Source organism: Ostrea edulis, chromosome 5 (assembly GCF_947568905.1).
Source record: "Ostrea edulis chromosome 5, xbOstEdul1.1, whole genome shotgun sequence".
Lineage (NCBI taxonomy): Eukaryota > Metazoa > Mollusca > Bivalvia > Ostreida > Ostreidae > Ostrea > Ostrea edulis.
Window position 1 is genome coordinate 677451 of NC_079168.1, and position 72089 is coordinate 749539.

Sequence of the window (72089 nt, forward strand, 5' to 3'; positions counted from 1 at the left end):
AATTTTTTCTCAGTTTGGTATCAACTAAAACTGCATTGTTTGACTAAATAAAGTAGATTTCAAAGATTTTAATTTCAAAATAGTGTACATATCCTCCACTTTTCACCCACATCAAATTTCTCTGGTGCAGCAAAATTCCTTAACTATAGGCACATTAGAAAATCGGGAAATAATAGTTGTCGAAATGTAGGGGATACCCTCATCCCCTGATTCTACATGCCTGCTCTTAGGCAGATCCGTTCTGATACAATAGGGTATGTAAGAATGAACGGTATGTAACAACGAGACGGCATGTAACAATGACACGGTATGTAACAATGACACGGTATGTAACAATGAACGGTATGTAACAACGAGACGGCATGTAACAATGACACGGTATGTAACAATGACACGGTATGTAACAATGACACGGTATGTAACTATGAACGGTATGTAACAATGAGACGGTATGTAACAACGAGACGGCATGTAAGAATGACACGGTATGTAACAATGACATGGTATGTAACAATGAACGGTATGTAACAACGAGACGGCATGTAACAATGACACGGTATGTAACAATGACACGGTATGTAACAATGATACGGTATGTAACAATGACACGGTATGTAACAATGAACGGTATGTAACAATGAACGGTATGTAACAATGACACGGTATGTAACAATGACAGGGTATGTAACAATGAATGGTATGTAACAACGATACGGCATGTAACGATGACACGGTATGTAACGATGACACGGTATATAACAATGATACGGTATGTAACAATGACACGGTATGTAACAATGACACAGTATGTAACAATGACACGGTATGTAACAATGACACGGTATGTAACAATGGCACGGTGTGTAACAATGACACGGTAAGTAACAACGACACGGTATGTAACAAGGACACGGTGTGTAACTATGACACGGTGTGTAACTATGACACGGTAAGTAACAACGACACGGTTTGTATCAATGACACATTATGTAACAACAACACACCGCCGCGGTTGCCGAGAGGTTAGAGCGTTCGCTCCGCATGCGGTAGGCTGGGCTTCGAATCCCGGCCGCGACAGACCCAAGTCGTTAAAATGGGTAGTGATAGTTTCATAGTCAAACGCTCGGCATCAGGTGTGAATGTCACGGGTCCTCGGAGATGACCTTAAAAACGGATGTCCCGTGTCACAGTAGGTGTGGCACGCTAAAGAACCCTCACTGCTCAATGGCCGTAAGTGCCGAGCATAGGCCTAAATTTGAAGCCCTTCACCGGCCTTGTTGAAGTCTTTATATGAGTGAAAAATTATCGAGCGAGATATTAAGGAAGATACAATCAATCAATGTAACAACGACTCGATATGTAACAACGAGATGATATGTAACAATGAGACGGTATGTAACAACGAGACGGTGTGTAACAATGACACGGTATGTAACAGCGACACAATATGTAACAAGGACACGATATGTAACAACGAAACGGTGTTTAACAATGACACGGTATGTAACAACGACACGGTATGTAACAATGACACGGTATGTAACAATGACACGGTATGTAACAATGACACGGTATGTAACAATGACACAATATGTAACAATGACACGGTATGTAACAATGACACGGTATGTAACAATGACACAGTATGTAACAATGGCACGGTATGTAACAATGACACGGTATGTAACAACGACACGGTATGTAACAATGACACGGTATGTAACAATGACACGGTATGTAACAATGACACGGTATGTAACAATGACACGGTATGTAACAATGACACGGTATGTAACAATGACACGGTAAGTAACAATGACACGGTATGTAACAATGACACGGTATGTAACAATGACACGGTATGTAACAATGACACGGTATGTAACAATGACACGGTATGTAACAATGACACGGTATGTAACAATGACACGGTATGTAACAATGACACGGTATGTAACAATGACACGGTATGTAACAATGACACGGTATGTAACAATGACACGGTAAGTAACAATGACACGGTAAGTAACAATGACACGGTATGTAACAATGACACAATATGTAACAATGACACGGTATGTAACAACGAGACGGTATGTAACAATGACACTGTATGTAACAATGCCACGATATGTAACAATGACACGGTATGTAACAATGACACGGTATGTAACAATGACACGGTATGTAACAATGACACGGTATGTAACAATGACACGGTATGTAACAATGACACGGTATGTAACAATGACACGGTATGTAACAATGACACGGTAAGTAACAATGACACGGTATGTAACAATGACACGGTATGTAACAATGACACGGTATGTAACAATGACACGGTATGTAACAATGACACGGTATGTAACAATGACACGGTATGTAACAATGACACGGTATGTAACAATGACACGGTAAGTAACAATGACACGGTAAGTAACAATGACACGGTATGTAACAATGACACAATATGTAACAATGACACGGTATGTAACAACGAGACGGTATGTAACAATGACACTGTATGTAACAATGCCACGATATGTAACAATGACACGGTATGTAACAATGACACGGTATGTAACAATGACACGGTATGTAACAATGACACGGTATGTAACAATGACACGGTAAGTAACAATGACACGGTAAGTAACAATGACACGGTATGTAACAATGACACAATATGTAACAATGACACGGTATGTAACAACGAGACGGTATGTAACAATGACACTGTATGTAACAATGCCACGATATGTAACAATGACACGGTATGTAACAATGACACGGTATGTAACAATGACACGGTATGTAACAATGACACGGTATGTAACAATGACACGGTATGTAACAATGACACGGTATGTAACAATGACACGGTATGTAACAATGACACGGTAAGTAACAATGACACGGTATGTAACAATGACACGGTATGTAACAATGACACGGTATGTAACAATGACACGGTATGTAACAATGACACGGTATGTAACAATGACACGGTATGTAACAATGACACGGTATGTAACAATGACACGGTAAGTAACAATGACACGGTAAGTAACAATGACACGGTATGTAACAATGACACAATATGTAACAATGACACGGTATGTAACAACGAGACGGTATGTAACAATGACACTGTATGTAACAATGCCACGATATGTAACAATGACACGGTATGTAACAATGACACGGTATGTAACAATGACACGGTATGTAACAATGACACGGTATGTAACAATGACACGGTAAGTAACAATGACACGGTATGTAACAATGACACGGTATGTAACAATGACACAATATGTAACAATGACACTGTATGTAACAATGAACGGTATGTAACAATGACACTGTATGTAACAATGCCACGATATGTAACAACATGATATGTAACAACAACATGGTATATAACAATGACACGGTATGTAACAATGACACGGTATGTAACAATGACACGGTATGTAACAATGACATGGTATGTAACAATGACACGATATGTAACAATGACACGGTGTGTAACAATGACATGGTATGTAACAACAACACGGTATGTAACAATAGCACATGGTATGTAACAATGACACGGTATGCAAGATTGAGACATTATATAAGAGCAAGACGATATGTAACAACGAGACGGTATGTGACAACGACATGGTTCATGTATGTAACAACGACAGGGTATGTAACAATGACACGGTATGTAACAATGACACTGTATGTAACAATGCCACGATATGTAACAACATGATATGTAACAACAACATGGTATATAACAATGACATGGTATGTAACAATGAGACGGTATACACAACGAGACGGTATGTAACAACAACAGGTATTTAACAAAGACACGGTATGTAACAACGACACGGTATGCAACAACGAGGTGAATGGCTATGCAACACTTTTTATTTTTTTTGGCATAGTGTGCTCATTTGTATCTACGCTTTGTTACAAACCGAGCGTGGACTGCACCTTTTATGTAAAAATTAATTTTAAAAACACACATGCATACCTACTCACAAACACAATGAATAAAATAAATCTACAAAACTGGTGTCGGTCAGAATCACTCGAAAAAAGGGTGCATTCCCCGCTCAGTATGTAACAATCTGTTACAAAGCGTAGCACAAATGACCGTTAACAAATTTTACGAGGGGTATCTTTTTCGGGTGAACACAGTTTTGTAGATTCCTTTTCATCAATGTGTTTGTGAGTATGTTTGTCTTTCGTGTAACTCCACACTCAACATGTTCAGGACGATACCTAAACCATAGAAATACTTAGATACCTCTTGGATGCGGAGGTTTTGTGGTCTGCGCTTACATACCATTAGTGTAGAGCAAAATTCGCATCTCATCTATCGCAAAATGATACTCAGTCTCTCTCTCTCTCTCTCTCTCTCTCTCTCTCTCTCTCTCTCTCTCTCTCTCTCTCTCTCTTAATATGCATCTTGTTAAATTGACTTGATTTAATATAGATATCAGTTCAGTGTCGATTATTAATTAATTGGATTTAATTCATTGCATAATTAATGGAAGCAAAATTACAAACCATCTTAATATTTCTATTTTACTAACTCAAATAGCGAATTTCGTTTGTGCGTGCGGACAATACGCTGTACTTAATGCTGTTGGTGTAGTGAGGGTACATACATCGGTTGCGTAAAAAAATGTATTGGGCTTCCTCGCATCAGAGAATGAAAATCGGAGACAGACTGTTCTCATTACAGACATTCTCTCACCTTGCATACTCTCATTCTGTTGACCTATAATTCACAGTACGAGTTTTATACATTCCATCGTGGAAATACCACGGTGGAAAATCCACCCTGTTCCATGGTGTGTGTTATTTGCCAATACACATAGCTGCCGGTGGCTTTGCTGTGGCTATGGGCGCCTAGGAGGTGTGAAAATGTGCGGCAGGCAAAATAATCATGATAAATGTGGAATTAAAAAAATAAGAAATGACACCCCCTTCATATCTTTATTGTTTTTCGGCATTTGGAAACAAAATGTACAAGAACAAAACCCCACTATTTATTATGTTTTTGAGAAAACTTGGTCTCAGAAATTGTCCATTCATCCTTTCTTCATTACAATATTCTTAAAAACACTGCATAATGATAACGCGTACTGCAGACAATTCCTGTTTAGAATGAGAGTTAGTATACTCAGTAAATGAAAAGCGCACTACATGTAATAGGGATATTCAATAATTTACCGCTGTGCTCTCTCTTCTCTCTCTCTCTCTCTCTCTCTCTCTCTCTCTCTCTCTCTCTCTCTCTGTGTGTAATAATATACATCTTGCTAAATTGACTTGATTTAATATAAATACCAGTTCAGTGTCGATTATTGACAAATTGGATTTAATTTATTGCATAATTAATAGAAGCAAAATTGCAAACCATCGAAATATTCCTATTTTACTAAATCATGAGTTAATTACATTTGACCGACACTTATATTTAATGTACTTTGATAGGGAGTGTCTGAATAAAACAATGATCTATGTATAAGTATCCTCCATACATATCCCTTCCATCTTTGCCACAATAAAACTTAGTTACGGTTAGCTAGTTCGGGATTTAAAATTAACAGATGTTTTTGACTTCTTTCGAAAAGTGTGAAATGCATGGGGTCGGCGCGATATCTCAGCTAGTCTAAGATCATGGGTATCTCAAATCTAGGACATTAGAATGGGTAAAGATTGCTGCTTGGCGAAATGCTCGTTATTTAGAAGTGAGAATCTTCGCTGCTACGGCCGTGAGGGCTACGCATTGGAGTGAATTTGTGGTACTTGACCTGCAGCTGGTGTTGTCATCTCTATACTAATTTAGTCAGGTTTCAGGTAGTGTTTAGACTTTAGTCTTAACAGAACACACAGGTAGACAAACTCTAATCTAAACAGAACACACCGGTAGACAGACTGCAGTCCAAACAGAACACACAGTAGGCAGACTGCAGTCTAAACAGAACACACAGGTAGACAAACTCTAGTCTAAACAGAACACACAGTAGGCAGACTGCAGTCTAAACAGAACACACAGGTAGACAAACTCTAGTCTAAACAGAACACACAGTAGACAGACTGTAGTCTAAACAGAACACACAGTAGGAAGACTGTTGTCTAAACAGAACACACAGGTAGACAAACTCTAGTCTAAACAGAACACATAGTAGGCAGACTACAGTCTAAACAGAACACACAGGTAGACAGACTCTAGTCTAAACAGAACACACCGGTAGACAGACTCTAGTCTAAACAAAACTCACATTAGGCAGATTGTAGTCTAAACAGAACACACAGTAGACAGACTCTAGTCTAAACAAAACACACAGTACGCAGATTGTAGTCTAAACAGAACACACAAGTAGACAGACTGTAGTCTAAACAGAACACACAGGTAGACAGACTCTAGTCTAAACAGAACACACAGAAGGGAGACTGCAGTCTAAACAGAACACACATTTAGACAAACTCTAGTCTAAATAGAACACATATTTAGACAGACTCTAGTCTAAACAGAACACATAGTAGGCAGACTGCAGTCTAAACAGAACATACAAGTAGACAAACTCTAGTCTAAACAGAACACACCGGTAGACAGACTGCAGTCCAAACAGAACACACAGTAGACAGACTGTAGTTTAAACAGAACACACAGTAGACAGACTGTTGTCTAAACAGAACACACAGGTAGACAAACTCTAGTCTAAACAGAACACACCGGTAGACAGACTGCAGTCCAAACAGAACACACAGTAGACAGACTGTAATCTAAACAGAACACACAGTAGACAGACTGTTGTCTAAACAGAACACACAGGTAGACAAACTCTAGTCTAAACAGAACACACAGTAGGCAGACTGCAGTCCAAACAGAACACACATTTAGACAAACTCTAATCTAAACAGAAAACACATTTAGACAGACTCTAGTCTAAACAGAACACATAGTAGGCAGATTACAGTCTAAACAGAACACACAGGTAGACAGACTCTAGTCTAAACAAAACACACAGTAGGCAGACTGTAGTCTAAACAGAACTCACAGGTAGACAAACTCTAGTCTAAACAGAACACACAGGTAGACGGCCCCTAATCTAAATAGAACACACAGGTAGAGAAGAATTATTACATAATTCATATCGAAGAATTTTTAGTACCACCCCCCACCCCCCACCCCCCAATAAAAGAAAATCAAAGCGTGATTATTCCATTGATCTTATTGACAATATCTTTATGGTCTTTCGTGATCAGGTCTTCCAACAATCTGTTGCACTTCTCATGGGAACGAATTATGTTCCTTTCTTAGCTCACATGTTGCTATATTCATATGAAGCATAATTTATTCAAAAACTTCTACGTGAGCAGAAAATATCTCTTCCTGTGCCCTTTAATTCGACATTTAAATATATCGACGACGTTTTGTCTATTAAAAATAATAACTTTCATTCAGATGTCGATTCGATATATCCCTGTCATCTCGAAATAAGACACCACAGAGTCGTCCACTTCTACTTCATACTTAGGTATTTTATTGAATGTAGACATTAACAGCAAACTGACAACTCAACTGTATGACAAACGGGATGATTTCAGCTTCTCCATCGTCAACTTCCCATATTTATGTAGCAATATTCCATTATCACCTGCATAGGATGTTTACATCTCTCAACCGATTTGATACGCAAGAGTTTGTTCTGCGTATGGTCAGTTTTTCAATCGAGTCAAAAATATTGGAAACAAATTAATGAAGTATATTGAAAAACATGGCCGGAATGGACCGAGCTCGACAAAAATACTGAGTATTTTCATTCGGTAAAGTTTCTGCAAATCTGTTAAACCGGGGCTATTAGAATATATAAAAAGATTGGAAATAAATTAATGAGGTATATTGAAAAACCTGGCCGAAATGGACCGATCTCGACAAAAATACTACTCTAAAACTGATGGAATAGACTCGTTGAACTGGAACTATCTCCTAAAATACTTTGAGTGTTTTCATTCGGTAAAGTTTCCGCACATCTGTAAAACCAGGGCTATTAGAATATATCAAAACATTGGAAATAAATTAATGAGGTATATTGAAAAACCTGGCCGAAATGGACCGATCTCGACGAAAATACTACTCTAAAACTGATAGAATAGACTCGTTGAACTGGCACTATCTCCTCAAATACTTTGAATATTTTCATTCGGTAATGTTTCCGAACATCTAATATACCAGGGCTATTAGAATATATAAAACTATTGGAAATAAATTAATGAGGTATATTGAAAAACCTGGCCGAAATGGACCGATCTCGACAAAAATACTACACTAAAACTGATGAAATAGACTCGTTGAACTGGCACTATCTCCTAAAATACTTTGAGTATTTTCATTCGGTAAAGTTTCCGCACATCTGTAAAACCAGGGCTATTACAATATATAAAAATATTGGAAATAAATTAATAATGTATATTGAAAAAACTGGCGGAAATGGACCGATCTCGACAAAAATACTACTCTAAAACTGACGGAATAGACTCGTTCAACTGGCACTATCTCCTAAAATACTTTGAGTATTTTCATTCGGTAATGTTTCAGCAGATGTGTGCAACCAGGGCTATTAGAATATATAAAAAGATTGGAAATGAATTAATGAGGTATATTGAAAAACCTGGCCGAAATGGACCGATCTCGACAAAAATACTACTCTAAAACTGATGGAATAGACTCGTTGAACTGGCACTATCTCTTAAAATACTTTGAGTATTTTCATTCGGTAATGTTTCCGCACATCTATGAAACCAGGGCTATTAGAATATATAAAAAGATTGGAAATAAATTAATGAGGGATATTGAAAAACCTGGCCGGAATGGAGAGATCTCGACGAAAATACTACTCTTAAACTGATGAAATAGACTCGTTGAACTGGCACTATCTCCTAAAAGACTTTGAGTATTTTCATTCGGTAATGTTTCAGCAGATCTGTGACACCAGGGCTATTAGAATATATAAAAAGATTGGAAATAAATTAATGAGGTATATTGAAAAAGCTGGCCAAAATGGACCGATCTCGACAAAAATACTACTCTAAAACTGACGGTATAGACTCGTTGAACTGGCATTATCTCCTAAAATACTTTTGAGTATTTTCATTCGGTAATGTTTCTGCACATCTGTGAAACCATGCAATTGTGTTAAGGAGGGCCATAGAAATATTTTAAAGGAAAAAAGCATTATAAACAGATCAATTTTTGACAAATTCAGTACACACAACCTTTTGATAGAAAAAAAATATGTATATATAATTAAGTGCATATTGACCTTCCATACATTTTTCACCAGACCGACAGTCTCTACATCAGCTGTATATCACGTGATCAAATATCAAGATAAAATCGTACCGTGCATGTAAATCGTTCCATTGGCACGATAATCCAGATATCAATGCAAGTTGAAGTTAATATTACTTCAAAACATATTAATTTCTTAAGTTGAAAAGTGCTGAGAGCAAGTTTATCGTGACTTGTAACATGTCTAATTTTTTCATTGAACATGCAAGATGCGGCGATTTTTGCATATACGAAGTTGAATCTAGCCCGAAAAACATGTTTTCTGTTGAAGCCACAACTTGCTCCCCTAACTTTCCTTTTGCACTGAAGTTCACATAAATCAAACATCTTTCACTCAAAAACCTCGGGGTGTCGTGCCAATGATGAAATTTGTATGTACGGAAACCCTGTTTATGCAAATGAGTTCATTGTGAAAGTCACAATATACATGTAGATTAGGGGCGATATCAAGATCACAATATAATATGGATATTACTTTAGCATGTATGTTATATAAAGAAGAAATTGAAAACATTTCAATATCAAAGAGAATTAATATAACCCATTTGACAGAAACTTTTACACGATTGCGGTTTATTGTTTGACAGCGGTGGTAAATAACGAAAAATATATTTTGACATTTCCAACCGCAAAAGGAATGTAGATATGTACGTCATGACCTTCATCATGACGTATTTGTCATTGTGACGTCATGTAATGTGCCAGTGCGGTAAAGTACATGTTTTACAGCGCTGGTATTTATGAGGAAAGCCTTAACTCAACCGCGCAGGGCTATTAGAATATATAAAAAATATTGGAAATAAATTAATGAGGTATATTGAAAAACCTGGCCGAAATGGACCGATCTCGACAAAAATACTACTCTAAAACTGATGGAATAGACTCGTTGAACTGGAACTATCTCCTAAAAGACTGAATATTTTCATTCGGTAATGTTTTAGCAGATCTGTGTAACCAGGGCTATTAGAATATATAAAAAGATTGGACATAAATTAATAAAGTATATTGAAAAACCTGGCCGAAATGGACCGATCTCGACAAAAATACTACTCTAAAACTGACGGAATAGACTCGTTGAACTGGCATTATCTCCTGAAATACTTTGAATATTTTCATTCGGTAATGTTTCTGCACATTTGTGAAACCAGGGCTATTAGAATATATAAAAAGATTGGAAATAAATTAATGAGGTATATTGAAAAACCTGGCCGAAATGGACCGATCTCGACAAAAATACTACTCTAAAACTGATGGAACAGACTCGTTGAACTGGAACTATTTCATAAAATACTTTGAGTATTTTCATTCGGTAATGTTTCTGCACATCTAATAAACCAGGGTTATTAGAATATATAACAAGATTGGGAATAAATTAATGAGGTATATTGAAAAAGCTTGCCGAAATGGACCGATGTCGACAAAAATACTACTCTAAAACTGATGAAATAGACTCGTTGAACTGGCACTATCTCTTAAAAGACTTTGAGTATTTTTATTCGGTAATGTCTCTGCACATCTATGAAACCAGGGCTATTAGAATATATAAAAAGATTGGAAATAAATTAATGAGGTATATTGAAAAACCTAGACGGAATGGACTGATCTCGACAAAAATAGTACTCTTAAACTGATGAAATAGACTCGTTCAGCTGGCATTATCTCCTAAAATACTTTGAGAATTTTTATTCGGTAATGTTTCAGCAGATGTGTGCAACCGGGGTTATTAGAATATATAAAAATATTGGAAATAAATTAATGAGGTATATTGAAAAACCTGGCCGAAAGGGACCGATCTTGACAAAAATACTACTCTAAAAATGATGGAATAGACTCGTTGAACTGGCACTATATCTCCTAAAAGACTTTGAGTATTTTCATTCGGTAATGTTTCCGCACATCTAATAAACCAGGGCTATTAGAATATATAAAAAGATTGGAAATAAATTAATAAGGTATATTGAAAAACCTGGCCGAAATGGACTGATCTCGTCAAAAATACTACTCTAAAACTGATGAAATAGACTCGTTGAACTGGAATTATCTCCTGAAATACTTTGAGTATTTTCATTCGGTAATGTTTCCGCACATCTGTAAAACCAGGGCTATTAGAATATATCAAAAGATTGGAAATAAATTAATGAGGTATATTGAATAACCTGGCAGGAATGGACTGATCTCGACAAAAATACTACTCTTAAACTGATGAATTAGACTCGTTGAACTGGCACTATCTCCTGAAATACTTTGAGTATTTTCATTCGCTAATGTCTCTGCACATGTGTGAAACCAGGACTATTAGAATATATAAAAAGATTGGAAATAAATTAATGAGGTATATTGAAAAACCTGGCCGGAATGGAGAGATCTCGACAAAAATACTACTCTAAAAATGATGGAATAGACTCGTTGAACTGGCATTATCTCCTGAAATACTTTGAGTATTTTCATTCGGTAATGTTTCAGCAGATCTGTGCAACCAGGGCTATTAGAATATATAAATAGATTGGAAATAAATTAATGAGGTATATTGAAAAACCTGGCCGAAATGGACCGATCTCGGAAAAAATACTACTCTAAAAATGATGGAATAGACTCGTTGAACTGGCATTATCTCCTGAAATACTTTGAATATTTTGATTCGGTAATGTTTCCGCACATCTAATAAACCAGGGCTATTAGAATATATAAAAAGATTGGGAATAAATTAATGAGGTCTATTGAAAAAGCTTGCCGAAATGGACCGATGTCAACAAAAATACTACTCTAAAACTGATGAAATAGACCCGTTGAACTGGCACTATCTCTTAAGCTACTTTGAGTATTTTCATTCGGTAATGTCTCTGCACATCTATGAAACCAGGGCTATTAGAATATATAAAAAGATTGGAAATAAATTAATGAGGTATATTGAAAAACCTGGCCGGAATGGAGAGATCTCGACAAAAATACTACTCTAAAACTGATGAAATAGATTCGTTGAACTGGCACTATCTCCTAAAATACTTTGAGTATTTTCATTCGGTAATGTTTCTGCACATCTAATAAACCAGGGTTATTAGAATATATAACAAGATTGGGAATAAATTAATGAGGTATATTGAAAAAGCTTGCCGAAATGGACCGATGTCGACAAAAATGCTACTCTAAAACTGATGAAATAGACTCGTTGAACTGGCACTATCTCATAAAAGACTTTGAGTATTTTTATTCGGTAATGTCTCTGCACATCTATGAAACCAGGGCTATTAGAATATATAAAAAGATTGGAAATAAATTAATGAGGTATATTGAAAAACCTGGCCGGAATGGGGAGATCTCGACAAAAATACTACTCTAAAACTGATGAAATAGACTCGTTGAACTGGCACTATCTCTTAAAATACTTAGAGTATTTTCATTCGGTAATGTTGCAGCAGATCTGTGCAACCAGGGCTATTAGAATATATAAAAAGATTGGACATAAATTAATGAGGTATATTTAAATAGCTGGCCGAAATGGACTGATCTCGACAAAAATACTACACTAAAACTGACGGAATAGACTAGTTGAACTGGAACTATCTCCTAAAAGACTTTGAGTATTTTCATTCGGTTATGTTTCTGCACATCTGTGAAACCAGGGCTATTAGAATATATAAAAATATTGGACATAAATTAATGAGGTATATTGAAAAACATGGCGGAAATGGACCAATCTCGACAAAAATACTACTCTAAAACTGACGGAATAGACTCGTTGAACTGGCATTATCTCCTGAAATACTTTGAGTATTTTGATTCGGTAATGTTTCCGCACATCTAATAAACCAGGGTTATTAGAATATATAAAAAGATTGGGAATGAATTAATGAGGTATATTGAAAAAGCTTGCCGAAATGGACCGATGTCGACAAAAATACTACTCTAAAACTGATGAAATAGACGCGTTGAACTGGCACTATCTCTTAAACTACTTTGAGTATTTTCATTCGGTAATGTCTCTGCACATCTATGAAACCAGGGCTATTAAAATATATAAAAAGATTGGAAATAAATTAATGAGGTATATTGAAAAACCTGGCCGGAATGGAGAGATCTCGACAAAAATACTACTCTAAAACTGATGAAATAGACTCGTTGAACTGGCACTATGTCCTAAAACACTTTGAGTATTTTCATTCGGAAATGTTGCAGCAGATCTGTGCAACCAGGGATATTAGAATATATAAAAAGATTGGAAATAAATTAATAAGGTATATTGAAAAAGCTGGCCGAAATGGACCGATCTCGACAAAAATACTACACTAAAACTGACGGAATAGACTCGTTGAACTGGCATTATCTCCTGAAATACTTTGAGTATTTTCATTCGGTAATGTTTCAGCAGATCTGTGCAACGAGGCCTATTAGAATATATAAAAAAAATTGGAAATAAATTAATGAGGTATATTGAAAAACCTGGCCGAAATGGACCGATCTCGACAAATATACTACTCTAAAACTGATGGAACAGACTCGTTGAACTGGAACTATTTCATAAAATACTTTGAGTATTTTCATTCGGTAATGTTTCTGCACATCTAATAAACCAGGGTTATTAGAATATATAACAAGATTGGGAATAAATTAATGAGGTATATTGAAAAAGCTTGCCGAAATGGACCGATGTCGACAAAAATACTACTCTAAAACTGATGAAATAGACTCGTTGAACTGGCACTATCTCTTAAAAGACTTTGAGTATTTTTATTCGGTAATGTCTCTGCACATCTATGAAACCAGGGCTATTAGAATATATAAAAAGATTGGAAATAAATTAATGAGGTATATTGAAAAACCTAGACGGAATGGACTGATCTCGTCAAAAATACTACTCTAAAACTGATGAAATAGACTCGTTGAACTGGAATTATCTCCTGAAATACTTTGAGTATTTTCATTCGGTAATGTTTCCGCACATCTGTAAAACCAGGGCTATTAGAATAAATAAAAAATTGGAAATAAATTAATGAGGTATATTGAATAACCTGGCAGGAATGGACTGATCTCGACAAAAATACTACTCTTAAACTGATGAATTAGACTCGTTGAACTGGCACTATCTCCTGAAATACTTTGAGTATTTTCATTCGCTAATGTCTCTGCACATGTGTGAAACCAGGACTATTAGAATATATAAAAAGATTGGAAATAAATTAATGAGGTATATTGAAAAACCTGGCCGGAATGGAGAGATCTCGACAAAAATACTACTCTAAAAATGATGGAATAGACTCGTTGAACTGGCATTATCTCCTGAAATACTTTGAGTATTTTCATTCGGTAATGTTTCAGCAGATCTGTGCAACCAGGGCTATTAGAATATATAAATAGATTGGAAATAAATTAATGAGGTATATTGAAAAACCTGGCCGAAATGGACCGATCTCGGAAAAAATACTACTCTAAAAATGATGGAATAGACTCGTTGAACTGGCATTATCTCCTGAAATACTTTGAATATTTTGATTCGGTAATGTTTCCGCACATCTAATAAACCAGGGCTATTAGAATATATAAAAAGATTGGGAATAAATTAATGAGGTCTATTGAAAAAGCTTGCCGAAATGGACCGATGTCAACAAAAATACTACTCTAAAACTGATGAAATAGACCCGTTGAACTGGCACTATCTCTTAAGCTACTTTGAGTATTTTCATTCGGTAATGTCTCTGCACATCTATGAAACCAGGGCTATTAGAATATATAAAAAGATTGGAAATAAATTAATGAGGTATATTGAAAAACCTGGCCGGAATGGAGAGATCTCGACAAAAATACTACTCTAAAACTGATGAAATAGATTCGTTGAACTGGCACTATCTCCTAAAATACTTTGAGTATTTTCATTCGGTAATGTTTCTGCACATCTAATAAACCAGGGTTATTAGAATATATAACAAGATTGGGAATAAATTAATGAGGTATATTGAAAAAGCTTGCCGAAATGGACCGATGTCGACAAAAATGCTACTCTAAAACTGATGAAATAGACTCGTTGAACTGGCACTATCTCATAAAAGACTTTGAGTATTTTTATTCGGTAATGTCTCTGCACATCTATGAAACCAGGGCTATTAGAATATATAAAAAGATTGGAAATAAATTAATGAGGTATATTGAAAAACCTGGCCGGAATGGGGAGATCTCGACAAAAATACTACTCTAAAACTGATGAAATAGACTCGTTGAACTGGCACTATCTCTTAAAATACTTAGAGTATTTTCATTCGGTAATGTTGCAGCAGATCTGTGCAACCAGGGCTATTAGAATATATAAAAAGATTAGACATAAATTAATGAGGTATATTTAAATAGCTGGCCGAAATGGACTGATCTCGACAAAAATACTACACTAAAACTGACGGAATAGACTAGTTGAACTGGAACTATCTCCTAAAAGACTTTGAGTATTTTCATTCGGTTATGTTTCTGCACATCTGTGAAACCAGGGCTATTAGAATATATAAAAATATTGGACATAAATTAATGAGGTATATTGAAAAACATGGCGGAAATGGACCAATCTCGACAAAAATACTACTCTAAAACTGACGGAATAGACTCGTTGAACTGGCATTATCTCCTGAAATACTTTGAGTATTTTCATTCGGTAATGTTTCCGCACATCTAATAAACCAGGGTTATTAGAATATATAAAAAGATTGGGAATGAATTAATGAGGTATATTGAAAAAGCTTGCCGAAATGGACCGATGTCGACAAAAATACTACTCTAAAACTGATGAAATAGACGCGTTGAACTGGCACTATCTCTTAAACTACTTTGAGTATTTTCATTCGGTAATGTCTCTGCACATCTATGAAACCAGGGCTATTAAAATATATAAAAAGATTGGAAATAAATTAATGAGGTATATTGAAAAACCTGGCCGGAATGGAGAGATCTCGACAAAAATACTACTCTAAAACTGATGAAATAGACTCGTTGAACTGGCACTATGTCCTAAAACACTTTGAGTATTTTCATTCGGAAATGTTGCAGCAGATCTGTGCAACCAGGGATATTAGAATATATAAAAAGATTGGAAATAAATTAATAAGGTATATTGAAAAAGCTGGCCGAAATGGACCGATCTCGACAAAAATACTACACTAAAACTGACGGAATAGACTCGTTGAACTGGCATTATCTCCTGAAATACTTTGAGAATTTTCATTCGGTAATGTTTCAGCAGATCTGTGCAACGAGGCCTATTAGAATATATAAAAAAAATTTGAAATAAATTAATGAGGTATATTGAAAAACCTGGCCGAAATGGACCGATCTCGACAAATATACTACTCTAAAACTGATGGAACAGACTCGTTGAACTGGAACTATTTCATAAAATACTTTGAGTATTTTCATTCGGTAATGTTTCTGCACATCTAATAAACCAGGGTTATTAGAATATATAACAAGATTGGGAATAAATTAATGAGGTATATTGAAAAAGCTTGCCGAAATGGACCGATGTCGACAAAAATACTACTCTAAAACTGATGAAATAGACTCGTTGAACTGGCACTATCTCTTAAAAGACTTTGAGTATTTTTATTCGGTAATGTCTCTGCACATCTATGAAACCAGGGCTATTAGAATATATAAAAAGATTGGAAATAAATTAATGAGGTATATTGAAAAACCTAGACGGAATGGACTGATCTCGACAAAAATAGTACTCTTAAACTGATGAAATAGACTCGTTCAGCTGGCATTATCTCCTAAAATACTTTGAGAATTTTTATTCGGTAATGTTTCAGCAGATGTGTGCAACCGGGGTTATTAGAATATATAAAAATATTGGAAATAAATTAATGAGGTATATTGAAAAACCTGGCCGAAAGGGACCGATCTTGACAAAAATACTACTCTAAAAATGATGGAATAGACTTGTTGAACTGGCACTATATCTCCTAAAAGACTTTGAGTATTTTCATTCGGTAATGTTTCCGCACATCTAATAAACCAGGGCTATTAGAATATATAAAAAGATTGGAAATAAATTAATAAGGTATATTGAAAAACCTGGCCGAAATGGACTGATCTCGTCAAAAATACTACTCTAAAACTGATGAAATAGACTCGTTGAACTGGAATTATCTCCTGAAATACTTTGAGTATTTTCATTCGGTAATGTTTCCGCACATCTGTAAAACCAGGGCTATTAGAATATATCAAAAGATTGGAAATAAATTAATGAGGTATATTGAATAACCTGGCAGGAATGGACTGATCTCGACAAAAATACTACTCTTAAACTGATGAATTAGACTCGTTGAACTGGCACTATCTCCTGAAATACTTTGAGTATTTTCATTCGCTAATGTCTCTGCACATGTGTGAAACCAGGGCTATTAGAATATATAAAAAGATTGGAAATAAATTAATGAGGTATATTGAAAAACCTGGCCGGAATGGAGAGATCTCGACAAAAATACTACTCTAGAATTGATGAAATAGATTCGTTGAACTGGCACTATCTCCTAAAATACTTTGAGTATTTTCATTCGGTAATGTTTCTGCACATCTAATAAACCAGGGTTATTAGAATATATAACAAGATTGGGAATAAATTAATGAGGTATATTGAAAAACCTGGCCGGAATGGAGAGATCTCGACAAAAATACTACTCTAAAAATGATGGAATAGACTCGTTGAACTGGCATTATCTCCTGAAATACTTTGAGTATTTTCATTCGGTAATGTTTCCGCACATCTAATAAACCAGGGTTATTAGAATATATAAAAAGATTGGGAATGAATTAATGAGGTATATTGAAAAAGCTTGCCGAAATGGACCGATGTCGACAAAAATACTACTCTAAAACTGATGAAATAGACGCGTTGAACTGGCACTATCTCTTAAACTACTTTGAGTATTTTCATTCGGTAATGTCTCTGCACATCTATGAAACCAGGGCTATTAAAATATATAAAAAGATTGGAAATAAATTAATGAGGTATATTGAAAAACCTGGCCGGAATGGAGAGATCTCGACAAAAATACTACTCTAAAACTGATGAAATAGACTCGTTGAACTGGCACTATGTCCTAAAACACTTTGAGTATTTTCATTCGGAAATGTTGCAGCAGATCTGTGCAACCAGGACTATTAGAATATATAAAAAGATTGGAAATAAATTAATAAGGTATATTGAAAAAGCTGGCCGAAATGGACCGATCTCGACAAAAATACTACACTAAAACTGACGGAATAGACTCGTTGAACTGGCATTATCTCCTGAAATACTTTGAGTATTTTCATTCGGTAATGTTTCAGCAGATCTGTGCAACGAGGCCTATTAGAATATATAAAAAAAATTTGAAATAAATTAATGAGGTATATTGAAAAACCTGGCCGAAATGGACCGATCTCGACAAATATACTACTCTAAAACTGATGGAACAGACTCGTTGAACTGGAACTATTTCATAAAATACTTTGAGTATTTTCATTCGGTAATGTTTCTGCACATCTAATAAACCAGGGTTATTAGAATATATAACAAGATTGGGAATAAATTAATGAGGTATATTGAAAAAGCTTGCCGAAATGGACCGATGTTGACAAAAATACTACTCTAAAACTGATGAAATAGACTCGTTGAACTGGCACTATCTCTTAAAAGACTTTGAGTATTTTTATTCGGTAATGTCTCTGCACATCTATGAAACCAGGGCTATTAGAATATATAAAAAGATTGGAAATAAATTTATGAGGTATATTGAAAAACCTGGCCGGAATGGGGAGATCTCGACAAAAATACTACTCTAAAACTGATGAAATAGACTCGTTGAACTGGCACTATCTCTTAAAATACTTAGAGTATTTTCATTCGGTAATGTTGCAGCAGATCTGTGCAACCAGGGCTATTAGAATATATAAAAAGATTGGACATAAATTAATAAGGTATATTGAAAAAGCTGGCCGAAATGGACTGATCTCGACAAAAATACTACACTAAAACTGACGGAATAGACTCGTTGAACTGGAACTATCTCCTAAAAGACTTTGAGTATTTTCATTCGGTAATGTTTCCGCACATGTATGAAACCAAGGCTATTAGAATATATAAAAAGATTGGAAATAAATTAATGAGGTATATTATTAATATTATATATTATTTATATACGTAAATAATGTTCTCGTTTATAAGATATGATCTACAGCATGCATATAAGACATACCAGTCGATAAATAAATTATTTTAGATTCTGTTGAAACAGCTCACGGCGGGTGTGACTGGTCGACAGGGTAAGTCCAGGGGTCCGTGTTTGCTCCACTCTTAATATTGTATTTCTGATAGGAATTACATGTGTATGAGATTGATCACTGTTCGTTATCTTCATTTTTTCATACTTCAAACTATGGTAAGTGACGTAAGCTGTGAAATCTCATCAAAGTATTCAACAGTTTGACTAAATTTTCACTGAAAAGACAAAATGAATCCTGAAAGTCTTGTATAGAGAAACATGACGCAAAGAGGGACTTACTCAAATGGGTGAACGCTCGCTTTGCAATGCACGAGGCACTGTGATCGATGACCGGGTTCTACAATACTTGTTCTTGTATTTCAAATTACAGTGTACATTGATATTATACATAATATTTATTTTCAATTGGTATTAAACAAACGATGCATGGTTATAATATTAATATCAGCATCATATATGTAGATATGATGAGCTAAATATGCTATATTTTAGAATTCTGGTCCTTTTTACCCATGTTATGATAAGTAGACGACTTGAAATGTAAACATCAAAATTAAACATCTCTGTTGATTCAGTGCGTATTTTTCAAAAAGTCCGATAATCCAAAATTTCAATTAAAAATGTTTTTTCTGGATCTTATTTACATCTTACAATTCATTATACTTTAACTTTCAAACTACACACACTTAAATACTATTATATTCATTACCCAAATAATTACCCTTCCATTCATTACATACTGTATGCATGCTTAAAGACGAGGAAACACTAATGAAGCATTCCAGAAATCAATTTCATTTCTGTAAATGAACAGCAACGCTTCTCGTTGGCATACATTTTCATGAAGTGTTGCAGTTCATACCCTCATGTATTCTCAAACTATGTGTACTTGACAAAGGCAATGCCTTCTACATGTAGTTGGAGAAAATGCATAAGGGAACACACAGATATTTTTGACAGAAAGATCTTAAACTTTGTATCAATGACGGAAAATAGCCACTTATAAAACTTTCATGTATATATAAAGAATTTAGCGAACACAAGGGATACTTCAACATACATAGGAAATATATTTTTGCATAAAATTGTCAGACAATTAAAGAGTAGATGGACAAAATATTGAAGAAATCCTTTATTTGTAAAATTGAAACTTAGTTGTAATTATCTTATATAAAAAAGAATTAGAAAATGCATGAAGATCCAATAAACACCTGAACATTTTACAACCTAGATAGTGTGAAAAACGAAGAGAACTATATCCAATTGTCATGTGCCTGTTCATTAACAAATATTAATGAATTCTTTGCTATAAAGATTTTCCGAGTACCAGCAGGGACATATGTCTCTCGTACTAAATTGCACGTTTACAATCCATGAAAATCAGTTGTTCATAATATTGTTCATGGACATTCATTGTTGTGAATTATCATAATACATCCAGAATATATAGACTCTAGGTATAATTTGTTTAAAAGTCATGTTCAGCTTATTCTGGCAAACAGAGTTATTTGGAATATATTCTTCCTCGAATATACATGTACTCATTTAGAAAAACCAATGAGGTAAATTAATATTGCTTCGATGGATATCTTGAAAAGTATTTGAAGCTTTATTGAAATGAATTCAAGGCAGTTTGACAATTCAATAATAATTTAAAATATCCAACAATAGACAGGTACTAAGCGTTACTTTTAATTCTAAAGAGGACAATGACATTTAATGTTCATTAATTTGTCCTCACAATTATACATATCTGTTTTCGATTCCTTTTTAGTTAATGCATGAAAATTGAAGATAAGGATCAGTAATCAATCTCATAACTCTTATAAGAAGTGCAACATAGAGAGTTGGACAAAAACATATCACTGGATACACCAGAGGTGGGATCAAGTGCTAGGAGAGGTAAGCATCCCCTGTCGATCGGTCACACCCGCCGTGAGCACTATATCTTGAGCGGACAAACGGATTAATAGGTAAAATGAGTATGCCAATTTTAAGTTCGGCGTAACACTCGGTATGATATTGATATCAATAAATCAGCGGAAGATTAAATACATGTATTAATATTTGTAATCTGGACACCGATGAAATGAAATAGAAGCCCGCGTAGCTCAGTCGGTAGAGCATCAGACTTTTAATCTGAGGGTCTTGGGTTCGAGTCCCAACGTGGGCGTTTATTTTTTAGCCGATTCGTAGTCATGTACCCAACACCGGTATACTTATACATTCCTGCCTGAAATGTATCCACATAATCTTAGTCCCATCTTCCAAGTTTCAGCTTTATGTTCTTAATTCGTTTCAATGAAACGAACATAAATCATTTACCATATAAAACAGCTGTATAGGATAGGAGGCGAAGCGTTCATGATTATTAATACATGAACATCAGTCACATAACCAATATATCAAAACACATTCTCAATACTCCATTGCTACTTCAACAACATGAATTGTCCAATTCTCCGAAGAACACAAACTATAAATAAATCATATTTATTACATTATCAATCAATGTCATATTCAAATTCCAAAAATAACCTTTATTGGGTAAGGGTGAATGGTAATTTATAAAACGAGAAATATCCTGCAAATCTGAGCCTTCCAATGGCACACTCACGTAAATACTGATCCTTTATAGATAACCCCAACACAAACTTCCCATTTCGCCACGTGTACAAACAATGCTAAGGTAACCATGATAAATACATCTATTTGCTACAAACTCGGTTACATTCTAGACACACTGTGTATTAATTGTGAAAATCGTCTCAACATTCTTGAAAAGATTTTTTAAAAGAATTTAGGTCCCATGGGGATTCGGGTTAGACGACGATTGTAGATTCTCAGTACCCGTTGCCTGTCGTAAGAGGCGACTAAATGGGTCCTTCGGATGAAAACTCAAAAACCGAGACCCCGTGTCACAGAAGGTGTGGCACTATAAAGATCCCTGCCTGATCAAAGACCATAAGTTCCAAGGACCAGCCTATATTTTGCAGCCCTTCGCCGGTAATGGTGACGTCTTCATATGAGTGGTAGACTCTGAAGACGGACGTTATACAATATACAATCAATTAATTAAATCAATTTAGCAAAATGTATGCTGTGAACTGTATAGGCAGGTAGTTCTAAAGAAGTATAACACGTTGGAAGTTGTGATATTTATAAATAAGAATAACTTCGTAGCTTTCAAGAAAAAATCACAATGTTTCATAAAATATATACATTTCTGTACATCACCTTTTCTGCAATTTTTGCATGAATAAAATAATGTATTTATTTTAATTCTAATTATTTAAAACACAACTTTTGATTATCTATTACTTATTATAAATCTTCGATGTGTTATATTCGCGAGAACATAATACTCGGTAAAGACCGGTATCGTGAAAATGCACATAAAACATGTTCTCACGAACAAAATATGAAATACAGTCTGCATATAAAACAAGTAATGTTTGGAAGTTTCCCTTTTGTAAAGTGTCAATTGAAACTTATTTTCCAGCATGATGCACGCTAAAGCAATGTTTTATTCAATGTTTAAAAAGAATTCAAGATTACAGAGGGTCTTTACATGGGAAATCTCTGAATGGAAATACCCAGTAAACACTAACAATCTGATAAAATTAACGCACACTGTAAATCAGTTTGTAATGTTGCAATTTTTACATGGTCACATTTTGTACAGAAATACTTGAAAACAGAGAAGTTCGATTTGTTTGTAATACGTATCTTTTAAGTTTTGATAAATTATGTCTAGCGCAGCAATCAAACAAGGGGGACTAGCTCAAATGGTAGAGCGCTCGCTTTGCATGTGAGAGGTACCGGGATCAATACCCGGGTTCTCCAATTTTTTTCTAACTTTTATGTTACAATTATACTACATATGTAATTTAGTTTACTCCAAACCCGCAACAATGAATGGTCCGAAAAAATTAATATGCTATAATGTGGTCCTTCTTCACCTATTGGCCATCAATTGCATCGACCTTTAAAGGTCAATATCTAAGGTAGCTGCAGAACTGTAGCTCTCTGAAAAAATATTTTGACATAACAGAGAGCTACAGATCCACCCTTTATAAAAACCTTCGATTTATGTTGCACCAAAAACAGCGCACGGTTGAGGCCTTATATCGTTGTATTCTTGAGTTGCTGTCTCATAAATTTAATATTTAAAAAAATTTAACATATTTTCCTACTATACTTGTGTCTAAACATACCTTCAAATATTCATTAAAGCCCCATATGACCTGAAAACTCCTAGCTTCAAATGATTTCGTTTGTTGACGTACACATGTTAGGTAACCGGTCAATTAGAATCCCGGTTAATTTCCATATTTCCACAATAACGTCTAGATCCCCACAAATATTTTAGCTAAATATTTTAAATAATCTATCATCCCGGTGCCTTTAAATAATAATCATTCAAATAGCTAAACTCACGGCAATTTTGTCTCCATCCCTGCCACACGAGTGTTAAGAACTTTTGTAGCATTTTCGTGAATCAAGAGCTTATTTTACCTTTCGAAAAACTATATTTTTTAATTTCTATTATAAGTTATTCGTATTGATAATAAATGAAGAGCGAATACATAACATATAATGAATTTTATGAGTAGATACCAACAACAACAGGGTTCGAATTGACCGGCTACCTAACATGAGTCCAGTCACACTGCCATGAGCCCTACATGTATATCCTGATCAGGTAAACGGAGTTATCCTTAGTCAAAATCGGTAAAAACAAAAATGATGTAATAAAGCGTACTTTCTAAATATATATATATATATATCATATAATATAGAGGATGTTGCCTAATACAATTTTACAACCTAGTTAGTGTAAGGAAGGAAGAAAACTATATTCGGTTGTTTTGGTCACGTTAATTAAAGAAATAATGAATTCTTTGCCATAATGATTTTCCGAGTACCAACAGCGAAAAATATCTCTGGTATTAATTGGCACATAAGCCATGAAAATCAGTTGTTCATAATGATATCGTTCATGGACATTGATCGTTGTGAATTATCGTAGTATTTCCAGAAGATTTAGGTATAGTTTGTATAAAAGCCATGTACAGGTCATATTGACAAAGAGTTATTTGGAATATGTTCCTTCTCTTTGTATATTTCAGATTTACAAAGACATTTAACCTTGTGATTCTTCTCCAGTCGAGGGAACTATATAAATAGCCCCCGTGGCCCAATGGATAAGGCACCGGCCTCCTAAGCCGGGGATTGCGGGTTCGAGTCCCGCCGGAGGTTGTATCTATTTTTCCGTCTTACTGACCAGTACAGTTTTTACCAACAATTTTCTTTTCTTTCTTTCTTTGTTTCCTCCAGATGGAGATTCTTACAAGTACAATGGTAGTGAATTAATCAAGACATGTGCAAAATAATATAAGGAATACAAGTAATTACAAATGGAAGAGAAGAAAAATACAAAAATACCTAAACAACAGGTCACAAGCATACAATATTTAGTTACAGTGTAACTCGAAGTTTGTTATAATACATTGCTGCTGCATCTCTTATAAAACGGAAGTTCAGAAGATGTATTTCTGGAATGTCAAAATCAGGCAAGTTTGAGATCATGCTTCTTGCGCCGAGGATAAATAAATACAAGTCATATTGGGACAGCTCACATAGGTCGGCAGCCAGAGAAACATCAAAGTCTTCAATTACAGTTTCCCATCAGGGATATAGGGTTGTTTCAGAACAGGTATTGGATACGTGCTCAAGCACATTCGTGAAAGGTCTCGGGCTCAATGAGCAAATTTCGTGTGGTACATCCAGAAGAGTTCACACTTTTACAATAAATTTGAATAGAAGAATCTCGTTATTATTGTGCTGAATATTCCACAACAGAGTTGGTAATCGGACAAAGTCAGGATCAGCACGCATGCGTTGTCGTCTGGAAACGGAATGGTAAGTGATGACATAGGATTAAACAGATCTTTTCCACTCTGATTTTGAGGAGAAGGCACCACTTTCAATATATCGAGTTAAAGCGGGGTACAAATTATATTTGGTCAATAGAGGCATGATGTCCTGAATAAATCCGCGATGTTTGACACAGGAGTTCATGATATACGACAATAGACGTGTGAGGAATATGAGCTTTTTGAGATAATTAGTGTCCAGTTTACAAAGACGTCCAACAAATTGCAGTTTCCTGATGTCAATCTCCACAGTAATGGGAAGTAGATCCGGGAGGCTTTCACACATATCCGCTCTGGTTTGCTGATGAAGACCATTGCGTGTTTTGCAATAAAATGTTGGAATGTATTGAGAGTTTCGACAACTTTTCGTCGTAGGTCGCACCAGAGTTCGCATCCATATAATACAGAAGGGAAAACTACCTTCTTAAATAGCTTGGATATAGTGATTGGGTTGAGCTATTCGGATGTTTTAGTGCAAAATGTGTCTGGCGTCCTTTCATGCAAGCATTCGAAGTTCTGCTACTGGGATCAAATGTGGAATTTAGTGAAATTCCCAAGTGCGTGTATTCATTGGAAGAGTGAATAACATTCTTGCCTAGGTGCCAAGATAATGTGTCCATATGATTTGCCCTTTTTGGATAAAAATATAGGACATTGGATTTGTTTGCATTGAATGTAAAACGCCATTTTGTTGAATACTCGTACATGTATATTTTGCGTCCAATTTTATGTAATCTATGCGAGGTGAGCGCAACACAACAAATGTCATTCGCAAGCCTTGGATTAGAGCTTGTGATACTGAAAATACCGATATTTGTACACAGATTTTAAATTTCGTGCAGCAAGTCGTCGATAAATACAAGGTAGAGAAAAGTTGACAAAACACCACCCTGTCTAACGCCTTGTAAAATTGGAAACCAGTCAGAATTGATTTGGTTAACAACGACAGAGAACGATGTGTTTACATGACAATCTTTTATTAGACTCCATATACATGTACGACCCGTGTCTGAATAAATGTATTTTCAACCTGTTGTACTAAAATCAGTGTCAGAGCATCCCCAATCACTGTGAACAATGACATCTTTCAGGGACTTTGATTTAAGTCTGTTACAGTGAAGATGGTCATTGTCTTTACAGCTAGTATTGAAGTCACCACCAATTAGAACATCACCATATGAAGAATAGTGATTAAACAGAGCTTCACCCGCCGTGAGCCCTATTTCTTGAGCAGCGAAACGGATTAATCCGCAGGTAAAATCAGTATGCTAAGTAAAGCCTTACACTCGGTTGATATTCATATCAATGAATTAGCGGAAGATTAGATACATGTATTATTATTTGTAATCTGGACACTGATAAAATGAAATAGCAGCCCGCGTAGCTCAGTCGGTAGAGCATCAGACTTTTAATCTGAGGGTCTTGGGTTCGAGTCCCAACGTGGGCGTTTAAATTTAGCCGATCCGTAGCGATGTACACGTCACCGGTATTCTTATACATTCCCGCCTGGAGTGTATCCAGACTTTTTGACATCATAGACAGTTGCTTCTTCAACAAAAACGGAAAACGGAAATATTCATATCTAGTGATCAGTCATTCAAAAACTTACTTTGTTAAACACCACTCTGATTCCACGCACAAGTACTCTGAAGTTCAAATAAAAAATATGCTAGAGTTCCTCATTGACAATATATTCGTGGTCTTTGGTGATCAGGTCTTCCAACAGTCTGTTGGAATTCCCATGGGCACGAATTGTGCTCCTTTGTTAGCTGACCTGTTTTTATATTCATATGAAGCAGAATTTATTCAAAAACTTCTACGTGAGAAGAAAAAAAAATCTCTCGCTGTGACCTTCAATTCGACTTTTAGATATATCGATGACGTTTTGTCTATTAACAATGATAGCTTTCATTCATATGTCGATTTCATATATCCCTGTGAGGTCGAAATAAAGGACACCACAGAGTCGTCCACTTCTGCTTCATACTTAGATATTTTATTGAAAGTAGACATTAACGGCAAACTGACAACTCAACTGTATGACAAACGGGATGATTTCAGCTTCTCCATCGTCAACTTCCCACATTGATGTAGCAATATTCCATTATCACCTGCATATGGTGTTTATATATCTCAACTGATTCGATATGCAAGAGCTTGTTCTGGGTATAGTCAGTTTTTAAATCGAGGTAAGCTACTGACAAACAAGTTGATGGTACAGGGATTTCAACAGTCTCTATTGAAGTCAGCATTTCGCAAATTCTATGGTCGTTATAACGATCTAGTTCGTCAATACAACCTCGCATTGGGTCAAATGCTGTCTGACGTGTTTCATACCGATTGTTAAGCCGTTCTTGGCACACTGATTTGACTGCGGATAACTTTGTTTACCTGATCAGGATATGGGACTCACGGCGGGTGTGACTGGTCAACAGGGATGCTTACTCCTCCTAGGCACCTGATCCCACCTCTGGTGTGTCCAGGGTTCCGTGTTTGCCCAACTATCTATTTTGTATTGCTTGTAGGATCGTTATAACGACCATAGAATTTGCGAAATGCTGACTTCAATCGAGATTATTGAAATCCCTGTACCATCAACTTGTTTGTCAGTAGCTTACCTCGATTTAAAAACTGACTATACCCAGAACATATAATATAGAGGTTGTTGCCTAGTACGAGTACCTCGTTTTTTAAAAATATCAACACCTAAATTCTTCACAAAACATGGCAAAGATATATTACACATACTGAAAAATATTTTTGAAAGATACGGAATTCAACAATTTAAGCGATTGAATATTGTTTACGTCCTTCTCGAGAATGGTTACGTCACCATTACCTATGAAGGGCTGCAAATTTAGACCTATGCTCAACACTTATGGCCTTTGATCATAGAGGGATCTTTATTGTGCCACACCTGCTGTGACACAGGGCCTCTGTGTTTGTGGTCTAATCCGAAGGACCGCCCCATTTAGTCGCCTCTTACGACAAGCAAAGGATACTGATAGTCCTGGTATTTGTTTGGATATATTCAATTCGTGAATATTAGCCTCCCAAGATTGCCTGGTTCCATTGAAGAAAGGGTGGTATTATCTGGAAATTGGGATAATAGATACGTAACTTGCCCTATATTTATTCCCTTAATGTTTTATTGCCTTTTGATTTGATAGGAATAATCTCTGCACATAATAAAAAAAAATATGGAGAAACTGAATCCCCCTGTGTACAACCTCTACCATTCTTGAGCCATCTTGACAAATTCCTACCTTAGTTAATAGTTACATGTATGTGTCCTCTCTTTCAGGGGGTGACATGTTTTTTTTGTTTTGTTTTTTTCACTTTCGTCTGTCCCACTGTCTGTCACAAAATCTTGTGAACGCTTAGCCTCCAATATACATGTAGCTTATCGGATAGACTTGAAACTTTGTACAATGCTTCATGGCCATTTATAGATGTGTATATTGTCGGGACAGGAGGCTCCAATTATTTTACTAAAAGTTATAGCGGATCTAAGAGGGGTGGAGGATATAAAATAGGTTGTGAAACTTCTCCTATATGGCTTAATGAATAGATTTGAAACTTTGTACAATGCTACAATGCCATTTGTAGATGTACATATTGTTAGAACAAGGGAATCCAATAATTTTCCTAAAAGTTATAGTGGATCTAAGAGGGTTGGAGGATGTAAAATAGCTTGTAAACATTTCTCCTCCTATATGGCTTACTGGATAGATTTGCAACTTTGTACAATGCTTCATTGCCATTTGTAGATGTGAATATTGTCGGTACAGGAGGATCCAATTATTTTCCTAAAAGCATGATTCAAAGATCTCACAACAAAATGTCCCAAATCTCTCCACTTTTTTTTTTTTAAATTCAGTGGTATATCCATCTCTTCCTGGACTTGTATTATTAAATCTTTAAGAGTGCAAGCTGCCTCATTATAACTAATATCACCCTCCAGTCTCACTTTTCTTCTACTGATGATTTTCTAGTGTTATCAAATACATTGTCATCTTCTTAGTTTTGTGAATCATCTTTTAAAGTTTTACTTTGGTATAAAGTTTCATAAACTTTCACATATACCCCCTGAAACTACACTCTGTGTAGTAAAACTTTCCCCTCCATCGGTTTCTATTCTTTGTATAATTGTACAGGTATAGTTCCTTTTTTTGCAAGTTACAAAAGTATTCCGTTGATATTTCACCGTCATTAATTCATTTAACCTTTGCTCTTATCATAGCATCGTTTGATTTTTCAATTCTTATAGCTTCAAATTCTTTATTAAATTCCTAAATGTGAGATGCACCTATTTCCCTTTATTTTTCCTCAAGACAGTGTATTCATTATTATTAACAAATAAAAAACACACAATTTTACAAACAAAAATGCAAGCAATGGCAATTGTGCGTGTTTATCGTTTTCTTTGTTGTTCCTAGTTTTTTCACAAAAGAGGAATGAGTTATCTTCATTGGTGACGTCTCCATGTGAGTGAAATATTCTTGAGAGGGACGTTAAACAATGTTGTCTATGTTTTCCTTTAATTCGGTAAGTGTAATTATAAAATTATAGTACATATCACTGATTGGTATATGCTTAATCCATGTTTTGTTTGTTTGATGTATTATATCCCCTTTGCCGTGAAATGGCTGAAATATTGCCAAAACAGCATAAAACCTTAATCAATCAATCAACCAATATTCATTATTTTTGTACTCTGGCTGCATTTGTTCTGTTTCTTTTTATTCTATTTTGATACAACGTTCATTAAAATTGTAGATGAATGAGATAACAACTAGAAACTGTTTTTATGAAAAACAAATGTATTTCCAGCTCTCCAAATTGGAAGTGCTCCAAATGAAACCTCCCCTTAATGTACTGCATGGTATGGAGGAGAAAGCATGAACAGGAACATAGAGATTATGAACTCCCATAAGCCACATAGGGGAAGTGTTCACAAACTATTTTACACCCTCCACTCCTCAGATCCACTATAACTTTAAGGACAACAATTGGATACTCCTGCCCATACAATATTGCACATCTGCAAATGGCATTGAAGTACTGTGCAGAATTTCAAATCTATCCGATAAGCGATATGGAGGAGAAGCGTTCAAAAACTATTTCAACATCGTCCACCCCTCTTAGATCCAATAAAACTTTTAGGAAAATAATTTCAATATCCTGTCCCGACAATATGCACATCTACAAACGGCAACGAAGCGTTGTACAAAGTTTCAAGTCTATCAGATAAGCCATATAGGAGAAGGGTTCACAAACTATTTTACATCCTCAACCCCTTTTATATTCACTATAACTTTAAGGAAAATAATTGATCCTCTTGTCCCACCAATATGCACATCTACAAATGGCAATGAAGCATTTTACAAAGTTTAAAGTCTATCCGATAAGCCATATAGGAGAAGAAGCGTTCAGAAGATCTTGTGCACCAACGTTATTTACGTCTTTTTTATCATTGTCCATTGGTCAAGAATATTTAGCGATGTGTTGAAGATTGGTTTTCACAAAACGTTGAAAAAACTTCTCAGCTTTGATGCTGTAACTGTTCTATTTCCCTTACGTAAAAATATTTATCTACGATATACCTTATATACGTGATTATATTTGGTAATTAGTTCCTTTATATACTTGGTACTAGTATTGTAATCGAGGAAAGGGATAGGATCTACTTCCTAAATGTAAAACACCTTTATCATTAGACGGGCAATTCTGCTTACTGTATCATTTGTTTTCTGTCACCACATTGAGTACGGGATATACACCTGATAAACGCAAAACACGATACGATAGGATACACGTACGATACGATAGGATACACGCACGATACGATAGGATACACGCACGATAGAACACGAAAGGAATGTCAAGAATAACGTTGCGGGTACTGTACCAATATCGTTAAATAAAGATGTACTATCTCTATTTACATATTCATGTCTTACTTATCCATTATTTATAGACGCGAAAACGTACACATATTTCATAAATTGCCGGCACTTATCGACCACCTGTAGCATACTATTGTTTATGCTTATCAGCTTCTGTTACCCAAACTCTGCTCACCGTAGCTCGTTTTTCGCTCTCATTAACAATCTGAACAAAACAAGAGTGATTGAGATTGGAAATTTTGTCATTTATTACAATACCAAATGAAGAAAGAAATCTTCAACAGAAGATTCTGGGGGAAATCAGTTAATACAATTTACATCAAAGTACCTGCAAAGCTAAATTACTCAAAGTATGATTTCCCCCAAAGAAGACAAAATATGACAATCACAAAATCATCAAAACAAACCCAGAGCAAAATGATACATCAACCGGTCTCACGAAGTGAAGCGTTGTCTTTGACTTTGAAATATCCTGAGTAAACTTTTGTTTAGCTCGAGTCTAATGTTGGCATGGTCACTTTCCATCGAAACACCTTCAATATGATCGTCCAATACTGCAAAAGACCAGTGATAAGACGTTAGAACAGAATTCGAACCACGTCACGTTATTCACCGGTGGTTTCAAATGATTGTAAATAGCTTCATAAGGACTATACACCTGCTTTGAATGTTCTTGATAACGACCTTCACCCCTATATGCCAGACATTTCTATAAATAATTACCCTACCCATTTTACTAGCATTATTCATTCACCGTCAGCTGATGTATCTCGTTTGGCAGATGCAGTAATTCCTGTTTGACAGACAGACGAAGAACTAGATGTATCTCCGATATCCTGTCGTGACGGCCTCCTGTCTGGAGGTTCAACAGTTGGTTGAAGGGAAATGTATGAATGACTTTCCTCCCCTTGGCACCTTTCCATTTCATAAGGTTTGGTGTCATCGATATCGCCAATATCGTGATAAATGTGAGATTGTCTGTTGTTGTAACATACTTTCTGGGTATTCTCTTTTTTCTTTCTGGAAAATTGTGATACACTATATCCAGTGAAAACATTTTCTGTTTATATAAACTTGTTCTACTGCACGACTTGTGTTTTAAGTACGCGTGGTGTTGTAATTCAGGTGATATCCTGATCAAACTTGGGGTGTTTTTTTTTTTATTGTTTTGCAATCGAGTAGGCGACGCAGAATTTGTGTGCAAGTTAAGTAAGTTTTGAAAAATACCTAAGATTTTTTTTAATTAAGTGCATAGTTAATTTGTGTAGTTTTATACTACAAATCTGCTCAGAGCGTTTGCGCTTTTGGTAATTTGGAATATTTATAGGATTGATCACTGTTTGTTCATGTGCAGGTGTTGATACGTACCTTTTAAATCGGAGGCGAAAAAGTAGCACCACTCCCGCAATAATCAGCAGGAAACCAGCCATTCCGCCGATGACTGAATGAAAAGCAGTCAAAACATTAGTAGCTGTAGTTAACTTCATGTGAAGTACAATTTTTCATTGCAATAGTTATTATCGAACTTTAAATTTTACAAAAATTTACACAATTCGCAATTTGATTCTGTTTTACCGAAATGAAGGTTTGTTAAAATAAATTCTTCCAGGTTCTTTATGATGTCGTCGTCTTCTTCTGAAAATATACACACACGAATGGACTCCACATAAATCTCGTTAATTAAGCATTTAACAGAGTTATTTCTCCATGCCATAAACGTTAAAATAGTTAAGTAAAATTATAATAACAGTTACCTGTCACCTCGTCATATGTCACTGATAACGGACCTGTACAAAATTAATTTTATAAAGCGGTTAATGTTTTATAAATACTGGTTTACGATTCCTTAAACATTTCATTGGGTCCTTGCTTTTCCAAATACAAAAGACAAATGAGATGATGATGATGATGACGGTGATATATACATGGATCAATCTTATTTCAGTGATAAACCTTGAAGTTTGATGCTTATTTCTTAATCATTCTCAACATCAAATGTAAAATAATTGAGGCCTTTCAACACAAAGCCTTTTATCTTAAACAATGAAATTAAAATTCGATGCTTCTATACATAATGCTATGTACTCCAGTGGATCTAACAACTAATTCTAATTATATTGTAGCTAAAACAAATTAAAATGAGAAAATAATAATTTGTACTAAGTTAATATGAGAGATAGTGAAATCAATGGAAACTAAGATGAAATTAGACAAAGTACACAATGCTTTCATCGCGCTCACATCTTTACGAGCAAACTAGATATTTCCTAAATCTTACATTCAGAAAGTAGAAACTTTTTTTCATCGAACATTCCTCTTTTAAAATTGTTTTGTATAGCTTTCAGTATTTTCATTTTATCGCGTTCATAGCACGTGGATTTGTTCGTAACCGTGATGTTTGCTATCTCCGTATTGATAAGACGCATCACTGACCTAAAAAAGAATGAGAACACATAAAGCCCGATTATTATGCTATATGGCTATTAACAAATTTCTTCACTTTAATTATAACGTAAAACAATCATGTGACTAGCTCTGAGGAAAACAAACAGATTATTGATAGACAGCATAACTATTATGGTTTGTGAAACTTTCCTCACACGTATTGGATCAATGCAGGCATAACAGCAACTCCTTTTAAGATTGGTAACATATCGTATTGCTGACCTTTGTTCGAATACAAGCACTTCTTACCAGCAGAATATGTGTTGATTGTAAGGCATCAACCCACTGTATGTCCTTACTTTTGCAGCCTCCAGGAATCGCTGATCGGCACACGGCGATGGAAAGCCTAAAAGAAATGGTTTGGCTTTTTAAGCAGCAGCATACCGGTGACGTGAATTTTTTAATAACTATTTAATGTCATTTGGGATATATAATATAGAAAGACAAAGACACCTAAGACAGGGAAGAAAACCCTTGTGAAAGGTGAAAATAACAAACAGTAATCGATCTCATAACTTCCATAGGCAATACAAAATAGATAGTTGGGCAAACACGGACACCTGAACATACCAGTGTTGGGATCAGGTGCCCAACAGGAGTAAGCATTCCCTGTCGACCGGTCACACCCGCCGTGAGCGCTATATCTGGATCAGGTAAACTGAGTAATCCGTAGTCAAAATCAGTGTACCAGGAACGGTCTGACAATGGGTATGAAACACGTCAGACAGTGTGGGAGGTGTCTGAATCTAATAATAGTTTTTCCATGACCTGATACTAAACGCTTACATTTCAAGCTTAATTCCTTCCTTATGATATTTTGTTCAACAAGACTGGAAACAACAGCCCTCTCCATCATGAATGATTCAAAACACGATACATTGTTTGTTTTCTCCACGCTGGATAGATGGCATCTGACGAAGTCTTTTACTTCACTGATCAGGCAAATAAATTACACATGTATATTGTTATTGCATTAATCATTTGTATATCATTACTACACAACGCATTTGCATACGTTTAGAATTGTCAAAAGGAGAAACAAGTTAAGCAGCTTATTACATACATCGCTTACCTGCAATTAGATTTTTTAACTGGGCATATATCAAAAGATCTCGAATACTTTAAATCATAGCACACGTTGTCTGAAGGGAAAAAAGTAATTAATCAGATGATATTTATACTAGTACCACGCAAGGGGCTGGACTTCATCATTTGTAGATGTACACACAACTCCGTGATATTTAATACAAAAGATATGAATACAAAAAGGTGAGTATCAACTGAATGACATGTGTTAAATTTACAGACCACAAATAGGGACCTGACAATAGTCCCACAGCACATCCACATCATTAGTTAAACACCAGGGGATTTCGCGGTCGTAGTTCCTACAGTAGTTTGATTGGTTATGTCCTAGGACGTCATAGTCATGTCGATGTGGTATCTGTTTTGACCAGGACTGGCAGACAACGCCTTTAGAGGTTTTGTTCTCAGTCCCTTCGTACATTTGGCCAGGTATTCGACAATCTAGATCAATTTGAAACAGTATATTACATTATATCTCTCCAAATCTGTCAAATCAAACATCCATAAACATTATCAATGATTAGCCGAATATGCTCTACTGATATGCAAGAATATAAAAACATTTCAGCTATCAAAGGAGCACGATGAGTGCTCATGGGAATTCCAACGACCAGAGAAACAGTATATTGTTTGAAAATGGGAGGGGGTGTTCCTACATGTACGTACTGTAGCAAAATGTGCCATATTAAAAATATCTATATTTCTAATGTTGCCTTTTGGTATCTTTATACATTTTATTTTTATAATTTTAAGACAATCTCTTTTGATATTGGGGAAAGCTACAAACTATCGTACACTTGACGTTATCAGTTTGTAGAACTGCAGTATATACATATAATAGTGTAAAAAGAAATATACGAGTGGTAAAAAACAATGCACTTGTACCGCAATGATAACTGGTGAGTGGAAGGCTGTGTACACTTCGTCCTCTGAGAGTCTCAGGTTCATTACAGAGTGTGGCTACAGAGTCTCCCTCTTTATTTTCTAATCCTAGAGTGATCTGATGTGTTTTCACAAACTCCATTAACCACTTCATTCCACAATCACATCGCAGTGGATTGGAACCCAAATATCTGATATGTAAATGGTAGTTTCTTCATCATTTAATTTAAAATATATATGAAGAAAAGGACAATTATCAATCTTAATCATCACATACAATTTTGTAGGTCTTGTTCCATTTAAGAAACAATTTTTTTGTAGTTCTCCTATTTGGTTTCCGTCAAGATACCTGAAAAAGGTAAAATACATTTTAAAAATGGAGTATACATTGCTCATGCATGCAATAAACTATAGTGTCACTCAAAAGTGTGTGACAACGTACACTCTGTCTAGAAGAGGAAGAGACTGGAATGCTTGCACTTCTACTCGGGTCACCAAGTTTCTGTTGAGAACACTACAAGGGAAAATCGAAGATAAAATGATGATTTTCAAAAAGAAACAAAATTAGGCACATTTGCAAAGAAATCTGTTTCTACAAAATAGCCATTCTATTTAATGCATGTTAAATACAGATTTAAAATTAGTGGGGAGAAACTAAAATCAATATGATGCTATACTGTACATGAATTTCACTTTTGGTAGATCGTTGAAGGTTCTGGACCGGATTTCAGTAATTTCATTGCTTGATAGATATCTAAAAATGATATAATAAAATTCAGTGTCTCCAACACATACAGAACTTAAATATTGAAATAAACATTTTACTTTCGTTATCTAATTTAAATTTATTTTCAATGGGACATGATGCTCTGAAATTGCTTGCAATTCTTCTAGTGAATCTAATCCATCAAAGAGCCTGGCAGGAAGCGTCTTTAGACGATTTCTGCTGAATGACCTACAAGAGATAAAATTTATCATACAGAAAGAATTACATGTACACAGTATTTCTTTGTAAAACAAAACGTTCAGTTTTTTTAATGTTAAGTAGTTTTTATACAGAAACCGCAGCTTCCGAAGATCGCGTAGAGCCAAGTTTCCAATAGTTTCTATGTCATTATCTTGTAATTCTCTGTAAATAAAAAAAGAAAGAAAAGAAAAACAACACAATTTCATGAGTCATTGTGCAATAGTTGGAATGCAATTTTCTGTTTTAAAATCGAAAGTACCTACAGTTTTTCCAGTTCTGTTAACATCTGGAATGTGGTATTACTAATCGCTTTGATTTTATTACTGTTCAAGCGACTGCAAAAGTAATAATAAAATGATACCCCGTTAATTTGATGTTTTAACGTAATATTTAGATTTCAAAAAGCTACATAAACTAAACATTTGCTGAAAGGTCAACAAAAAATATTCAAAAATATGTAAAACGCAACTTTTATAGTGAGCAGATTTTAATATACATGTAACCATTGTTCCATTGAGTTATAATGGTTCTGATCGTTGAGGTAGCCTAGTGGTTAATGCGTTCACTTGGCAATTATGGAGGGTGGGGTGGTGGGTGACCCAGGGTTGATTTGTTTATCCAAGGACCAGAACCAGATCAAACTTGAGAAATTTAACACATTTCCTTCTCCAACCCAACATTACAAGTGAAAGTCACGGGTCTGTCAGATATAGCGTTAAATGTAGATCCCGGATCATGGGTGACGCTGACAATAAAGAACGCTTACTACTACAGCCCTAACTCGAATTTGACAGACCTTCACCTACAATCTAATTAAAATCAGACTTCTTAGATCCGCGCCGTATACTCTTCATAAGTAGATCTGACATAACCCGATTAGGGGTCATGTTCAGATGAACTTTATATCAGCCAATCAGCGCGTCGGCTTTGAAACCGTCGGTGTTTACAATTCAAGGAAAACGGCTGCGATTGTTTGGCTTAAAAGAAAACACATCACAGTTAAATGTGACGTCACAATGTACCGTTTACGTCGACTGGTGTAATATTCCTATTCCATCCCTATTCATACATAAATCACAATTCACAATTAATTTGATTTGGGTGTATTTTATCTCGTACGTTTTGTTGTTGTATAGACGGAATAGATTAGGCATTATTGCGGAAGTTTAAAATTCCTTATGTGAGAATATACAATTTTATAGTGTGAAAGAAACTTCGTGGAAGAGAGATTACTGCAACTTGTTTACGAATTGCCGGGAACCGCCTGAATAGCCATCATTGTCTGTATGGCGCAATATGACTGGCTGATAGTTCTTTTGAATATTCCAAGCAAAAAGTCATGTGGACATGACCCCCTATGGGGTTATGTCAGATCCTATTATAGCAATTGTGAGTGTATTCTAGGATCTGATTTTAATTAGATTGCTTCACCTACAGCTGGTGACGTTTCTGTATAAGTGGAGAAAAAAATGAATGGGGCATAAAGTAACGCACAAACGTTCTGACGTATTAAGATAATAATAAAAGGACTTAGATTTACAATAAACTGACGTATAAAGATAATAATAAAAGGACTTAGATTTACCATAAACTCACGTTTAAAGATAATTTTTTAATAAAAGGACTTAGATTTACAATAAACTGACGTATAAAGATAATAATAAAAGGACTTACAGTTTTTGTAGATTTTTCAGTTCCTTGAAAGCGCTGTCTTCTATTACCTCAATATCATTCTTACTCAAATCTCTGTGAAAGGGGAATTTATGCTGATTTTACTCTAGGTATAGGATAATGATAGAAAACTGTTTATTCGAGAACTACTCGAGCACTGTAAAGCCGTAGTCCTTTCTCTCACATAATGGACAGCTTTTGGCCTTTCTCCCACTTTAAATCATTGATTCTACTGTTATCATGATGGACGGTCATTGGTAAACACATCTTGCAAGGTCGTTAGAAGCATTAACATCTTTTTTCAGTTAAATTATGGTGAATTGTTTGTTTAAAAAAAAATGGATTGTTCCAGGTAAATGGATTTGAATTTCATGTTGAGTTCAATGAATCCTTGTTTTTCTAAGGTTCGTGAGGAAGAAACCTTTCCTCAGTGCCAAACATACATATAATGTAGGAGTAATAACATAATTTGAGAGGAGTGAAAACAATTAAAGCAATATTCTGAAATTGATAATAAAGAGACGCTTGAGTTTCTCATCGACAATATCTACTTAGTGTTTGGTGATCACTCTAAGAATCTGTTGGAATCCCTTTGGGCCCAAATTGTGCTCCTTATTTAAATGAAAAGTTTAAATCTCTTGCTTGACCTTCAGTTCGACATTTAGATATATCACTGTAGCGTACAAAGGAACAAGATGTTTGCAATAATGAACGGTGAAAATAACGAACAGTGATCAATCTCAGAACTACATGAGTTGGCCTGTCTTCTGAATCAGTCTGATGTTAAGCATCTTTACTGGTGATATTCGTGTCGAGTTACATTATTTTATAACATGATTGAACTTGTCTTCTGAAATGAGCTTAGTCACTCACATGGAAAATACAGTCCCTGAAACGTTCTACTTTCAAACTTGAACGGTGAACGAACGCAAAATGAACGGTGTGTGAACGCTGAACGCAACTTGGTGAAAGGTGAGCAAATGAAAACTTCTACTTTTATCACATACGTTCCTTTTTTTTCTTTTTTCTTTTGTCCTCGTTATAAAGATCAATCTTTTCACTTTGGATTTCTGAATGACAATGCAAAGACAAAAGTTTGAACGTTGAATGAACGGTGAACGTATGGTGATCACGTTGTGAAAGGTCAACGCAAAACTAAGAACATGAGCGAACCGAAAAGAGTAAAGAACGTCTGAAAGACTGTAAAGTAGCATCCAAACCCTTACTGCATGTCATAAAGTTATATTCAAAACTTTTAACTACTGTCCTAGGACCTATATTGAAATTTAAAAAAAAACAGTTTTGCACATCTAGAAGATATGCCAAGCCATGCAAAAGTCACAGACAAAGGGAGGGGGAGCTTGTATAACAACAATATCTCTGGCATTTCTTTAAAAGTACTTTTTAAGTACAGAAAAAAGACATTGTGTTGGAAAGTAATTGAGACATTAAAAAATCGCTGACAAATGAATTCTGGCATATTTTATAATCGTATCGCAAATAAAGTGGTAAAATAAAGTACGCTGTATATCTTGATTCTTTTCAAAGCTTGCGTTTCTGATAATCTCAAACCCTGTTTGACAAATTAAACGATTTAATAAAGTTGCACACGCTCACATGGATATCAGCCGTGTTGTCATCTGGAAATACTGACGCTTGATCGTCTTCAGCTCGTTGTATGACATTGACCTGAAAGGTTTTGGAACAGAACAGATACAAGAACATCAAAGTAAATTATTATTAATTTTTTTCGTTTTTATGGCCTTTCATTGAGTTCCGAAAGTGGAGTTATCATAGTATAATAGTGTCTATGAAATGAAACACATAATCATATGACTCATTGTCTTGGAAAGAGGAAAAACTGAAGATACTCACAGCACTGTCAGTACTCGCAGAGAGCAAAGAGCGTCTTGGTGCATATCATTTATTTCATTGTCGTATAGATACCTAATATAATCAATACTTAAATCGCATGTTTCTAAAAAAAAAAAAAATCTTTATTTTTGCAGCAAAATTCTTTTCATGCCTAAACCGCTGTAAATGTGTTTTTTGCGTAGGTTTCGAGTTTAAAAGCGATGAAATTCAAATCCTCCGATACGTATATTTACTTCGATATTTTACATGCCATTATATGTGACGTCATATGCGACCTCGAGCAAGAAGGTTTGAAAACAGTTGTTAGCCATTTCACAAACATACTAGATTTAACGATTTTAAAAAAACCACCAATTATCACATTAACGGATTGTAAATAACATTGCACCAGGGTGCGTTGTGCCGATTAAGAATGTACTAGCTGATAGTAGAAAGGAATTTTTTTCCTTCAATTTTTCGAAGATAGGTGTGAGGGGTTGATTGATTGTGGTTTTATGCCGTTTTGGCAATATTTCAGCCATTTTACGGCGGTTGACTAATTAAATTATGTTTGGTTGTGAGTGTTTGAGTTTCCCTGACGGCTCCCAGTGGCTCACTTTTTCGTACATCGGGAATAGACATGGATTATTTTTTGTCGGCGTAAGGACTTTGCCATAAAAAAAAACCCTAGTCGCCTTTGTGCATGTACTTTTTCTAAAAGCAGTTGGATAGAGACCCAGATAAACTGCAAGAAAAGGGTTATATTGAAGCTAAGCACTGCTAGGCCTCCAGCATATGCATTTTGTTCTGGTCTTCAACACACACTGGCACCAATTGGCCTTCACCTTGTAACAACATATAACTTGTGTTCCTAGTTTCAACTAACTGGTAGATTTACCAAAAAATTAAAGATAAAAGATATTTGAACTTTCAATTATGAATAATAAAATATTGTATTTTCTCACTTTAAATTGAATTACATGTATAATGCTTCACCCCCATCCCACCCCCCATGAACAGTATAACGCCGAGCTCTCACTTCTTAAGGACTTGTAGATCACAACTCACAAATAATAATAATGATAAAATTGCTTTAATTCATCAAAATAAAGTACTTTGATTTCCACGTTAAATTTATTTTTGAAATGCGCCCGTGACAGTAGGACTAGTTGTCAACGATGTAACGTATCATAATTTGTCTAATCCAAAAATGAAAAATAATTGCACTGTTTATCTTTATACCACCTTCACACTCACGGATTTTTCTTACGAGTCCTTACGGATCTCCGACTTGTAGTCAATTGCAAGCATTCGTAAATCACTCGTCGGTATCCGTTAATAACTCGTCACAACTCGCACACACTCGTAAGGATCCGTGAAAGTAGGGGCAAATTTTTTGACGTGTCAAATAAAAATTCACAATTGTCCACGGATTTCATTTTCCTAAATAACCCGTAAATAACTTGTAACAATCCTAAGTATCGTAAAATGGTCGCAAGAACACGTAAACTGCTCGTAAGAATCCGTAAAAGACTCGTAAATGGTTGTTTTTTTACGAATCTTTACTTTACGAGTACATACTTAAACTTTACGATTAAGGTATAAAAGACGTAAAATATGACAGTTTCTTCCAGTTGTTATCAAGACATCAAAGAAGTTACACATCTTGCATACAATATACATACATACTCTTACAAGTAATGTCAGTTGTCGAATGTTGATACAAAGCCAATTGCGAACATTTTTTAGTCAAAAACGTAACTAACTCCTAACTATTCGTAACAGCACGTTATCAACGCGTTAACAGGTCGTGATTTACACGTAAAAGCTAAGCTAAATCGTAAATGTCCCTAATATACTCGTAACAATCCCTAAAAAGCTCGTAAAATGTCGTAATTTCCTCGTATTTATCCGTGTTCACTCGGAACAAATCGTAAATGTGTGCCGTAAATGCATCGCAAGAACTCGTAATAAACCGTAAATGGCCCGACAATATATGAGAATTGATGAATTTTCATCTGGACCAATGCTAGTAATTGTCGTTTAAAGCTGTATGGTCCGAATTACAATATTTTTTTTCATCTCGTAAAAACGCTATTAAATCATCGCACGTATGTAGTTATGAGACTGTACGACATATCATAAATTATTTCACCTGTTTTAACCCAAATAATTTGATTTTAAATCGATGTTTACAAATAACCGCGTCACTCTGCCATTTCAAGTGACAGTCACGTGACCAGTTCAAACTTTCAGATCATCGATGGTATTATCTGTGTAAAGCTGTGTATTTTGTTATAACAGTACTGTACCATAAGTTTAATAGAAATAAAAATATCAAATACCTCTTAGTAATTCGTTGTTTTACGCTCTTTCAGCCTTAAAACTAGACAGTTGCGTATGAGTTAATACATCATGTTGGGATTCCCCTGACGCGCGTGGGTCTATAGACGTCTATTATGGGATGATTTATATATGTAGCCACTATATTTACTTTCTAAATAATATTCGCACTGTTTTCTTTTACATGCAGATGTTTTCAAGCATGTAATTAAGGGAAAGTTAATAACTTTATAAAGTAATTAACCTGCTTTAAAGTAATTATGTACAAAAAAATACATGGACATCGGGTCATACAGCTTTAAAACGTTCTTAAACAGCTCTTTAAAGTGTCTATATCGTAACAATCCGTGTACTTTTACGGATTTGTGGAATACGTAAGGATTCGTAAGAAAAATCTGTGAGTGTGAAGGTACCATTAAGGAGGGGAAAAAACAATGGCAATTGCAGATCTTTAAATAAATAGTATTACCAAATGGTGTTAAGACAGCGATATATAGGGGATGCTTACTCCTCCTAGACATCTGATTCCACCTCTGGTGTGTCCAGGGGTCCGTGTTTGCCCAACTATATATTTTGTATTCCTTATAGGAGTTATGAGATTGATCACTGTTCGTTATCTTCACCTTTCATGTTAACATTATTTACTCGCAATTGCCGATTTCGTACTCGCTTTCCTCGCTACATTTGGGTGTTTACATCACTATTTGTATGTACTGGTGGCTAAAACATATACCATTCGGGAAATTCCATATAACACTATCAGTTAATCGAAGAAGGTCGCATATAACGTCACTGTACCACGTGACTACCTAACTAATAAACGAGACTTTGAAATCGGGGAATGATTTAAGTCCGTATTGTGGCTAATTATCGCAATATTTCGGCGAACGAACTATTAGAATTAATTACTATAACCACAAGAAAGACAAAGCACATATTTTAAAAGTTGTATATTTTTTTTAAACATGCGATATGTCCTTTGACAGATTTTTATACAGTTCGCCAATGATGAATTACTTATAAAAGAGGTGCATGGGCCACATCGCTCACCTGAGTCTCATTTGTCCTGCTGCTGCTACATAGTTGTGTAGATTCAAATTTTTATGTCCCCTCGACTACACTGTGTATTATCGCTCACCCGAGTCACCTTGGTCCTACAGTTGTGATTTTAAAATGATTGTTTTTCAAACTTTGTTCCCATGAATAATGTTAACCCCATAGTGTGGCCCCAACCTAGCTCCAGAGGATCACGACATAACTGAACTTAGATTTATAAACGTCCAACATGAGGATTCCTCAACACCTGTTATTCTTAAGAAGAAGGTTCTAAAATAGTGCTCTATGTATTTGCACGTTAAACTTTGATCACTAGTGTAACTTCATCCTACTCCCAGGATGTACTCTATGTCAGGAGCTTACGTGTAAATTTCATCTTTTCTGGACAGTGGATTTGGAGAAGATTTTAAATGGCCCAAACCTAGTTGTGCCTTCATTTGATTTTTCTCCCCTTTCAAGGAACATGGACCTTCACTTACGTGAATGCACTTCATCCAGGTGCGATTTGTTCAAAGTTTGGTTGAAATTTGCCCAGTGTTTCCTTAGAAGATGAAAATGTGAAAGAATTACCGACATACAGACGAGACAGACGACAAACTAAAAGTGATCCAATAATAGCTAACAATGAAAAACGGGATATATTTTTGCCCGTTCTCTTGTTTCCTAATATCATTTATTCACATATAATGATACTGGTAGACAATAGGTAAAATATTCTTTGAATTAAACGCTACAGTAAAAATACCAACAGCTTTTCCAAAGAAGTGACATTTTGAAGTTTGCCCTCTGCTATTTCACTGAGGTTGTTTCTTCCTAAAAACCTGTAATGTTAAAATCATTTATATTGCAAACATTACATATGCTATGGTCCGTCTTTTTTTTCTCTCTCTCTCTCTCTCTCTCTCTCTCTCTCTCTCTCTCTCTCTCTCTCTCTCATCCGTGGGGATCCGGGTCATTCAATCTTTCTCTCACATTGTGAATTTCTAACTCCATCCAAGCCCGAAGAACGTTAACGTTTTCAGGCAATATTTATCTTTTCAACAACAAAAAACTGCTATCGCATAGGACATAATAAACGATTGATTGTATATTGTTTAACGTCCCTCTCGAGAATTTTTTACTCATATGGAGACATCACCGTTGCCGGTGAAGGGCTGCAAAATTTAGGCCTATGCTCGGAGCTTGCGGCCTTTGAGCAGGGAGGGATTTTTATCGTGTCACACCTGCTGTGACACGGGACCTCGGTTTTTGCAATCTCATCCAAAGGACCGCCCCATTTCGTCGCCTCTTATGACAAGGAAGGGGTACCGAGGACCTATTCTAACCCGAATCCCCACGGGACCATAATTTAAAAAAAACCAATTTGTTAATTTATTTTGTAAATCCGGACCAGAAATCTTAAAAATTGTGATATTATCAAACTAATACATTATCAAATACATAGGTTAAAGCTATATATTCTATTGGATAATTCATTAGTTTTAACGCTAGTAAATGGAAATAAATACACTTTTTATATTTTATCTGATACATGTAATTATGTGAGAATGGAGTTACTTTAATCAGCATTAATGGTCACAAATGATAAAAAATAGTAGCAGCAGAACTTTAGCTCTCTCCGAAAATAGGTTTAGCAAATCAATGTGTACGTATATCAGGGGATTCCCCCAGAAATATGTGCATTACGTTGAAAGTTTGCTGATGACATATTTCTACAAGTATATGCATGTAACACGCAGAGTACACGTAAGTATTAGAACTTGCAGCTTATATTTTCTTATTTCTGTTTATTTCAGTGGCAGTGTGTGTTTTTCTGAAAGCTGAAGATTTATAGCAAATATAATATTGATGTAAAGAAATGATTTTCATTAAAAAATAAAATCTATACATTTTTTTTTAAAAGACTGATATTTATTTTCAAAACACGCCCAACGAATAATAAATATAATAGAGCTCTTTTTGGGGAACAAACGAGAAAGTAGTGAGAAGGAATTATTGAATGCTTACTTTTTCAGTTGTTGAAAATATTTCGGAGCGTAAAACAAATAAGATTGTCTGATAGAAGTTTTTATACTTGAAATATACAAGTACACGTAACACATGCTAAACAAGAAATGTCATGTAAACATGTACATTAATACTAACCTCTAAGCTACACTTACAAGTAGGTGTACAAGTTAGTTTGCTAAACCTCTTTAATATTGGAACAGATCAGAGAGCTACAGATCCACCCCTTATAAACACCTTTAATTTATGGCGCACACAAAAATGTGCACGGTTGAGGTTTCCTACCATTGTATTCTTGTATTATCGTCTCTTAAATTTAATATCAAATATTCAGTAAAGCCCGATACGACCCAAAAACTCTAGATTTTCTCTTTAGTTCATCTCGGTTCAAAGATGTCAAATGAGAAAAATATGAAAGAAGGAACCATTGATAAGCATGGTAAAATGTGAAGCTATCTATGCTATAATAATATTGCAAGCTTCTTAATAATATATTTCGAAAATTATTTTCAAAGCAGATGTAAGAAGTTATGCAACAACAAAAAACCAAAGAACATGAAGTATGGGAGACAACACAGCCTTCAATGTTAAGGGCCAGAGTGGAGGAAATGTGTCCATCAACACGGGAATGTTGCTTTTGTGACAGACAGGATTTTTATATTATTTACTGCCCAGACTGTGGACCAGCAGCGTACTACTCCACAGTGTAGTACTGTTTCACAAACCATGTGTTTGGAAAGTAAGTGACTTTCAATCATTTACTATTTTATTGCATTTTTGTACTTAAAGAATATTTGGGATATTAAAACAAAGACTTAAAATGGTATACTCAGTGGTACAAAAGATACCATATTAAAGGTGAATATTGCATTATTCATATCTTTTCATTTTTGTATAATTTCTTCATTTTATTTATTCAATTAGAATGATATATATGTCCCACATCACAGTGCACCAGAAACTTGCATTGAAAGGCAAGACCATAAACAATGTCCATCTGCCTACACCAAATTTCTTACTGTGATAAGTCTTTCAGGTAGTTACATTTCTAATAGTTGTGTTGTTGTTTTGCGTGTTTTTTTGTTTTTTTTATCTGTTTACAATTTTTTTTAAAGTCATTTTGTAATTGAATGTCTTATCGTGCATATTTTCAAGATTATGTGTATCCTTAAAACAGTTTGGCTTTAAATTATTTCAGGACATCAGCATTGGATTATTATGCAATTTTGCAAATGTGAGATGGAGTCTGTCGCTTTGGTCAGGTACAGACTTTGGCCATCTTCCTCTGAAGCCCCCCGTGTTGCATTTGATTTTAAATTGATGGAATTGGCTGTGGTACTTCAGCTTGAAGGTCATTTATCTTTGAAATCTTTCTGTGATGCCATTATTCAATCTCAAAATGGATTCCCTGTGATGGTGCGACCAGATGAGGTAATCATTTTTATTTTGTATTTCAATTTGAGTTCAGCAATAACTGCATAATTGGGGTCATGATAGAAATGTGGGTTAAGATCTAACTTCAGAATTTTGATCAATGTTTTTATTTATTATAAAATGCTAATACATGTACATTCATTTTAATGAATGTTGCTAAAGTAAAATTGGTTTCCAAAGATATTCTAAAAGAGAATAAAGCTGTAAACATTTGGTTATGATAGTTATCGGAGCAGCTTTAATAATTGTTTATTTACATGTAGATTTGATAATTTTACAAAAGTCAAATTGCTGGTATGTATTGTAAACTACAAATTTTAACATGGATGTAAAATAATTCCAAAGACTTGGACATAGAATGTCAATAGAGAATGTTACGGTGATATTGTTGTATTGTACTCTCATTTCTGTGCAATTCTATTATAAAAATTGAAATTTTAGGTGTGTTGCTAAGGAAAATTTGTTGTTATGGAAACATGGTCAAATCTGATGTCTTCAGTGGGTCCAACATGTCAATAGAGAATTTTATTGCGATATATTTACATTAAATTATCACCTCAGTGAAGTTAAATAGTACAATTTAAAATTCTTTGTTTGTTGCTACATGTAGGATTGATGGATTGATTGAATATTGTTTAACGTCCCTCTCGTGAAATATGGCTGTAAAATTTCGGCCTATGCTCGGAGCTTATGGCCTTTGAGCAGGGAGGGATCTTTATCGTGCCACACCTGCTGTGACACGGGACCTCGGTTTTTTGCGGTCTCATCCGAAGGACCGTCCCATTTAGTCGCCTTCTACGATAAGCAAGGAGTACTGAGGACCTATTCTAACCCGGATCCCCACGGGATTGTAGAAGGGAAAAGTGGTTGCTATGGAAATATGATTAAATACGATGTCTTCAATAAGCCTGACATATCAGTAGAAAATTATATGGTGGTATATCTTTTTAAATTATATTCTCACTTCATCGCAATTTAATCCTACAACTTGAAATTTTAGGTTTGTTGCGAAGGACAATTGGTTGCTATGGTGATATGGTTAAATCTAATAGGTCCGAAATGTCACTGAAATATTGTGGAACATTATGAATTGTATTCATTTTTAGTGAATATAATCATTTCAATTCACACATTGTAAATATTTGTGTTTTGGTGTGTTATCAATGGGCCCAAAAGAGTTGCCTAGCATACATTACTGTGTGTGTTTCCGACTCTTTTGATTTTTGTTTTGAGTACACTCATGTATTCAAACACAAGCTGAGTAGCCAAAGTTTGCTTCGGCGGTATAAATTGTTTCTTCATTTGGAAGTCGTGCAGAGAAAACGTCGTTTGTGATTACTGCAGGAGCAGCGACTTTATTTTGGTCTTTTGAACAGTCTGTATAGAAATCAATTGTAGTATGTTTGGATTGTTTTATGTCGGGTATTTTTTTTGTTTGAAAATAACGGAATTTGTTTCGGAGTTTTTATATTCAGAAAGTGATGTGTCTACTTTGGGTTTTAGTAGTTTCATTTTTGTCGTGCGTCCTTAAATTAGATTTTCTCATGACGCGTGATTTCAATAACTGTGCATCCCAACGGAAGCATAAAAATTTGAAATGATATGAAAATGCTTTCATTTTCACCCCGGTAATAAGTACGAAATCTAAGCTCCAGAACGTACTTCACACTTGAGATATTCCGAATGAAGAATTAGAATATTTCATTGGTCAACTCACATTGCATTAATCAATGAAACCCAATGATATACATGTATATATGTCATTAAGGCGAGTAAAAAAAAACTGGGAACTAGAATTTTCTCGCATACATGTATATCCCGATTTTCCCGAATTTTTTAAAATTCTATAAAAACTTCCTAATCAGGGAAAGATAACAACCTTTCTGCAAAGTGATGTGAATGATAATATTGCCAGTAACCACGGGTAAAAATCCCAAACGCAGAGTCCCTGAAATCAAGCATCGGTCCTGAAATTGAAGTAGAGATTGAGAAAATTCGAAAGGTGAAAAATTTCAACAAAAATTACTTGCACTTCATTCTTGGCTAAGATTTGAGGAAAATGGAGATAAATTTATTTCTTTCAGCGTTTGCACAGAACATAAACAAGAGTACCGCAAATGGTAAAATATACGCCCGTCGGACAGTGAAATTCAACCTGGAAGCATATTATACAATCTGAATTTATACAACACACATTCTGAATAGAAAAGCCTTAAAGTGGGTCATGGTGCACAAATCCATGTGAACTGATTATGTATTTCTCTGACTAAATTTCAGAGCAATATCTGTGACCATATAAAAAGAAATCTGGAAAACTGTTTGACCTACTTCTACCCCTAAAGTACTGTAGGTTAAAGTGCGCCAATCCAGCTGAAGTGTTAATTGCACTTGGCTTCCTCCGAGTGGAAGCTTTTGACTAAATAGCAGGGCAATATCTGTATCCATAATGAAAACAAGCCCGGAAAACGGTCTGACTTAACTATAGTCCAAACGTAGACCAATCCAGCTGAAAATGCAAACTGAACTTGTATTCTTCTGACAGGAAGCCCTTGACTAAATATCAGGGCGATATCTGTATCCGTAATGAAACAAGAAGCCCACAGGCCTTATCGGTCACCTGAATACTAGTGAAAAGGTATCACTACTTTCATGGGCTATGAAATCTAGGGAAAATTTCCTGTTCTGAATATCTAAGTTAAATTCTAATGTTCAGCAACAGTATAAAACAAGATGTTTTCTTAAAACTTCACTGCCCCAAAAAATGCATACACTGATGAAAGGATTTAAATAATAGGTGTATTAGCATTAAAACATCAAAAGATATGACTAATTTGGACTCATCCTAAATTCAAAACCCTGGGTTTTGATTGAAATTCACCATTTTTTTGTACATCCTTTTCTGCTATTCCTACGTATGCATTTAGATTTTATACACTATCAGCAAACTTACTCATAAATACTATATACTAAGTTTGGCCCCACCCTGGGGTCAAAATGCTTACTCTGGGGAAAATCAAATTTACTATTTTGGTACAAGACTACCTGCTCTATCCATTTAGTTTCAATTTAGTAACAAAAGCACTAAAGAAAATGTTATTTAAATGTTTTACACATAAATACTATATAACAATTTTGGTAGAGGCCTTCATGTTCTACATCACTATGCATTTAGTTTTTCTTACATGTCTGTGGTTCTTGAGTGGTGCATGGCCGTTCTTAGTTGGTGGAGCGATTTGTCTGGTTAATTCCGATAACGAACGAGACTCTAACCTACTTAATAGTTCACCGATCTCGAAACTGTCGGTGCAACTTCTTAGAGGGACAAGTGGCGTTAAATGTTTACACATAAACACTATAAAATTATAACAATTTTGGTAGAGGCCTTCATGTTCTACATCACTATGCATTTAGTTTTTCTTACATGTCTGTGGTTCTTGAGAAGATTTTTGAAAATTTGTCATTTTTAGGCAGTTTTTGCACTGCCCCTAAGGCCCCAGGGGTGAAGGAATCCTGAAATTTACAATTTCTGTTCCCTTTGTTCCAAACATGTTTCATACCAAATTTGAAAAGATTTGGAATGATAGTTATCAACAAGAAGCTAAAAATGGTCAATAGTTAATGCACGACGGACGACAACCAATTGCAATAGGTCCTAAAAAGCCCAGAAAACTGTCTGACCTAATACTATTTTTAGTCCAAAAGTAGGCCAAGGATGGACCAATACAGCTAAAATGCAAACTGAACTTGCATTCCTCTGATAGGAAGCCTTTGACTAAATATCAGGGCAATATCTGTATCAGTAATGAAAAAAAGCCCGGAAAACTGTTTAACCTATTTTTTCCAAAAACGTACGTCATGGATGGACCAATCCAGCTGAAATGCAAACTGAACTTGTATTCCTCCAAGAGGAAGCCTTTGACTAAATATCAGGGCAATATCTGTATCCATAATGAAAAACAGTCCGGAAAACTGTTTGGCCTACTTTTAGTCCCAATGTAGGTCACGGACGGACGGACGGACCAATCCAGCTGAAATTCAAACTTAACTTCCATTCCTCTGAAAGAACCTTACGTGTAAATTTCAGGGCAATATCTGTATCTGTAACGAAAACAAAGTACGGTAAACTGTTTGACTTTCTTATATAGCCCTAAAGTAGGTCAAGGATGGACCATTCCAGCTGAAATGCAAACTCACTCTTACAATTCTTGAGGGGTATATTGTGACCAAATTTCAAAGTTGTACATGCATCCGTTACAGAAAAAAATTCGGAAAACATTACCCTGGACGGACGGACAGCCAGCCAGCCGGACAGAGCCATAACATAATACGTCCCGTCTAATGACGGGCGTATAAAAATAAATGGCATGATTAAAGTAGCTAGGAATATGAACTTTCAGCATTCAACTTTAAGCAGATACGGAAACTTGGCGGATCATAAACTTATTTATCATTGTGTGTGGATTGGATGGTTTCAGAAAACTTGCATTATACCACTATCAAAATTCAAATCATTGATTGATCTGTTGCATGAACTTGAGAATTTTTTTATCTGAAAATTATTTTTGCAATATGAACTACGAGTAAGAATTTTCTGCAAGAAAATTATTTGATGGCTTGTTACAAGTTGTAATAAAACGCGAAATATTTATTCTCTAGAGAGGGGTGACAACATTAAGTCTTCCTTACTGTTTGTAAGGAACAGTCTGTCTGTTTGTACCTTTGTTTGAAAGAATGAAATCTGGACTCATTGATTTTAGCATGGGACTCATTATTGTAATTAAGTAGAGTCCGCTGGATTCATGATAACCATTTTCAAGAGGAGATGATTACAACAATAGGTACCATCTATTCAAGACATGCTTAAACAAGAGTACCGCAAATGGTACAATATACGCCCGTCGAACAGTGCAGTTCAACCTGGAAGCATATTGTACACTCTAAATTGATACAACACACATTCTGAATAGAAAAGCCTCAATGTGGGTCATGGTGCATCAATCCATCTGAAATGTGAACTGACTATGTATTTCTCTGAGAAGGTTGTGACTACATTTCAGAGCAATACGTGTGACCATACCAATAAAAAAAATCTGGAAAACTGTTTGACCTAGCTGCAATAATGTAGCCCTCTCCGATTTTTTTTCTTTGGGAGGGGGGGTGGTGGTCTACAACTCCACTGGATCTCCGTAATGGTGCAAATGCGGGAGTGATTCACTCCCGCAACATTTTCGATCATTCTAAACATTTGCTGACTTTCTTTACGTAAATAGAATGATATTCTATGTTTCTTAATCATTATATAAATTTATAACCTGCAACTTAAGATTTGTGAGGTTCTTTTCTACCGTTTTCAACAATTTCGATATATTCCAATTTCTCGACTCATATTTGTGCGCAATGTTTGATTTATTGAAGTTTCAACTTCCGATTGTTAAGTTATTTGCATATGCCATATAAAGTAGTATTTACATCAATGGACAAGTATGGAGGCGAAAGGTATTTCGTAGGTATTTTAGATTTAATATCCAGTCAAATCAAAATACTGAAATGCGCTCAGCTGACTTCATGAATGCTGTCTGTAATATTAATGAGCAGGAACAACAGTAAAAAAACAACCCAGTTCATGCGTTATTCTTTATTCTCGCACAACTAAATAATACATTTCCTGTAAGGAAATAACAAATATTGATTGGAAACAATGTCCTGAAACTTTTCAACATATTCAAATATAAACTTTATATGATGTTAAAAACAAAGGTCACCAGAATAATTTTGGTCACACCCTGAACTAAAACCCTTTCTTTGGATCATCAAATTTACAATTTTGGTAAAGGACACTTGCTCTTTCTTTTAAATACCTATAATCAGAATTTAGTATCAATAACATTACCACCGCTGTGGTGGTATGGAGGTAGAGTGTTCGCCCTGTATGCGGACGGTCGGGGTTCGAATCCCGGCCGCGACAGACCTAGGTCGTTAAAACAGGTAGTGACAATTCCATCGCCAAACCCTAGGCATCAGGTGTGAATGTCAAGGGTCCTCAGAGATGGCCTTAAAAACGGATATCCCGTGTCAATTTAGGTGTGACACACTAGAGAACCCTCACTGCTCAATGGCCGTATGCGTCGAACAAAGGCCTAAATTTTGCAGCCCTTCGCCGATCTTGGTTACGTCTCCATATGAATCAAAAATTATCGAGAGGGACGTTAAACAAGATACAATCAATCAATAGCATTAAAGGCTATGTTATTCAAATATTTTACATATAAACACTTTATACCCATGACTAGTTTGGCCCCCACCCATCTTCCCAAGTCAAGGGTTTCTAATCCGCTACGCTCCGGCCCCGACCCTGGATCATGAAATACTCTACATGACTATGAATGTTTTTCTTACAGATGTGATAATGTAGAGAATATTTTTGGAAATGTCAAGTCTTGGTAGAAAATGTGAAAACAGTTGTAATGGTAGTTTTCGGTAAAAAGTGTTCAATTGTTTTTACGCAATGAAATATTTTTAGAATACAACTAAAATGAAACAAATCAATAGTTTGATGCATACATGTATGTCAAATAATAATAGAGAGGAACAAACAACTGGACAGAAAAGAAAAATACACATAACCACATACACTAACTAAAACGTGTCACAGATATTCATGTCAAAACACACCAATAATGCAGGTCTATATAACAATTTACTTCCATTTCATCACCTCACCAGAAACATGCATCTGTATGACTTGTACTACAGAATCCAGTACATGATTATCTGTATATAGCAATCAAACCATGAAAGTGGAATTATTTTTTGTAATCAATAATGAAGTTGATTTCAATTCAAAATCAAGTTGGAGAGAATGTGAATCCAAATAAGTCGGATAAATACATGTATAACTGAAAACAAAATTTAGGAAGTTATTCAAAAATGATGTTCATCATACATGTGCAATATTAATAAATTTGAAACTGAGTGCTGCGTTATCAACAAGAGTGGAAAAAGCTCATTTTTAACATGAAAGTTAGTGCAAGAGGATATACTAAATCGAATATGATAAATTATACTAACATATATGCATGGATTTATATTTAAGCATTGTAGTGATTGTTTGTTATATTAAATCTAAAAACAACCTCCAAGAGTTTGTACACAGGCACATTAAACACTGTACTCATCAACATGTGTGTATTACACTCCTTGTGTAAAAGCTCATATTCATATTGCAAAGGAAACTCAACTGCTTGTCTGTGCTGTGGACCGCAAACCATTTTACATTCATGCTTGACACAATGGCAATGTTTATCAAACACTTGTTCTAACTATATGTATTTCAGTAAACAGCCCTCGTAAAATTCCAGGCGGTGTTTAGAAGACTTGAAACCGGGGCATTGTCTTCCGTAAACGCAGACCTACCTTTTGTCTTTTCCCTCCCCCAAGACCATTATTTTCAGTCTCACTTTTGAAACTAAATAACGAAATCAAATTTGATTGTGTTGACGATGATTCTGAAGAATATCTTGGTCGTTTAGAAATAGTGAGGTAAGCCTAAATTACACTGTTGCATCCTCTAAATTCCTGCATGACTTACTTACATATATGATCGGGGGATGTGTAATCAGTTACGCAATATCGTCCCTCAGAGACACCGATCTCTGTCCTTCTGTCAAAACATAATCGTACATAAGTTCTTTCTCGTTCACGATCGACGCGGATCAAATAAAAAAATTTTTACTGTGTTGCACACATTTTTGCTGTGTCGGACAAAATGTTTACTGAGTTGGAACGGCAATTAAAACACAAATGGAAAACCCTCATGACTCGTGTATAGCTTAATGACGTGGCTTCTAATTATAGATTGCACCAGACAAAAGTATAGCTTTTCTTGACCTCTAAGGGCTATGCGAAGGTAACAATGCAAAAAGGTTTCATGTACAGATTCTTATCTATTTTTAGATTTTGAATTACTTAATAATCACTTTAATTATTACAGACGCAGATTCAAACGGGAATTTTAACTGAAGAATGACCTGCTTCTGTGTTCCCCTTTCCCCCAGAATGAGGACAAAATGTCACCTTTTTATACACACTTTATCCACTGTCCCACGAACTGTATTTCCAGGAAGAAAATGCCCCTGTGGATATGAATGGTATCCCCGTACTAGATCGTTTGCAAAATTACGACTACTTTAAACACGACTTGTTTACTACAGCGATGCATAGATTTGCCTATAGGTGGCGGTAAGCCGGAAACGTGATGACGAAAGCAAAATCCAACAGGCGACAATAAACCACAGCTACGCTTAGCGCTTTAAAAACGAACAACAGAGGGTAAATTATTTCTGCAACCATATGATTTCCCTTTCTTTGTCGGAGTGACTCGAGTAACTACATTTTCGCGCAGATTGTCAATGTTTAGGTTTTTCAGTAGATCCACCTACGAGATATCGTGATAACAAGCACGGCGGACCAGACGAAGAATTTTGCATACTGTACATGATGTTTAATGAAAAACACCTTTATTAGACATGCCCAAGCAAAAAGTTGGTACTCCTTTTGGTATAAACAACATTTGAGACTAATACACGGAGCTTATTATCGGTTATTCATAAAATTATTTTGCACCATTATGGAGCTCCTATGGAATTGTAGCCCTATCCCGAAAGCGTCAGAATGAAAAAAATCGGATATGACTACATTATTGCAGCTATGTTTGACCTACTCCTACTCTTAAGGTACTGTAGGTCATAGTGCGCCAATCCAGCTGAAATGCAAACTGAACTTGTATTCCTCCGAGAGGAAGTCTTTGATTAAATTTTAGGACAATATCTGTATTCGTAATGACAAAAGTCCGGAAAACTGTTTGACCTATTCTTAGCTCAAAAGTAGGTAAAAATGGACCAATCCTGCTGAAATGCAAACTGAAATTATATTTCTCCAAGAGGAAGTCTGTAACTAAATTTCAGTGCAATATCTGTACTCGAAGTGAAAAAAAGCCCAGAAAACTGACCTATTTGTTTTCCAAAAAAATATATCAAGGATGGACCAATCCACCTGAAATGCAAACTGAGTTTGTATTCCTCCAAGACAAAGCCTGCGAGTAAATTTCAGCGCAATGTCTGTATTCGTAATGAAGAAAAGCCCGGCAATCTGCTTGACCTATTTTAAACCGAAAAGTACGTTAAGGACAGACCAATCTAACTGAAATTCAAATTTTTCTTGTAATGCTTCAAGAGGAAGCCTGTGACCAAATTTCGGGGCAATATCTGTATCCATAATGAAAAAAGCGCGGAAAACTGTTTGACCTATTTTTAGTCCTGATGTAGGTCACGGACGGACATACCAATTCAACTGAAATGCAAACAGAACTTGTATTCCTCTGAAAGGAAGCTTATGTGTAAATTTCAGGGCAATATCTGGATCTGTAACGGGGAAAAAGTATGAAAAACTGTTTGACCTACTTATAACTTTAAGTGGGTCAAGGATGGACCAATCTAGTCAAAATGCAAACTCACTCTTACAATTTTTGAGGGACAAATTGTGACCAAATTTCAAAGTTCTACATGCATCCGTTACGGGAAAAAAATCCGGAAAACATTACCCCTGACAGACAGACAGCCAGCCAGCCAGACGCACGGACAGCGCCATAACATAATATGTTATATAAAGAAGGGCGTATAAAAATGACAAAGACGTCTGATGACTTACAAAAAATACAATAAAAATGAATGTCAATATATGGACGAAATGTTGGAAAGGACCCATCTCAAATGGGCAAAGAAATTTCTTTTATACTGTAGAGAACATATGAGATTGAATCACTGAAAAATGACTTCCCCAACTTTTACTTATCCATACGCACCATGTGGTTACTCATTAACAATGAGAGAAAATAGCTTTTGAAAAATATTCGATCGATCTACATGCATATATCGATGGAATATTTATCAATGATTATCATATAATGCCCACCATAAATAAGTATACACTCACCAAAATAAGTTACTTACATCATTGATACAGATTTGTTGATGCAAAATACATAGCTCTTACATATAAATAGGTGACGTTAGGCTTTTAACTTTTTATATCCTTATTTTTATTAAAATACTTCATTTTCTGAATTTTCTAAAAAGAGCTATTATGCTTTTCAACTTGAAACCATTTCAAATCAATTACTTATGCAAAGTATTGTGTATTTGATGTGTACTTTTACAAGATCCTTTGATTTTTCATAGTAAATAAACCAATATCACAATTTAACAGACTTCACCAAAAACACTGAATGCCCAATTGCATTATTGTTTCAAATATATTGAAGTTGTACCCATAACTTATTATTTTACTGAGATAAATTGAAAGTTATTCACAGTGTGACCGGTCGACAGGGGATGCTTACTCCTCCTAGACACCTGATCCCACCTCTGGTATAACCAGGGGTCCGTGTTTGCCCAACTTTCCATTTTGTATTGCTTATATGAGTTATGAGAGTGATCACTGTTCGTTATCTTCACTTTTCATTACTTATTTCAAATGCACCACGTTATCTTTTTATGCAATTAGAATGTAAAACATTAGTGATGAAAATACCGTTGGACAATTTCATATTTGTATTAGTTTTTATAATGAACAAGCATTCTGAGAGTATTGCATAGCAATACATAGTCCCCTACCGGAGGCAAAAATTATTGGACTGCATCAATATTCAAAGTTCGTTAAGAGACCAAGGTAATGGTAAAAGGGAAGATTGGGAAACCAAGATGGGAATGGTTGGAAATCAACTACTTTTCAGGTACAAAGACTAGACAAGGAAAACTTCAAAATCGATCTGTAACTTGTAATGACAAAGCAATCATCATGATGTACTGAATATCAAATGAATACCTACAAGCATTTTTTTTTAAAAAGTCCGGAAAACTGATTTGCAGGACAGACGGATGTAGCGCAAACCTTAAGTTCCCTTCGACTTCGTCGGTAGGGGACTAATAATCACACACACACACACCCTCTATGGACTAAAACAGAACCTCCCATTTAGGACTAAAGCAGACACGCTCTCGGTATAATTAAATTATTGAAGGGAGGTGCTGAAACAAATTACTTACAATACAGTCGTGTTGTTGGGAATGTCGGGTGGTACAGAGAACAGCTCTCTTCCATCACACATTACCAATGTCCCATTACAGGAACATTTTTCTGGACAGGCAAAAGTTCTGACTATTAGAAGTCCAAAAAACGCAAGAATCGCTCTTCTCCATAGCATGATGTGTTTTTAGCGACTAACAAGCTAATGGAAAGAGGAAGAGGGTAGTGCCCGACATTCAGGTATTTCACTTATAAAATATGCATATCCTACATTTTCTCAACCAGTTGTATCATATCAAGATTGAAAGGTCAAAAATCACATCCTCTCTAACGGATTACTAACAACTACGAATGCTGTCATTTCTACACATTGGCAAAGCAACAAACTTTTTTTTTTTTTTTTTTTTTTTTTTTTTACGAAATACAAGGACACTACACGATGCACGACAAACACTTCCCCTTTCCCAAACCGATAGATCGGTATTTGAAAGTACTATTATAACTACGTAATACAATCTGAAGTGAGATCTTAACTATGTGTATAAAAGGAAATCACTTCAAGTTTTCCAATGTTAGCTTACATTATTGCGTATCGAGTGCTTTGTAATTTGACGAATGTTTACTTTGTATGCAGGCCTGGGGTAATGGTAATGTAATGAGAGCCTATCTCAGAGTAATGGACCATTTTTGCATTATACATGTAAGTGATGTAATGAATTACTTTTAGAAAATATACTGTAATGTACATTGCATTCCATCAAATATTTGATGTTATTTTGGAGGTTTAGATTAATTCATTCTTCTAGACCTTATGAACAAAATGATGAACTTTATGTATATTGTCTTTAAGAGTTAGTAGTATTTAATGAAACAACACATTAGTTCTAATACCCAAGGGATAGTAAGTCAACACTAATGCGTTTCCTAATAACATTGATGAATATTGTGTGTGCTTCATAGGAAATCATACAGCTTACATAGAGGCGGGTCCCTTGTTAAACCCATGGTTGTCACATCCACAGATGCATATTTCTTAATTTTAGGACCACACCTAGCTGGAAGCAACGACGCCACCATTCTAAGCCAGATACTTCATGCTAAATGCAGAGGATCTGAAGAGCTGGTTCCATGAAGATTTTTGTTTTCGTAGACTGGGGATTTCGGGATTTACTTGATATTCTTTTCGAGTTGCGAATAAGAGCTGAATTGACATGTCTTCTAAATATTGAATATATAAGATTAATTATATAAACAAGTTAGATTTAATATCAAAGATTTAATATTATATATTGATACCTTTGAACTACGCTTAAGGGGAAGTTCGTTGATGTTCGGATGAAGTCGTTAAAGAGCCCGATGTGGTTGTATCTATAGTCACCACGCATTCAACAACCAAAATGGCGAGAGGAGGTTTTTCATCCCCGAAAACTTCTCCTTTGGCTTTAGTTCAGTCCAGGTATGCATGTATATCAAATACTTTACATATGTTGAATTTCTTAATAATTTGTTTTATACCATATTATGTATATAACATACAAGATTTGTTTTGATATAGAACTATTAAAGAGAAGGGTGGACAGCCCTGACAGGGTGCAGGACGATTGATGAGTGCTTGAATATGTATGCTCCATGTAGTCCAGCCCATCTGGATCTACTGTGCAAGTTTCGTGGCCAGATCCATTTGGTCTTTATATGCAACAGTTTTTAAAGGAATATTTTACTTTGAAACATAAAACTTTAATATCGCGTTCTGATTTTTATAAAGTATAGCAAGTCAATTTTTATCAGAATTCTGTATTTCTAAGTAGTATGAACGTATAATATCCAGTATTAAACAGGAAGAATTTAAGGAAATCTACAGACTTTTGGATATTAACGGAAACTCCGATCTCATACAAAATTTTGAGGATGCCTTGTTGAAGTCGAATGGTAAAGATGACAATGAAGATAATGGACGGATTTTTCCTACATACAAATTGTATTTTTAATCTTTTTTATTTTCTTTTTAGCATGTGAAGCCCGTGGGGATCCGGGTTAGGTTTGGTCCCCAGTACCCTTTGTCGTAAGAGGTGACTAAATGGGCCAGTCCTCCAGATGAGACCGCTACAACAGAGGTCCCGTGTCACAACAGGTATGGCACGATAAAGATCCCTCCCTGCTCAAAGGCCGTAACCGCCGAGCATAAGCCTAAATTTGCAGCCCTTCACCAGCAATGGTGACGTCGCCATATTAGTGAGAGATTCTCTATAGGGACGTTAAACAATCAACATTGAACAATCGAAATAAAAACACCACAGAGTCGTCCACTTTTGCCTACTTAGATATTTTATTGATTGATTGAATATTATTTTACATCTCAATCAACATTGAACAATCGAAATAAAAACACCACAGAGTCGTCCACTTTTGCTTCCTTCTTAGATATTTTATTGATTGATTGAATATTATTTTACGTCTCTCTCGAGTATATTTCACTCGTATGGAGACGTCACCACAGCCGGTGAAGGGCTGTAAAATTTAGGCAAATGCTCTGCGCTTACGGCCATTGAGCAGGGAGGGATCACCTGCTGTAGATGTGACAGGGGACCTCGGTTTTTGCGGTCTCATCCGAAGGACCGCCCCATTTAGTCGCTTCTTACGACAAGCAAGGGGGTACTGAGGACCTATTCTAACCCGGATCCCCACGGGATGATATATTTTATTGAAAGTATATACTAACGGTAAATTAACACCTCAACTTTATGGCAATCGGGATGATTTCAGCTTCTCCATCGTCAACCTCCCATATTTATGTAGCAATATTCCATTAGCACCTGCATATGGTGTTTATATCTCTCAACTGATTCGATACGCAAGAGCTTGTTCTGCGTATTGTCAGTTTTTAAATCGAGGCAAGCTACTGACAAAGAAGTTGATGGTGCAGGGGTTTGAACAGTCTCGTTTAAAGTAAGCATTTCGCAAATTACAATTATAACGATCTAGTTTGCCAATAAAACCTATCGTTAGGTAAAAAAATAAACAACTGATGTTACATAAGCCTTAAAGCTGTATGGTCCGAATTACAATATTTTTTTTCATCTCGTAAAACCGCTATTAAATCATCGCACGTATGTAGTTATGAGACTGTACGACCTATCGTAAATTATTTCATCTGTTTTAACCCAAATAATTCGATTTTAAATCGATGTTTACAAATAACCGCGTCACTGCCATTTCAAGTGACAGTCACGTGACCAGTTCAAACTTTCAAATCATCAGTGGTATAATCTGTGTAAAGCTGTGTATTTTGTTATAACAGTAACGTACCATAAGTTTAATAGAAATAAAACTATCAAATACCTCTTAGTAATTCGTTGTTTTACGCTCTTTCAGCCTTAAAACTAGACAGTTGCGTATGAGTTAATACATCATGTTGGGATTCCCCTGACGCGCGTGGGTCTATTTATAGACGTCTTTTATGGGATGATTTATATATGTAGCCACTATATTTACTTTCTAAATAATATTCGCACTGTTTTCTTTTACATGCAGATGTTTTCAAGCATGTAATTAAGGGAAAGTTAGTAACTTTATAAAGTAATGAATCTGCTCTAAAGTAATTATGTACAAAAATAATACATGAACATCGGGTCATACAGCTTTAAGTTACTTAATAAGTTTTGTAATCGTTTTCCTAAAACAAAGGCGATAATCTTGTAATCTGTATTAGTCAAGCTAATTGGTCGGTAATTTTTTATATTTGACTTATCTCCCTTTTTGTGTATAAGCGATAGAATGGACATTCTTTGAGTAAAAGACATCATGCCCGTCTCATGGGCCATTTTTAATGCATTATAGAAAAAAAGCTTGATATCGTTCCAGAAAATCTTATAAAACTGGTGATTTATTGTTTTTCATTATTTTAACAGCTTCCGAGCATTCCTCTAAAGACGGGAATGAGTCGCACATTTTTTTCTCGTCTTCGCTTAAAAGCGGGGTCTTTATTTCGTTTAGAAATTGTTTGTTTTCATTGGATTCCGTGTTGTTACTTTCATAAAGATTTTTGTAAAAGTGTGTAATGTTTTTCAATATATCGTCATTGTTTGTGTAAGTTTTATCATTTTGTTGTAGACAATTGATCGCGTTTGAAATTTGATGATTTTTTTCTAGTCTGAGAAAATATGCTGTATTTTTTTTCCCTGATTCTAACCATTTCGCTTTTGATCGAATGAATGCTTTAGTTTTTTCTTCATAATAATTTTCTATTTCAAATTCTAGTTTTCTTTTTCTGTTCTAGTTTGTGTATTTTATTAAGTCTTGAATTGCTATTGTGCTTTGCGAAGGATATAGAATAATTTTTTATCAATATCTTAATTTTTTCCCATTTCATTTGATCATTATGAATAGCATTTAAATCACTTTTATTACTAGCGAGTAAATCTTTAATGTTCAGTAACAGGGATGTGTTTAACTTCCAGTAACCCGGACCTCGAGAGTTAATATTCGGTGAGAAGTCAAAACGTATTGCTAAATGATCAGTTGACCTATTGCCATTTGAATTCGGCACCTTTCTTAAGAAGATTTGTTGGGTTTCCAGATTAAATTTTTTTGAAATAAATATATAATCTATCCTGCTTTTAGCATTACCATTCCCGTCGCACCACGTATATCCATTTTTTTTCCATTATTTTGTTCTTTCCATAGATCTTTAAGGGACTCCAATCCTCAGCAATGTTTGGTAACTCGCGTAAAATCCGGAAAAAGTTTATTCGTATCATAAATTCCGGCATTTATATTTTTTTGGAACTCTTCTTTGAAAAAAGAATAAGAATTCACAGATGTAAACAAACGGAAATGGAGGGGAATTGTATACGAGAAAGAGATAAGAAAGGTCGGTTCAAGAAAGCCTCGTCTACTGCTACTATAACCATTAGCACATGTACCGATGAAAATAACAACCATCCTGACTTCACCGATGTCAACAGCGAAGATCCACTAGCACAGGTAGATGAATATGATGAAAATAAAGAGACATTTGACCTGTTCCAAGGCAGAAGAGTTGTTGAATTTTCAATTCTGGTGGATCATTTGCAAAGAGGGTGCTTTCTGTGTCATACGCCTTTGGATATTGTTGACTGTGAGGAAGAGAGACGTTATGGACTAGCCAGCTTACTGTATGTGAGATGCAGGAAGTGCGACGAACTGACGATCATTCCAACTGGTAAACGACACAATATAGGTCAGAATGGTCAAGGTCCTTTTGATATCAACACCAAACTTGCTGTTGGTAAGTATTTTTATAAAAACCTAAACGCGTGTGTATTTTGCAATTTATCTGTAAATGTGCAGAACAGGGATTCATATGTTCCTAGGAATCTACCCTATGGGAAATACCTTTCGGATAAAAAACTCCACCATGATCTTGTGAAAATCTTCACATTGTATGCAGAACAATCTGACAGACTTTCTTCATTAGAGAGCACACAGAACAATGAAAACTTCAATCAAATTGTTGCAAGAAAAAATCCAAAGAACAACTTCTACTCTGGTTCAGAGAGTACCACTAGCAGAGTTGCTGCAGCTACATGTGAAAAAAAATATAGGACCACATTATGTGACTCAGGTATTATTTCCATTTAGAACTACTTAGTATGGATACTGAGTGTATATATATATATATATATATATATATATATATATATATATATATATATATGCACATATGTTTATGATATTTCTTTCCTGTTATATTTTTTGGATAAATGATGAGTTGAGTTTGTCGCCCAGGATTACAAAGCGCACATCTATCATTACTGCTGTGTCCAAATTCATGGAAGAGAGATAACTCTACATTCTGAAAATTGATGTCATATTGATTTCAGTCATTATCTTTTATATTTTACTGGATACAATGCAATTTATTTTTATTTTTGTAATCCTTTCACCCAATGGATATTTTGTTTAGGCAGCAAACAAGTCAACATACAGTATATGAAATACAATTTGATGAAACTGAGATAACTCTTTTTGTTTTCTATTATTTACTGTATACGTAATGATCAATTATCTCATAAGATCACCTGGATACAATGGTAAATAATTATCAATTCTTTGTCATAATAACAAGTACGTAAGAAAGGCTTCACAATAATGGTAAAAAAAAATACATCTTTATTTTTTTGCACCTGAGGGACGGAGTACCTTAAGATCTATTTCTTTTAAAATATCAATTTAAAACTTTGAACTTTTATCTTTAAATTTTTTGTCTCTATTTTGTCTGTCGTCTGAAGAAAGACCACAGTTAAAATATCCCACTAAAATGATATTGTCCCTATCAAGAGTATTTTTGCTAATCCAGGTTTTAAGTCTTTTATAGAAGTATGTTCGAGCATTTTCATTGTTTGGGGCGTATACATTTACCAGACAGTAAGTATTATCATTATGTTTTATGTTTGTAAGAATTTTTCTGCCGTCAATTGATCTATGTACATTAATGATTTCACAATCAAAGGTTTTCTTAATCAAAATTGACACGCCCCTACTATGAACTGAATCTGAAAAACAATGCAAGGATTTGCCTTGCCATCTTGAATGTAAAACTTATACGGTACCAATTTTGATGCACCAGATGCGCATTTCGACAAATAATGTCTCTTCAGTGATGCTCAACCGAAATGTTTGAAATCCGAAATAACTATGAAGTTTTAGAGCTAAATATAGCCAAAAACAGCGTGCCAAAAAAGTGGATCAAATTTGAAGACATTTTGTTCACAATAATGGGTTTCTTGCAAGAAAACAATATCAATATTATTTTCTCTTACCCTGTTATAAATTTTGACCCTTTTATCATAATTATTAAGGCCCCTCGCATTGAGGGATATACATTTTATAGAATCAACATTCATAGCAAATGATGCTTATGAATATTAAGCGTTCCTTTTGTAAATGAAAAGTCATATAGAAGGGTAATCAAAACTGCTGTTCTCATTTGGAGTTTGATTGACTGCGCTTGTTCGAAGCCGCTTTGTTGGAGCCTGCTTTCCCGGTTTTTCCGGGTTTTTTTGGTGTGTGAAGCGATCCGATGTAGGATTGATCCCATAATATTTTGTCCCGGTCACTCGCTTGGACTAGTATGTTCGGTTTGCACTTTGTCAAGCCCTGTGCCCCAAAAATTGTCATAAGTTGTTTCGGCAAAGATCGAGTTTTTTGGAGCGTTGTCAAGCGCTTTGCAAAATGTTCAACTTGGGCAGCTCTTTTGTATAGGATTTCTTCCATGGCTTGTTCTCCAACTATCAGGTGGTACAGTTTTGTTACCAATGAATTTGGCATCCCGTGCGGTGGGCGCTTCCCTGATTTTTTCTGTGACAACAATGTCACCCGAGCGTAGGGCTTTAACACACTGGAATGCGTGCTCGGATGATTTGAAATTTTCATTAAAGACATTTATGTCGCATGGATAGAAATTGGACAGTGGGTCTTCTTAACCAAAGAAGGGTATTACTCCACTTTGCTTATGAATGTAACCCGGACAAGATTGTTGCCCAGGCTCATGACCTTCCGACAGGCAGACCTTGTATTTGTTCTGACGGACATTCCGAGCTGAAATGATCTTTACTCCAGCAATTTGTGCATAATTTTGTGTCTTTTTTGGGTTGACCTCGATGGTAAATTTTGCATGACAGACCAGCACAATAGCTCTTTTTGGGTACCTTCTTTGAGTTGTTCGATGTAAATGAATCGGTTGCCGTTTAGTATTCCAGTCATTTTTTGGTGAGAGGATTTATTTTATGTTCATATTTCATTTCACTTTTGGGTTTGACACCGAGTTTTATCAGCATTTGTATGATCTCTTTGTCGTCCACTGAAAGAGGGACCCCATAAATGACGACTTTGAGCACATTGTCAGATGGCGAGGTCGAATCTGAGGAATACAGATTGAAGTCGTATACATTTACCGACTTGTGGTGAATCTCAAAACCTTGAATAAGCAGAGTATTTCTACTGTCTGCGTATTTAAGATAAATTCTCCACAGATCTCTGTCAAGTTGGATACAAGTTATGTTCGGTCCGACGATCTTTTCAATATTGCTCATAACTTCAAAGTCTGTAACCCTTTCGGATTTGTTTGCTTGCAACTCACCATTTTTTAGATATACAGGTTTTGTCATTCCTGCCATTCCTTTCCGGTTTTTGTTTTCAATCGTTGGAACAGATTAAATGACAGAAAAAGTAAACAATGACACACTGAATATAACTCACCATATAGGAGGACGAGCAATCGTTCAGGTGTAACAGTTCACAGGTATTCAAATCTATTAATATGACACTGCATTCAAAGTTTTCGTAGAATGCTCGCATAAGGTTACAGATCAGCTTCATATGTAACAGAAATAGAATAGAAAAAGAAAACCCGAACTACAAACGGACAAACATCGCTGTGTCATACGTCCCGTCTAAAAACAAGAATACAAATAATTCCAACCTGCATTTTGTTAAATGAATTTCGACTGAAATATCCAGAAACTGTGCTTCTAAAAGATCAGGTGAACTATTCACCATCGTCAGAAATCCATGGTTAATTACGCGTCGTTCCTCTCTCCATCACCCGTGGGTCCATTCATTCCTACTCGCTCGTTTTCATGAATAATTGATGAGACAATTTGATAGGGTGCTCATCGTACACCCTGAGCGAATTCGTCGTATCAGCAAGACGCTTTCAGCCCAATTTCGGTATACAAATGTTGTGATATTAAAGTTATGATAATGCTACCTTTAAAAATGGAGGATTCTGACTACAAATTACTACGTTTATCTGACCAAGATATATGACTAATGTTGGGTGTGACCAGTGAACAGGGGATGTTTTACTTAGGCACCTGATCCCACCTCTGGTATATCCAAGAGTCCGTTACTGTCCAACTTTCTATGTTGTATTCCTTATAGGAGTTGTGATCGATGAAATATTGTTTAACGACCTTCTCGCGAATATTTCACTCATATGGAGACGTCACCACTGCCGGTGAAGGGCTGCAAAATGTAGGCATATCCTCTGTGCTTATGGCCATTGAGCATGGAGGGATATTTATCGTGTCACACCTGCTGTGACATGGGACCTCGGTTTTTGTGGTCTCATCCGAAGGACCGCCCCGTTTAGTCGCCTTCTACGACAAGATACTGAGGACCTATTCTAACCCGGATCCCCACGGGATTATAGGAGTTATGAGATTGATCACTATTCGTTATCTTCACCTTTTCATTGGTGTTAATCTTATGAACAATACGCTCAAATTCTCAATGAACACCAATATATTTATTTAGAAAAAGATGTCAATTAGTATTGCTTTTTTTGATGTCTTGAAAAGTATTTCAAGCTTTATTGAGATAAATTCAAGGCAGTTTGACGTTTCAATATTACATATTTAGAAATATCTTACGATAGACCGGTACTAAATGTTACTTTTATTTATAAAGAGATCATAAACACATTAATCTTCATTAATTTCTCCTCACAAATATACCTATCTCTGTTTTCGATTTCTTATCAGTACAATGTACATACAGCAGCAGAAGATAAAATTCATGTACATGCATTACATTGTAACATTTGCAATCTGGACACCGACGAAAAGTGAAGATAACGAACAGTGATCAATCTCATAACTCCTATAAGCAATACAAAATAGATAGTTGGGCAAACATGGACCCCTGGATACACCAGAGGGGGGGGGGTCAGATGCCTAGGAGAAGTAAGCATCCCCTATCGACCGGTCACACCCGCCGTGCGCCCTATATCCTGCTCAGGTAAACGGAGTTATTCGTAGTCAAAATCAGTGTGCGAAGAACGGCCTAACAATCTGTATGAAACACGTCAGACAGCATTTGACCCAATGATCGGTTGTATTGTCGAACTATATCGTTATAACGACCATACAATTTGCGAAATGCTGATTTGAATCGAGACTATTGAAACCCCTGTACCATCAACTTGTTTGTCAATAGCTGACCGATTTAAAAACTGATTATATGCAGAACAAGCTCTTACGTATCGAATCAGTTGAGACATATTCAGATTTCAAAGATTTCGGTTGAGCATCGCTGAAGAGACAAATGCGTATAAGTTTTACATAAACTTCATATGCAGGTGATAATGGAATATTGCTACATAGATATGGGAAGTTGACGATAGAGAAGCTGAAATCATACCGTTTGTCATACAGTTGAGTTATCAATTTGCTGTTAATGTCTACTTTCAATAAAATATTTAAGTATGAAGCAAAAGTGGACGACTCTGTGGTGTCTTTTATTTCGAACTCACAGGGATATGTGGAATCGAAATATGAAAAAAAGTTATTGATAGACCAAACGTCGTCGATATATCTAAATGTTGAATTGAAGGCCACAGCAAGAGATTTTTTCTTCTCACGTAGAAGTTTTTGAATAAATTATGCTTCACATAAATATAGAAACAGGTGGTGGCGGATTTTCAAATTTAAAGTAAATCACAGTATCTTGTTTCGGAAAATGTACTAAACGATAAAATAAGCAATAATTTCTTCCACTCCCGGAAAAATAAATGACAAATTTCTTGAATTACTGTATTTAGAGAACTTTTTTTTTTCAAAAACACCTTAAAATTTGGGTCATTTTTATTAATTTCACCTTATTAAAATGATGGAAAATAGTACAAATGACTTAATAGGAGAAATATTTCAAGCCCCATAAAATCTGTAAAATCCAGGAACTTTTGGGGCTTCGCTCCATGAACCCCCACCAGGGCTTTGCCCTGGACCCACTGCCTCATAAAGTGGCGTCCCCCGTAACCACAATTTCTGGATCCGCCCCTGACAGGTATCATGTATAAAAGGAAACAACAGTCCACATAGCTCAGTCGGTAGAGCATCAGACTTTTAATCTGAGGGTCGTGGGTTCGAGTACCAACGTTTCTTTTCTTTTTCAACCAGTCAATCATCATGTAAAACTTATACGGTACCAATTTTGATGCACCAGATGCGCATTTCGACAAATAATGTCTCTTCAGTGATGCTCAACCGAAATGTTTGAAATCCGAAATAACTATGAAGTTTTGGAGCTAAACATAGCCAAAAACAGCGTGCCAAAAAAGTGTAGCCAAATTCGTCCACGGATAAGAGCTATGCATGAGGGAGATCCTTAATTTTGAAATGAATTTCTAAATTTTATAACAGCAATTAAATATACATCCGTATTTTCAAGCTAGTAACGAAGCAATCTGATTAAAATCAGATCCTCGATCCGCTCTTCTTTTTTTTTCTTGTCGGTACACGAGGATCTGAAGAAACCCCGTATGGGGTCACCTCCTGGTGAACTTTGTTTTGACCAATCAAATCGTAACTTCCATTTGCCTGTATCGTATTTCGGAAGTTATACCCTATTTGTTCGCATACGTTAAATGACCGATATGTTCCGAAAGAGAAACGATTAAAAATGGCGACATCAACAACACCAAGGAAGACTTGTGTTTTATCGGATGTATGCATTTTCTGTAGATTTTCCTTTGTTCAAATTGAGAAAACGATTGGCGGCGAAGAAAAAGTACACAAGTTTTACGAGATGAAGTTAAAACTTAACAGCGAAAGGTTAGAAAACATAAGAAAATTAACAGGACTGACAGACGTTGATGTCACAAAGATAATAAATGCAGGTGTGTGTAAAAAAATGTTACCGCACAGTAGAGTCTGTATTGAAGACTGAATCCAAACATGATTTAATACGCCGGTTTCGAGATATGTCCGAGTTAGTTCCCTGTGGAGAACTCTCGTACATAGTAAGGCGGGAAAGAATTTGTTTACACGCGGGAGTGGGACAGATATTCATCACAGCGCAAGTGAATGTTCTCAGTAAGTTTCTCATACGCTGTTTGATAACCCGAATTCGACTGATACACAAACTAAGTAAGTGATAAGTATTTAGGGAGTAATTAAATACATAGAATTCTTATCCTATCACGTTATCTCGCTGGTCATATGTACCATATCCAAGATATTTCTTACAAATATGACATTGTTTTGTATGTTTCCACTTCGGTAAAACATTTCTTTCGATGGTATTTAGTATTTCCCACATTTAAATATTTAAAGAGAAGCCGCTTTTAATACATTTCATCGTCTTCCTCCATGGCTGTATGTCCACTCTGTCCCACTTAGGCATTCAAAGTTCCTCTAAATCCACCTCCTATACAGAAGAGTTCGTATCTCGAAACTGGCGTATTAAGCAGAAGTTTCGTGAGATAGCATTGAACACGGTGAAAACAAACATGCTACAACATATTTACAAATAAGAATATCTTCGTAGCTTTCAAGAAAAAATCACAATGTTTCATGAAATATATACATTTCTGTACATCACCTTTTTTGCAATTTTTGCATGAATAAAATAATGTATTTATTTTAATTCTAATTATTTAAAACACAACTTTTGATTATCTATTACTTATTATAAATTTTCGATGTGTTATATTCGCGAAAACATAATACTCGGTAAAGACTGGTATCGTCAAAATGCACATAAATCATGTTCTCACGAACAAAATATGAACTACAGTCTGCATATAAAACAAGTAATGTTTGGAAGTTTCCCTTTTGTAAAGTGTCTATTGAAACTTTTTTTCCAACATGATTCACGCTAGAGCAATGTTTTATTCAATGTTTAAAAAGAATTCAAGATTACAGAGTGTCTTTACATGGGAAATCTCTGAATGGAAATACCCAGTAAACACTAACAATTTCATCAAATTAACGCACACTGTAAATCAGTTTGTAATGTTGCTATTTTTACATGGTCACATTTTGTACAGAAATACTTGAAAACAGAGAAGTTCGATTTGTTTGTAGTACGTATCTTGTAAGTTGTGATAAATTATGTCTAGCGCAGCAATCAAACAAGCGGGACTAGCTCAAATGGTAGAGCGCTCGCTTTGCATGTAAGAGGTACCGGGATCAATTTTTTCAAACTTCTATGTTACAAATATATGTCATATGTATTTTAGCTTACCCTAAACACAAGTGAATGAATTGTCCGAAAAAATGTATCTGTTATAATATGGTCCTTCTTCACCTATTGGCCATCAACTGCAACGACCTTTAAAGGTCAATATCTAAAGTGAAACGCGGTGTTGATAAGAAAATGTACTGTCGTAATTTCACCGTGAATGGATATATGATATGAAAGGCAAAGATAACGAACAGTGATCAATCTCATGACTCCTATATAAAGGCGAAGATAACGAACAGTGATCAATCTCATGACTCATATATAAAGGCGAAGATAACGAACAGTAATTAATCTCATAATTCCTATAAAGGCGAAGATAACGAACAGTGATCAATCTAATAGCTCCTATAAAGCTGAAGATAACAAACAATGATCAATCTCATAACTTCTATGATGGTGAAGATAACGAACAGTGGTCAATCTCACAACTCCTATAAGCAATACAAAATAGATAGTTGGGCAAACACGGACCCCTGGACACACCAATGGAGCGATCAGGTGCCCAGGAGGAGTAAGCATCCCTGTCAATCGGTCACACCGCCATGAGCCCTATATCCTGATCAGGTAAACGCATTTGTAGTCAAAATTAATATAAATAAATCTTTTTTATCTAATAAAACATACAAGGAAGACTCATGTAAACTTACCCTTTTTCAAATTAGAATATATCATATAATATAGAGGTTGTTGCCTAGTACGAGTAGATCGTTTTTTAAAAACACCTAAATTCTTCACAAAACATGGCAAAGATATATTACACATACTGAAAAATATTTTTGAAAGATATGGAATTCA

At 35.4% G+C, this 72089-nt stretch overlaps 2 protein-coding genes and 4 non-coding genes across 9 annotated transcripts; 5 read left to right on the forward strand and 1 right to left on the reverse strand.

Moving 5' to 3' along the window:
* The first annotated feature begins 21711 nt into the window (after window positions 1-21711).
* Trnak-uuu (transfer RNA lysine (anticodon UUU)) lies at window positions 21712-21784 on the forward strand. The gene has a single exon. It is a non-coding gene; the product is annotated as a tRNA-Lys (tRNA).
* A 1600-nt stretch (window positions 21785-23384) lies between these two features.
* On the forward strand, window positions 23385-23457 carry Trnaa-ugc (transfer RNA alanine (anticodon UGC)). The gene has a single exon. It is a non-coding gene; the product is annotated as a tRNA-Ala (tRNA).
* A 1343-nt stretch (window positions 23458-24800) lies between these two features.
* Window positions 24801-24873, forward strand: Trnar-ccu (transfer RNA arginine (anticodon CCU)). The gene has a single exon. It is a non-coding gene; the product is annotated as a tRNA-Arg (tRNA).
* A 2051-nt stretch (window positions 24874-26924) lies between these two features.
* Trnak-uuu (transfer RNA lysine (anticodon UUU)) lies at window positions 26925-26997 on the forward strand. Its single transcript has one exon. It is a non-coding gene; the product is annotated as a tRNA-Lys (tRNA).
* A 4686-nt stretch (window positions 26998-31683) lies between these two features.
* Window positions 31684-58684, reverse strand: LOC125649430 (uncharacterized). 4 transcript variants are annotated; one of them, XM_056166967.1, is made up of 22 exons: window positions 58307-58684; window positions 44513-44584; window positions 40386-40457; window positions 40128-40199; window positions 38514-38585; window positions 37103-37174; window positions 36936-37001; window positions 36756-36827; window positions 36555-36626; window positions 36315-36386; window positions 36150-36221; window positions 35876-36063; window positions 35213-35431; window positions 34977-35046; window positions 34691-34836; window positions 34154-34250; window positions 33738-33892; window positions 33214-33246; window positions 33035-33094; window positions 32828-32900; window positions 32214-32479; window positions 31684-32013 (listed from the first exon to the last, which is right to left on the reverse strand). In XM_056166967.1, exons 1-22 carry the CDS (start codon window positions 58462-58464, stop codon window positions 31895-31897), a joined length of 2298 nt encoding a protein of 765 aa, XP_056022942.1. In that variant the 5' UTR covers window positions 58465-58684; the 3' UTR covers window positions 31684-31894. The 4 variants fall into 4 exon arrangements, with proteins under 4 accessions (XP_056022942.1, XP_056022941.1, XP_056022943.1 ...); XM_056166966.1 differs by having other exon boundaries at window positions 36930-37001; XM_056166968.1 differs by lacking the exon at window positions 38514-38585 and having other exon boundaries at window positions 36930-37001.
* Window positions 58685-60854: 2170 nt separating this feature from the next.
* Window positions 60855-63882, forward strand: LOC125674297 (uncharacterized). Its single transcript, XM_056166974.1, has 2 exons — window positions 60855-63552; window positions 63638-63882. The coding sequence occupies exons 1-2, from the start codon at window positions 62997-62999 to the stop codon at window positions 63691-63693; spliced, it is 612 nt and encodes a 203-aa protein (XP_056022949.1). The 5' UTR covers window positions 60855-62996; the 3' UTR covers window positions 63694-63882.
* Window positions 63883-72089: the final 8207 nt, after the last annotated feature.

Bases quoted from the DNA above. Each gene is read 5' to 3' on its own strand.
- LOC125649430 (XM_056166966.1), bottom strand. From the start codon at position 58,464: ATGCTATGGAGAAGAGCGATTCTTGCGTTTTTTGGACTTCTAATAGTC. The intron at 37,175-38,513 runs GTAAGTCCTTTT...TTACTTTTGCAG, and splicing joins CTGAAAAATCTACAAAAACT to TCGCTTGAACAGTAATAAAA. The intron at 36,627-36,755 runs GCAAGCAATTTC...TATCATTTTTAG, and splicing joins TTAGATTCACTAGAAGAATT to ATATCTATCAAGCAATGAAA.
- LOC125674297 (XM_056166974.1), top strand. From the start codon at position 62,997: ATGTTTGGTAACTCGCGTAAAATCCGGAAAAAGTTTATTCGTATCATA. The intron at 63,553-63,637 runs GTAAGTATTTTT...ATATGTTCCTAG, and splicing joins CAACACCAAACTTGCTGTTG to GAATCTACCCTATGGGAAAT.